General features: G+C 42.6%; 1 protein-coding gene across 1 annotated transcript; it reads right to left on the reverse strand.

Annotated features, from left to right (window-relative positions):
- Nucleotides 1–36,154: 36,154 nt before the first annotated feature.
- Nucleotides 36,155–38,546, reverse strand: LOC311101090 (leucine-rich repeat-containing protein 4B-like; the record flags this gene model as incomplete). Its single annotated transcript, XM_084142146.1, has 2 exons — nt 36,155–38,173; nt 38,304–38,546. The coding sequence occupies 2 exons, from the start codon at nt 38,544–38,546 to the stop codon at nt 36,155–36,157; spliced, it is 2,262 nt and encodes a 753-aa protein (XP_083998272.1).
- Nucleotides 38,547–72,089: the final 33,543 nt, after the last annotated feature.

The raw sequence follows: 72,089 nt of genomic DNA on the forward strand, positions 1-72,089 counted from the left end.
ATAACATCAAGTGCTATTTACCACTCCTTGATATTCTATGACCTTATTGTGTTATATATCGTAACTTCTTATCCAAACTTATATCAAATTATTATACCCATTTTTAGAACTTATTTTGCACCCTTCAGATTCAAATTACCTTCTGCTCTTTGTTCATAAGATAGCCAAATTTTTCCCATTCAATTACTTAACTTAACATTACTTTTACAAAATACTTATTCTAACTGCGGATTTGCCTGTAATAATTTCATCATTTCCTGTCTCTCACTTCGAATTAAATGAAGCTCTGATTTACTCTTAATGGTGACTTTTTAAATATATATATATACACCGGTCTACTAAGCTGGCCATTCATTACTGTTATTAGTACATGCAATTATTAGTAATAAACACTTATAAAATCTCCATCCTGATATGTATTAAAATTTAGTTTTCCTTGAAATGTCATTTTGGTGCTATAATTCAATATGTTACATTTCATTGGCTCCCTCTCCAGACCGTTTTGAGTATTTCACCATCTATTTCATTTTAGGATGTTCTCCCACATCTAAAAGGTCCGTAACCTATTCTTTTATAATGTCTTACACATTACGGGACTAAAAACCCACTCTATTTCATTTTATGATGTATCCTAGCTTACACCAAGGGTGCCTTGCCCACTCTCTTTATGATGTATCTAACATCAAGGGTTTACCTGAGCCCACTCATTTTATAACGTACTGTTTTACATTAATGGATTCATCCACTCTCTCTCTTATGATGTACTTATTACATCATAGATGCCCTGCGCCTATTCATTTTACTCAGTACTTTAAACACACCCTATTTTTGAATCATAACACCATGTCATAGTCCAATTTAATATTCTCCTTACATCCCTTACATAACTCAATACCACTCATCGTCCCCCTTTTAAAATATAGAATTTTAAAAGTCTGTTACAGCTAAGCCTTACCACAGATAAGCAGAATTTGACATAATCAAAAAAATGAAAGTCTGATTACCTGTTAGTTTGGCTGTGAACTGCATCCTGTTCGTGAAGATGCCAATCTGTTATGATGAGTTTATATTATTGAGAAGTGAGGATATAAGAATTTACTTAGCCATTCTGTGGAGATTTTATACCAAGTATTTATTGGATCACGAGCTCATGGGTTCATCTAACAAAACGGACATAGCTCTGCCCTTTGTCAGTTGAACTGCCCACATACACAAATCTCACATCTTTTATACTCTTGGTTACCATTCCTTAACCTACATCTGGCAACCATCATGGGCACTCCCTTTCTCTGTTGTTATTACCCTTTGCCCCAAGTCATTATATCCTGTCCATCAATCATACTATCATAAACATCACTAATCACCTTTGACATAATGAATGTAGACTCTGTGGCACCAAGCCAATTATCTCGTAACTCTACCTCGGTCCTCACGATCCTATGACCTGACATCATAACACTTCCCATGATGGAAAAATAAGAAATCCCCCCGTTGTCCTTATAATCTAGTAATAATTCACTCAATAATTATTTTCCTTTGGACTTATTATTAGGTGCGACTTTTTAGCAAATGTTATGGTCAACTTTTGTAATTAACCATTTAAATTATTCAACCCGTAACCCAGTGTTTTAAGACCCCAGTTTCATGAAACGGACGGGACAACCATTCTTTCTCACGCGACCTACTTTAGTCCCTTCCTTTGGAATATATTCTTAGATGTGACTTTTGAGCAAATATTACGTCTCACACGTATACAACCTTACATGATTATTGGTTAACACTATCGGTAACCTGGAGTTTGTAAGGCTCCAGTTTCATGAAACGGATAGAGTTACGGCAAATGTACAGTTGTTTATGAGTTTTGACTTTACTAATATTCTATTTCCCACACATGCTATTTTAATTCCCTTGATTTGATGACTTTTAATGAATTATTAGGTGTCAAATTATTTTACGACTTTTAATGAATTATGCATTTCATCGTATATTCCTTCCTTGAAACAATTAATTATCACGATTAATATATCTATTTCACAAGTCAATATGACTTTTATTGAAGTTCCACCCCGTTTTATATTTATCTAGAATACTGGCACATGGGTTTTCTCTAGATAAACGTCTAAAAACGTCGCAGTTCACTAACTCCTTGCATACTTTTGACAACCCTTTTTTTAGATTGTCTCAACACAAGTCTAGTTTATGTTTGGTAATGGCCTCTCTACCTAGAGTCAATTTCGGACCGACCTCTCTTACTGTGCTATACCACTCGCGTTTTATACTTATCTAGAATACTGCCGCATTGGGTTTTCTCTAGATAAGCGTTTCAATTTGTTGGTTGGATCTCGTCACCGTTCCTGTCATGAACCAGTTCATCACCGGCCTGAAATAACCCTCAATTCCAGAGGTCAGGTCTTTGTCTTACAGATCCTGGATCCGCCCGTGCACGGTTTTGGGGTTCCTGGGACGACAACAACGGGTATTGAGATCCGGCTCGAAGGACCAAGTTGTCACGAGATTTTGTTATCTCAATGATTGTAGTCAACTACTTCTCAAACTCTGAATAATTCCCAGAGGGTGTAAGGCTCTAGGTTAATAATTAAACAAAGTACCCTTTCTGCAATGAATCAGTTTCTTTATTCATGAGAGCACTGCCCTCTCAAGTCCAGAGTCCATCTTTTATACACATAGGTCAGACAAGAACCCCACCCCGCTTTAGGCAGGCTGTATTTTTCCACTTTACACATACAGTGGGGAGAACAAGTATTTGATACACTGCTGATTTTGTAGGTTTTCCTACTTACAAAGCATGTAGAGGTCTGTAATTTTTATCAAAGGTACACAAAAATCCATAAAATCACATTGTAGGATTTTTAAGTAAGTAAATTAATTTGCATTTTATTGCATGACATAAGTATTTGATACATCAGAAATAACTTAATATTTGGTACAGAAACCTTTGTTTGCAATTACAGAGATCATACGTTTCCTGTAGATCTTGACCAGGTTTGCACACACTGCAGCAGGGATTTTGGCCCACTCCTCCATACAGACCTTCTCCAGATCCTTCAGGTTTCGGGGCTGTCGCTGGGCAATACGGACTTTCAGCTCACTCCAAAGATTTTCTATTGGGTTCAGGTCTGGAGACTGGCTAGGCCACTCCAGGACCTTGAGATGCTTCTTACAGAGCCACTCCTTAGTTGCCCTGGCTGTGTGTTTCGGGTCGTTGTCATGCTGGAAGACCCAGCCACGACCCATCTTCAATGCTCTTACTGAGGGAAGGAGGTTGTTGGCCTAGATCTCGCGATACATGGCCCCATCCATCCTCCCCTCAATACGGTGCAGTCGTCCTGTCCCCTTTGCAGAAAATCATCCCCAAAGAATGATGTTTCCACCTCCATGCTTCACGGTTGGGATGGTGTTCTTGGGGTTGTACTCATCCTTCTTCTTCCTCCAAACACGGCGAGTGGAGTTTAGACCAAAAAGCTCTATTTTTGTCTCATCAGACCAAATGAACTTCTCCCATTCCTCCTCTGGATCATCCAGATGGTCATTGGCAAACTTCAGACGGGCCTAGACATGCGCTGGCTTGAGCAGGGGGACCTTGCGTACGCTGCAGGATTTTAATCCATGACGGCATAATGTGTTACTAATGGTTTTCTTTGAGACTGTGGTCCCAGCTCTCTTCATGTCATTGACCAGGTCCTGCAGTGTAGTTCTGGGCTGATCCCTCACCTTCCTCATGATCATTGATGCCCCACGAGGTAAGATCTTGCATGGAGCCCCAGACCGAGGGTGATTGACCATCATCTTGAACTTCTTCCATTTTCTAATAATTGCGTCAACATGCAATAATTTTATTACTTATGTCCTTACACAGCTCTCTGGTCTTGGCCATTGTAGAGAGGTTGGAGTCTGTTTGATTGAGTGTGTGGACAGGTGTCTTTTATACAGGTAACGAGTTCAAACAGATGCAGTTAATACAGGTAATGAGTGGAAAACAGGAGGGCTTCTTAAAGAAAAACTAACAGGTCTGTGAGAGCCGGAATTCTTACTGGTTGGTAGGTGATCAAATACTTATGTCATGCAATAAAATGCAAATTAATTACTTAAAAATCATACAATGTCATTTTCTGGATTTTTGTTTTAGATTCCATCTCTCACAGTTGAAGTGTACCTATGATAAAAATTAAAGACCTCTACATGCTTTGTAAGTAGGAAAACCTGCTAAATCGGCAGTGTATCAAATACTTGTTCTCCCCACTGTATGTGCACCTAAGAAAGGATAGCTCTCCTTTTGTAGCAGCCATACAGTACAGTGGCTGTGGTGCAGCAAGCCCTAAACATGAGAATCTTTACTCAAGTAGCTCATTTGTCCAGCAGCTAGTAGGGCTAGCTAGCTAGCTAGACTTGATAGGGGGGTAAAAGTTCACTGGTACACACACACACACACACACATATGCAAGCACGCACACATGCACGCACGTGCACACACACGTAGCTAATTTGTCCAGCAGCCAGTAGGGCTATCTAGCTAGCTGTCAATAGCATGAATCTGTAACAACAAATCTGTATAAACAGGGGCTAATACGACCATTACATCTCAAGCATGCTATCATACATATCAAAAGCACATTACAGGAAGCCCCCAATATCTAACAGTTACCATACACATATACCATATTCATCAGGAAATGTACATAGTTCACTCGTACACATTGTAAATATGGAAATAGATTACAGTATTTCAAAACGTGACTTACCTCTTGCATAGAATTATCAGACTGGGGAGAATTTACATTCACGATCTCCCCCTAATAGGGTGCTGTGTTGAAGTCACCACGCCTACATCTTGGTGTCAGGGCGTGTGTAGGTGTAGTGTAGGAAATCAGATGCAGGACGCAGACGGTAGGTTCCAAATGCTGTATTCCGGCCCAAACACAGGCAACAGGGCAACTAAGCCCAACAGCTAAACTACGCACAAGGCGTATAGGCAAAATGCGCACAAACAGGTGCGACAAAATGAAGTAGTGCACGAAACAAGTGCAATCGAGCTCCAGCGCAGTGGAGAGAATATGCTCAACCGAGCAAACACAACACTGACGAAAAACAATCATACACAACACATGACAAACACAACTAGAAACTTATAGGACACTAATCACGTAAAACAGAAACAGGTGTGACACAAACAGACAAAAGCAAACGAACATGAAACATCTATCGGTGGCAGCTAGAATTCCGGAGACGACGAGCGCCGAAGCCTGCCCGAACAAGGAGGAGAGGCAGCCTCGGCCGAAACCGTGACAGTACCCCCCCCTTGACGCGCGGCTCCAGACGCGCGCCGACTCCGGCCTCGGGGACGGCCAGGGGGACGCGGCGCAGGGCGCGTCGGATGCCTCCGATGGAACTCCGTCAGAAGCGATGGGTCCAACACGTCTCTCCTCGGCACCCAGCACCGCTCCTCCGGACCGTACCCCTCCCACTCCACTAGATACTGGAGACCCCCCATCCGACGTCTCGAATCCAAGATGGATCTCACGGAGTACGCCGGTGCCCCCTCGATGTCCAACGGGGGCGGAGGAGTCTCCAAGATCTCATCGTCTTGGAGTGGGCCCGCTACCACCGGCCTGAGAAGGGACACATGGAACGAGGGGTTAACACACTTATACTCCACAGGTAGCTGTAATCTATAACAAACCTCGTTCAACCTCCTCAGGACTTTAAATGGCCCTACAAACAGTCGACCCAGTTTCCGACAGGGCAGGCGGAGGGGCAGGTTTCTGGTAGAGAGCCAGACTCGATCACCAGGTGCGTACACCGGTGCCTCACTGCGGTGGAGATCAGCGCTCGCCTTCTGACGTCGGAGGGCCCGCTGCAGGTGGACGTGTGCAGCGTTCCAAGTCTCCTCCGAGCGCCGCGCCCACTCATCCACCGCAGGAGCCTCGATCTGGCTCTGCTGCCAGGGTGCCAGAACCGGCTGGTAACCTAACACACATTGAAATGGGGTTAGGTTCGTGGAGGAATGGCGTAGGGAATTCTGGGCCATCTCGGCCCAGGGAACGTACCTTGACCACTCCTCCGGCTGGTCCTGGCAGTATGTTCTGAGAAACCTACCCACATCCTGGTTTACGCGTTCCACCTGCCCATTGCTCTCCGGGTGGTAGCCCGAGGTGAGACTCACCGAGACCCCCAACCGCTCCATAAACGCTCTCCAGACCCTGGAGGTGAATTGGGGACCCCGATCAGCCACAATGTCCTCGGGCACCCCGTAGTGCCGGAACACATGGGTAAACAGTGCCTCGGCGGTTTGCAGGGCCGTAGGAAGACCCGGCATGGGGAGCAAACGACAGGCCTTAGAGAACCGGTCCACAACGACCAGGATGGTGGTATTCCCTTGGGAGAGGGGAAGATCTGTTATAAAGTCCACTGAGAGGTGGGACCATGGCCGTTGTGGAACGGGCAGGGGTAGCAACTTACCCCTAGGTAAATGTCTAGGCGCCTTACACTGGGCGCACACCGAGCAAGAGGAAACATAAACCCTCACATCCCTAGCCAACGTGGGCCACCAGTACTTGGCACTAAGACAGTGCACTGTCCGGCCGATACCCGGATGTCCAGAGGAGGGTGACGTGTGAGCCCAATAAATCAATCGATCCCGAACCTCGAGCGGAACGTACTTCCGACCCTCCGGGCACTGTGATGGACTAGGGTCGGTGCGTAACGCCCGCTCGAGTTCAGCATCGATCTCCCACACTACCGGCGCCACCAGACACGATGCAGGCAGTATGGGAGTGGGCTCCACGGACCTCTCCTCCGCGTCATACCGCCGAGACAGCGCATCTGCCTTGCCATTCTGTGACCCAGGGATGTACGTGATCTTAAACGTAAACCTGGTCAAGAACATACTCCATCTTGCCTGGCGAGGGTTCAGCCTCCTCGCCGCTCGGATGTACTCCAAGTTACGGTGGTCCGTCAAAATGAGGAAAGGGTGTTGAGCCCCCTCAAGCCAGTGCCTCCACACCTTTAGAGCCTGTACCACGGCTAACAGCTCCCTGTCCCCTACGTCATAGTTCCGCTCCGCCGGACTGAGCTTCTTAGAGTAAAAAGCACAGGGGCGGAGTTTAGGTGGCGCGCCAGATCGTTGTGAAAGCACGGCTCCTAACCCGGCCTCCGACGCGTCCACCTCTACTTGGAACGGCAAAGAGGGATCCGGGTGCGCCAGCACTGGGGCCGAGGTAAACAGGTCCTTCAGCCTCCCAAACGCCCTGTCCGCCTCGGCCGACCACTGCAGACGCACCGGACCCCCCTTCAACAGAGACGTGATGGGAGCTGCCACCTGTCCAAACCCCCGGATAAACCTCCTGTAGTAATTTGCAAACCCCAAGAACTGCTGCACCTCCTTCACAGTGGTTGGTGTTTGCCAATTACGCACGGCCGACACTCGATCTACCTCCATCCTCACCCCTGACGCAGACAACTGATAACCCAAAAAGGAGACCGACTCCTGGAAAAACAGACACTTCTCTGCCTTCACATACAGGTCGTGCTCCACCAGCCTCCGCAACACCTTGCGCACCAGGGCTACATGCTCGACACGGGTAGGTGAGTACACGAGAATGTCATCAATGTACACCACCACCCCCTGCCCCTGCATGTCCCTGAAGATCTCATCCACAAATGATTGGAAAACTGATGGAGCGTTCATCAACCCGTATGGCATGACCAGATACTCGTAATGGCCCGAGGTGGTACTAAAGGCTGTTTTCCATTCATCGTTCTCCCTGATGCGCACCAAGTTGTACGCGCTCCTGAGATCTAGTTTCGTGAAGAAACGCGCCCCATGCAACGACTCAGTCATGGTCGCAATCAGCGGGAGTGGATAACTATACTTCACCGTAATCTGATTGAGACCACGGTAATCGATGCATGGGCGCAAACCACCATCCTTTTTCTTCACGAAAAAGAAACTCAAGGACGCGGGGGAAGTGGACGGCCGTATGTATCCTTGTCTCAGTGATTCGTCTATGTAAATCTCCATAGCTTTCTTCTCCTCCTGAGACAGAGGATACACATGGCTCCGTGGGAGCGCAGCTCCTGCCTGGAGGTTTATCGCACAATCCCCCTGCCTATGGGGTGGCAACTGCGTCGCCCTCGCCTTACTAAACGCAATAGCCAAATCCCCATACTCAGGTGGAATGTGCAATGCGGGCACCTGGTTTGGACTCTCCACCGAGGTAGCCCCTACGGAAACGCCCAAACATCTACCCACACACTGAGCAGACCACTCCATCAGAGCCCTCTCCTGCCACGAAATCACTGGGTTATGGGTACTCAACCAGGGCATTCCCAGCACCACCGGATACGCAGGAGAGTCAATCAGGAACAGCTGAATCATCTCCTGATGACCCCCCTGCGCACACATCCTAAGTGGCGCCGTGACCTCCCTGATCAAGCCCGTACCCAACGGACGACTATCTAGGGCGTGAACGGGAAAAGGAACATCAACAGGAATGAGGGGAATCCCTAACGCTAAACAAAACTTTTTATCAATAAAATTCCCAGCTGCGCCTGAATCTACCAGCGCCTTATGCTGGGCATGAGGTGCTACCTGTGGAAAACATACAGGCATACAAAAATGGGCAACAGAGAGCTCTGGGTGAGTGGGGCGCCTACTCACCTGGAGGGAATCCCCAGTGCGGGGCCTGTCGTCATCTCCCCTAGGAGGCCATCCCCAGCACCTAGCCGCGGTGTGTCCTCCCCGGCCACAGTTGGTGCAGTGGATGGACCCCCTAGCCTGCCGACTCCTCCTCTCTCTAGCGCCAGCGCCCCCGAGCTCCATGGGACAAGGCTCGGAGGCGCTGGAGGGTGGAATGGACGGACATATCCACCAGCTGGTCGAAGGTGAGACTGGCGTCCCTGCAAGCCAGCTCCCGACGGACGTCCTCTTGTAGGCTGCATCGGTATAGATCGATGAGGGCCCGATCATTCCACCCTGCATCTGCCGCCAGAGTACGGAATTCGAGTGCGAATTCCTGGGCACTTCTCCTCCCCTGTCGGAGGAAGACCAGACGCTCCCCCGCCGCTTTCCCCTCCGGGGGATGGTCAAACACCGCCCTGAAGCGGCGGGAGAACTCAGTGTACGTAATGGTCGTGGCGTCTATCTTCCTCCACTCCGCGTTGGCCCACTCCAACGCTTTTCCGGCCAGGCAGGAGATCAGAGCGGACACGCTCTCGTGCCCTGAAGGTGCCGGGTGCACGGTGGCCAGGTATAGCTCGACCTGGAGCAGGAATCCCTGACACCCAGCTGCTGTCCCGTCGTAAGCCCTCAGGAGAGATAGTCGGACTCCTCGAGGTTCCGGTGCTGGAACGGGCGGGCTGGCCGATGGTGCTGGCAGGGCGGGCGGTGGTGGAGGCGAACCCCAGCCTCGGAGTGTGGTAATCACCTCCTGCAGGGCGTTCCCCATCTGCAGGAGTTGCTCCTGCTGATCCCGAACCTGGGCTTCCAGTCTTGTCTGGGCTGCTTCGGCTCCTGCTGATTCCATGGTTGGTGTATGATTCTGTCAGGGCGTGTGTAGGTGTAGTGTAGGAAATCAGATGCAGGACGCAGACGGTAGGTTCCAAATGCTGTATTCCGGCCCAAACACAGGCAACAGGGCAACTAAGCCCAACAGCTAAACTACGCACAAGGCGTATAGGCAAAATGCGCACAAACAGGTGCGACAAAATGAAGTAGTGCACGAAACAAGTGCAATCGAGCTCCAGCGCAGTGGAGAGAATATGCTCAACCGAGCAAACACAACACTGACAAAAAACAATCATACACAACACATGACAAACACAACTAGAAACTTATAGGACACTAATCACGTAAAACAGAAACAGGTGTGACACAAACAGACAAAAGCAAACGAACATGAAACATCTATCGGTGGCAGCTAGAATTCCGGAGACGACGAGCGCCGAAGCCTGCCCGAACAAGGAGGAGAGGCAGCCTCGGCCGAAACCGTGACACTTGGCAATCCCCCACCATTGTAAAAAATATTTTGTAAGCTATAGAAATGCATTTAGTAATGTGTACATTCCTTTTTGCCACGTGTATTCTATTACAGACACCTTAATGCATACTTTTACATTATATTATGTGAGCTTAACATAAAATAAAAATGAAAAAATATATAAAAACATTTTCCTTGAAGTATAATTTTTTTAGATTAGTAATGTTACTGTCCCCACTACAACAAGAAAATATTTAAATACATGCAATTTTGTCCATGAAACATTTAATTGAAATACTATCCTATGTAGGACTGCTCCTACTGGGGAGTGCCAATACAGCAGACTGGTGGCTTCAAAGCCTCTCAATGACCAATACATAGCATCAGCAATCCAGGGTTTATATACATCATTCATTGGGACCATTGGCTGGGCATTCCTTTCTTTTTAAAAACACAACAAAAGAGAGTTACCGATCACAACTGTTACACATACACATAAAGTACAGTCAGTACGTGTCCACACTGGGCGAAAAGGGTCCATATCAGGGGATATCTTTACATGACACATTTTTGATATTCTAGAGCAGCGTTTCCCAAACTCGGTCCTCGGGACCCCAAGGGGTGAACGTTTTGGTTAATGCCCTAACACTACACAGCTGGTTAAAATGATCAAAGCTTGATGATGAGTTGATTATTTGAATCAGCTGTGTAGTGCTAGGGTAACAACCGAAACGTGCAGCCCTCGGGGTCCCGAGGACCGAGTTTGGGAAATCCTGTTCTAGATTTCCAATGCATATTTTGAGTTTTGTGGATATGCACCATATCCTGACAAATTCTGAATCCAGATGTGTCTTTTATATGATACTGGGATTACTCCGAATACGTTTACTATGGACTCATTCAAAATCCTGAGATATGTGACATCCTATTTTCTCTCTTCATGTTGACAAGTACTGACTGTATACGTTGCATATCTGTGTTTTCTCAGCACATTCTAGATATGAAGCTACATTGATTACAGATTTGCTTCTTTTGGCTGAGGTCCATATCTGGATCTTGATATGCTTTTTGATATGCTGACAATAAGGATGATTTCTGATGCATTTCTGAGTTTTCAGCACATGGTCAATAATTTGACAATTATGAAATCCATATTTTTCTTTCATGCACAAATCATTTTTGGATTCCCTCCAGATATCTTACATGGAATGGCCGGATATTGACTCATTAGATATCCTGAGATAGGCCTATGTGGACATCTTATTTTCTCTATATGATGACAAATACTGACAGTAGCACTACATAGTATATTTTCTCAGCACATACAATACATATGCTCTTGACTGAGGTCCATATCAGGATCTTGATATGCATTTTGATATGCTAAATAAGGACAATTTCTGATGCTTATTTGGGTTTTGAGGACATGCTCAATAATTGGACAAATATTAAATCCATGTAATTATTTCAGACACTAGTTATCATTTTTGTATTACCTCTGGATAAAGGTGTGTGCAAACCGCAAGCTAAAAGCACTGTAACTGGTAGCCTAGCAAAAATAATCACATATTTTCTGCTGTGTTCTGCAGTGTTCCAACTGTCATTGTTTTTATTTGGGCGCCACAAATTAGTGTTTAAACGGTATGTGTTCGAACTGACAACTGGTGAGAAGTCAGAAAATACCTGAAAGTGCTAAAGTGAGTAGCTAATTTGAGATGTTTTATTTATCTTAGTAACTAGAATCAATAATGTTAGCTAATTTGTCCAGCAGCCAGTAGGGCTAGCTAACTTGCTAGCTAGGCTTGATAGGGGGGTAAAAGCTAACTGGTAGCCTACAGTAGCTAGCGAACAAATAACGAAATTGTCTTCCTTGAAGGGAAAAACATTTTTACCCCCTATCAAGCCTCAAGGTGACAGCTAACGTTTTAAAACATTTAGGCATATTTTTTATGACTGGTCAATATAAGCTAGCTAGCTAGCTTGTTCCAGTTAGTTTCCTCATCATGAATGAAGCAGGTAGATAATAACTATGTGATTTTACAATATTTTCTTGCAATATCAACAACATTTAGATACATGATTTATGCATTGACCATTTGGAGTGAATCACAGACCAACACTACCACCACATTGGGTCTGGACTGTGAGGGACAGCCGGTGACGGCCCAATCTGCACATCGCATCCATAACAAACAGGGGTATTATATATATATATATATATATATACACATTTTTTTCAACCTTTATTTAACTAGGCAAGTCAGTTAAGAACAAATTCTTATTTACAATGACAGCCTACCCCGGCCAATCCCTCCCCTAACCCGGGCGATGTTGGGCCAATTGTGCACCGCCTTATGGGACTGCCGATCACGGCCTGTTGTGATATAGCCTGGGATCGAACCCGGGTCTGTAGTGACGCCTCTAGCACTGCGATGCAGTGCCTTAGACCACTTCACCACTCGGCCCCGGGCTGAGGGTGAGGGGGTGCAACATTTTTTTTCCGTTAAATAAATCAAATTAATTTCTAGCAAAGATTGACCTACGTTTGCAACTTTACAGAAAACATGTGTTGTGATTGGAGCTCTGGATTTGCTATGCTGCATTTTTTAAACAGAAATAGCATAAATGTGCTTTGGAAATAGCAACTTGTTTTTAATATGATGATGTTTGCCTTTCCGTGCCTTGTATAGCCTACTACTGAATATGGTGCAAATGTATGATCAGATACAGTGCCTTCAGAAAGTATTCATACAACTTGACTTATTACACTTTTTGTTGTGTTACAGCCTGAATTGAAAATGGATTAAATCGATACACACAATACTCCATAATGACAAAGTGAAAACATGTTTTGAGAAATTTCTGCACATTTTTGAAAATGAAATTCAGCAACATTTCATTTACGTAAGTATTCACACCCCTCAGTCAATACTTTGTAGAAGCATTATTGGCAGCGATTATAGCTGAGTGTTTCTGGGTAAGTCTATAAGAGCTTTCCACAACTGGATTGTACAACATTTGCCCATTATTATTTTCAAATTTCTTCAAGCTCTGTTAAATTGGTTCTTGATCATTGCTAGACAACAATTTTCAGGTCATGCCATAGATTTTCAAGTAGATTTAAGTCAAAGCTGTGACTCGGCCACTCAGAAACATTCACTGTCTTCTTGGTAAGCAAATCCATTGTAGATTCGGCCATGTGTTTTAGGTTATTGTCCTGCTGAACGTCAATTTATCTCCCAGTGTCTGGTGGAAAGCAGACTGAACCAGGTTTTCCACTAGGATTTTGCCTGTGCTTGGCTCCATTCAGTTAATTTTTTATCCTGAAAAACTCCCCAATCCTTAATGATTACAAGCATACCCATAACATGATGCAGCCACCACTATGCTTGAAAATATGGAGAGTGGTACTCAGTAATGTGTTGTATTGGATTTGCCCCAAGCATAACGCTTTGTATTCAGGACAAAAAGTTAATTGGTTTGCCACATTTGTTTTGCAGTATTACTTTAGTGCCTTGTTGTAAAAAGGATGCATGGTTTTGGAATAGTTTTATTCTGTATAGGATTCCTTCTTATCACTCTGTCATTTAGGTTAATATTGTGGAGTAACTACAATGTTGTTGATCCATCCTCAGTTTTCTCTTATCACAGCCATTAAACTCTGTAATTGTTTTAAAGTCACCATTGGCCTCATGGTGAAATCCCTGAGCGGTTTCCTTCCTCTCTGGCAACTGAGTTAGGAAAGACGCCTGTATCTTTGTAGTGACTGGGTGTATTGATACACCATCCAAAGTGTAATTAATAACTTCACCATACTCAAAGGGATATTCAATGTCTGCTTTTTCTTTACCCACCTACCAGTAGGTGAACTTTGCGAGGCATTGGAAAACCTCCCTGGTCTTTGTGGTTGAGTCTGTTTTTGAAATTCACTGCTCGACTGAGGGACCTTACAGATAATTGTATGTGTGGGGTATAAAGATGAGGTAGTCATTCAAAAAATCATGTTAAACATTATTATTGCACACAGAGTGAGTCCATGCAACTTATGTAACTTGTTAAGCAAATTTTTACTCCTGAACTTATTTAGGCGTGCCATAACAAAGAGTTTGAAAACTTATTGACTCAAGACATTTCAGCATTTCATTTTTTATTAATTTGTAAAGGTTTCAACAAACATAATTCCACTTTGACATTATGGGGTATTGTGTGTAGGCCAGTGACAAAAAAATCTCAATTTGATCTATGTGGTCCTCTGTAGCTCAGCTGGTAGAGCACGGCGCTTGTAACGCCAAGTTAGTGGATTCGATCCCCGGGACCACCCATACACAAAAATGTATGCACGCATGACTGTAAGTCGCTTTGGATAAAAGCGTCTGCTAAATGGCATATTATTATTTATTATTATTATCTATTTTAAATTCAGTCTGTAACACAACAAAATGTGGAAAAAGTCAAGGGGTGTGAATATTTTCTGAAGGCACTGTATGTCACCTTCATGTGAAGAAGCATGAAGATTTTAGGCACTTGAACAGGTAAAATGACATATCATGTAAGGATATCTATTGAAATGATAATTTTTTTCAGATATGATACATTTCTGAAAATTTGTGGATTCCTTCATTCCTAAGTATAATGGCTTAGATATCTCAGCATGTTGACACATACCCTTTCCGGAGTTAGAATATTCTACCAAATATGTAAGCGGGTGCACGCGCATCAGGTGCAAGTCTTGAACGTATCTCACCGCAGATATCTCCCAGGACTCATACGGTAGCGCAGAGATTTCTGATGTCCGGATTGGATGCATGTAGAAACTGTCCCATTACTGAAAATATCCTAGCTCCGTATATGAAATGTACATGCGTATCTGGAGCATGTCTACTCCTTATATCTAATAAAATGTCAGATATTGAGAAATATGTAGATAATGATATCCCCTGATATTGATTATTTTTGCTCAGTGCCACGCACATTACACACACACAGTCCAGGGCCACAAACACTCATTATACCATGCCATGTCATCCATGGGGTTTACCCAAAAATTACATGGCCTGCAGTGTTTTCCCTGACTTAGCAAACTGGAAGGGATCTGTTAGTATCAAAGTCACTTTGTGGGTCAGTAAAAATAGGGTAATAAGATGTACTGTAGAACAAGTGAGCTGACTTTTATTGTTTAGTTATTCATCATTTCATTATATTGTTAACCTGTAGGTACTGTATATTTATACAGAATAGGATTGTGTATAGCAGTACACACACACACGCACACACACACACGCAAACACACATAAAGTTCATCAATCTGTGGAAATGGGTCAGCGAATCCACCTGATACAAATGCAATCATACACACAGGAGAACAGGGGATAATGTGCCCCTTATACAAGTTGACTGGGATCTGAGTTCCACCACCTAAGAATGGGAGCATACAGGCCACAGGGAGTAAAAAAAAACATTTATCATATATTCAAATGTTAAATCAAGTCTGGGTCAGTTCGTCCATCTAGAAACTCTCTCTACACACACACAAAAAACTGGCCCGTGAGTGATTTTTTTTTGTGGGAAAAAAAAGTTTTGGGGGATTTTAGTTTTTGGTCACAAAATACTAAATCAGCAGGAATTCAGCAAAAAAAATTACACTGGTAATCTGTTCACAAGTATTCCCGCCCTTGGTTGTGGTCAATTTGCAGTCTACTAATTATTATAATTATGTTCTGGCCCCACGACCAAAAATCGTCCAGTGGCTGAATCTAGTTGCCTACCCTGCTGTAGACACAATAATACACTGGCCACAGCATCTGAACTGCATTTAAGGGATGGTAAAAAAATTTTTTTTGCAATACTGTTTTTGTCTCTGTTGAAATAATTGCCATAATTTCACAATGGTTGTCATGGGAACTGAGAAGTTGGTGCATTTTGACAATGTGTGCAGGGAGACTGAAACACTAAAAAGGGGAAAGGAGAGTTGGAGGGATACACAAATCCATCCGACGAGTGAACGTTACCAAACAGCGCTGAGCATTTCAACACAATAAGGCTCTGATGGGAATGAACGGTTGTGAGAAAGAGTGCAAGAGAAAGTGCAAGGATAAAAGAGAGAAGAAGAGAAAGAGAGAGAGCTATTTTAGGCCGCGGTTGTCATGGAAACAGCAATCTCACTACTACAAATGGAGACATCTAGAACACATGGATCGACAAACAAATGGGATGAGTAAAAGCGCATGCAAATGCCATGGCGTGTGTGACTACTCTCCATCTTGGTCGGGTTAATCCTCATGATAACACAGTCTCTTTCAGCCAGAGTGAATATGAATGGGACACTTTAGTGAGGGGGGACAAACGCTGGGAGTCAGGGGCTAAGTAACAGCCAGTAGTGTCCATTCAGTAAGTCAGTGAGTCAGCCACTCAGTCTGTCTTTTAATTAACCAGTCCCTTTAGCCGCTTCCTTCCCCCTCTTTTTCTCTCTTTCCCTCTTTATCTCTCTTTACCCCTTTCTTTCCACTCTCCCCCCCCCCCCCCCCCCCGCTCTCTCCTTCGCCCCCCCCCTCTCTCGCTCTTGCTCTCTCTCCCTTTCTCTGAAGGACAGAGGTATTCCCACATTTCTCAGTTGCTATAGCAACACTGCGGCGAGAAAAAGAAAGAGAGGATGGAGCCTGGGAGAAGGAGAGAGGGGGAGGAGGGGAGGGGTAGAGAGAAACAGGGCCTAAGATGAGGGGATGTGTAAACAATGTTAATGATAGCTGGTCCTGACCGGAGCGATGGCGAATCTCCCCTCGTAGAGCCACCCAGAGCCCAGACTTATGTCACTCCCATTATGGTAGCCACAATAATGTAAAAAAAAGAATGGCCTGCCCAACATTTTTATACATGACCCTAAGCATGATGGGATGTGAATTGCTTAATTACCTCAGGAACCACACCTGTGTGGAAGCACCTGCTTTCAATATACACTGAACAAAAATATGAACGCAACATGCAACAATTTCAACAATTTTACTGAGTTGCATTTCATATAAGGAAATCAGTCAATTTAAATATATTCGTTAGGCCCTAATGTCGTACACGTTGATCCAGAGCATCATGCTCAATGGGTGACATGTCTGGTGAGTATGCAGGCCATGGAAGAATTGGGACATTTTCAGCTTCCAGGAATTGTGTACAGATCCTTGCGACATGAGGCCGTGCATTATCATGCTGAAACATGACGTGATGACGGTGGATGAATGTCACGGCAAAGGGCCTCAGGATCTCGTCACGGTATCTCTGTGCATTTAAATTGCCATCAATAAAATGCAATTGTGTTTGTTGTCTGTAGCTCATGCCTGCCGATACCATAACCCCACCGCCACCATGCGGCACTCTGTTCACAACGTTGACATCAGCAAACCACTCACCCATACGACGCCACACACGCTGTCTGCCATCTGTCCAGTACAGTTGAAACCGGGACTCATCCATGAAGAGCACACTTCTCCAGCGTGCCAGTGGCCATCAAAGTTGTTCATTTGCCCACTGAAGTCGGTTACGACGCCAAACTACAGTCAGGTCAAGACCCTGGTGAGAACGACGAGCACGCAGGTGAGCTTCCATGAGACAGTTTCTGACAATTTGTGCAGAAATTCTTCAGTTGTGCAAACCCACAGTTTCATCAGCTGTCCATGTGGCTGGTCTCAGATGATCCCGGTGGTGAAGAAGCCGGATGCGGAGGTCCTGGGCTGGTGTGGTTATTCGTGGTCTGCGGTTGTGAAGCCGGTTGGAGGTACTGGTAGAGAAATGAACATTCAATTCTCTGGCAACAGCTTTGTTGATATTCCTGCAGTCAGCATGCCAATTGCACACTCCCCCAAATCTGTGGCATTGTGTTGTGTGACAAAACTGCACATTTTACAGTAGCCTTTTATTGTCCCCAGCACAAGGTGCACCTGTGTAATGGTCATGCTGTTTAATCAGCTTCTTGATATGCCACACCTGTCAGGTGGATGGATTATCTTGGCAAATTTGAAATTCTCACTAACAGTGATGTAAACAAATTTGAGAGAAATAAGCTTTTTGTGCATATGAAACATTTCTGGGATCTTTTATTTCAGCTCATGAAACATGGGACCAACACTTTACATGTTGCGTTCATATTTCTTTTCAGTATACTTTGTATCCCTCATTTACCAAGTGTTTCCATTATTTTGGTAGTTACCTGTATGCACAGTATGTGTATGGAGTGCCTTCGGAAAGTATTCAGACCCCTTGACCTTTTCCACATTTTCTTAAGTTAAGCCTTATTCTAAAATTGATTCAATTGTTTTTTTCCCTCATCAATCTACACACAATACCCCCTAATGACAAAGCAAAAACAGTTTTTTATAAATGTTTGCTAATTTAAAAACTGCTGAAATATCACATTTACATAAGTATTTAGACCCTTTATTCAGTACTTTGTTGAAGCACCTTTGGCAGCGATCACAGCCTCGAGTCTTCTTGGGTATGACGCTACAAGCTTGGTACACCTGTATTTGGGGAGTTTCTCCCATTCTTCTCTGCAGATCCTCTCAAGCTCTCTCAGGTTGGATGGGGAGCATTGATGCACAGCTATTTTCACAGCTATCGGGTTCAAGTCCGTGCTCTGTCTGGGCCACTCAAGGACATTCAGAGACTTGTCCCGAAGCCACTCCTGTGTTGTCTTGGCTGTGTGCTTAGGGTCGTTGTCCTGTTGGAAGGTGAACCTTCTCCCCAGTCTGAGGTCCTGAGCGCTCTGGAGCAGGTTTTCATCAAGGATCTCTCTGTACTTTGCTCCGTTCATCTTTCCCTCAGTCCTGACTAGTCTCCCTGCCACTGAAAAACATCCCCACAGCATGATGCTGCCACCACCATGCATCACCGTAGGGATGGTGCCAGGTTTCCGACAGACGTGACGCTTGGCATTCAGGCCAAAGACTTTAATCTTGGTTTCAACAGACCAGATAATATTGTTTCTCATGGTCTGAGAGTCTTTAGGTGCCTTTTGGCAAACTCCAAGCGGGCTGTTATGTGCCTTTTACTGAGGGGTGGCTTCCGTCTGGCCACTCTACCATAAAGGCCTGATTGGTGGAGTGCTGCAGAGATGGTTGTCCTTCTGGAAGGTTCTCCCATCACCCCAGAGGACCTCTGGAGCTCTTTCAGAGTGACCATCGGGTTCTTGCTCACCTCACTGACCAAGGCCCTTCTCCCCCGATTGCTCAGTTTGACAGGGTGGCCAGCTCTAGGAAGAGTCTTGGTGGTTCCAAACTTCTTCCATTTAAGAATGATGGAGGCCACTGTGTCCTTGGGGACCTTCAATGCTGCACAAATGTTTTGTTACCCTTCCTCAGATCTGTGCCTCGACACAATCCTGTCTCAGAGCTCAGACAAGTCTCTGAATGTGGCCCAGCCAGAGTGGCCCAGCCAGAGTGGCCCAGCCAGAGTGGCCCAGCCAGAGTGGCCCAGCCAGAGCCCAGACTTGAACCCGATCTAACATCTCTGGAGAGACCTGAAAATAGCTGTGCAGCGACGCTCCCCATCAAACCTGACAGAGCTTGAGAGGATCTGCAGAGAAGAATGGGAGAAACTCCCCAAATACAGCTGTGCCAAGCTTGTAGCGTCATACCCAAGAAGACTCGAGACTGTAATCGCTGCCAAAGGTGTTTCAACAAACGACTGAGTAAAGGGTCTGAATACTTATGTAAAAAATATATATTTAATCAATTTTCGAATAAGGCTGTAACGTAACAAAATGTGGAAAAAGCGAATGGGTCTGAATTCTTTCCGAATGCACTGTATGTTTAGATGTATGTAATACCAATTATTTGTATCACGTCAACACATTAACACAACCAGACATGTGCCACTGAAGGGAAAATAATCTGGATGTCCTTGTTGCCAATATACATCTGATAGACAAGTGCACAAAATCCAATAGTTACTGTATGTATCACTATGGACATCAATGCATGTCCCATGCATACTACAAACATATGTGGACTGTTATATTGTTGGCAACGGTGTCTCTTATACATTCTGCATGTCAACTGTCTCTTTGTCCTTTCTTCTCAATCAATAACTCATCTCTTGACGTCAATACTGTTATCCCCCCATGGGACAAAAATGTCCTTCTTTAGGACAAATGGAGTATAAGGAAGGGGGTAGAGCGAAAGAAAGCTAGATAGAGGGGGAAAAGAGAGGTGGAGAGGGAGAGAAACTTGTTCTACCTTCATATCTTATTATGTTGTGCATAATATATCTGACACAGCAAGAATTGCTACATCTATTTTTTTCTTTATTTTTTATTTTTTTATTTTCTATTTTTACAGTCCTTTGCTTCTTAAAACAATGTTATTCTCTTTCTTTGCAAAAATAAGGACTTTTAAGCGATAATGAGGACCTGTCCCCAAAAAAGTGTATACAAATTGCAACAGTAATAAAATGGAATCAATATATGAAGCTACACACCACAGAGAGGCAGCAGACACAGAAACAATGATGTGCATTATGACCGCCCCATATTCTCAAATGAAATAAATCAAATAAAAAAATCAAATTTGCCAAATACAACAGGTGTAGACTTTACCGTGAAATGCTTACTTATGAGCCCTTTCCCAACAATGCAGTTAAAAAGTAAAAAAAGAGAAGGAAATAGTAACACAATACAATAACAATAAGGAGGCTATATACAAGGAGTACCGGTACCGAGTCAATGTACAGGGGTACGAGGTAGTTGAGGTAATATGTACATGTAGGTAGGGGTAAAAGTTACTAGGCAATCAGGACAGATAATAAACAGAGTAGCAGCTGTGTATGTGAAGAGTGTGAAAGTGTGTCTATGTGTGAGTGTGTGTGTGTTGTCAATATGCATGTGCGTGTGTATTTTGTGTGAGTGTATGTAGTGTGTGAGTGTGTGTGTGTGTGTGTCTGTGTGTGTGTGTGTGTGTGTGTGTGTGTGTGTGTGGTGTGTGTGTTGAAGTGTCAGTGTAGTATGTTTGTGAGTAGAGTCCAGTGAGTGTGCATAGAGCTAGTGCAAGAATGTCAGTGAAACAAAAAAGGGTGTCAATGCAAATAGTCTGGGTAGCCATTTGATTAACTGTTCAGCAGTCTTATGGCATAGGGGTAGAAGCTGTTCAGGAGCCTTTTGGTCCCAGACTTGGCGCTCCGGTACCGCTTGCCGTTCGGTAGCAAAGAGAACAGTCTATGACTTGGGTGGCTGGAGTCTTTGACAATTTTTAGGGCCTTCCTCTGACACCGCCTGGTATAGAGGTCCTGGATGGCAGGGAGCTCAGTCTCAGTCTACCCTCTGTAGCACCTTGCGGTCAGATACCAAGCAGTTGCCATACCAAAGGGTGAGGCAGCCAGGCAAGATGCTCTCAATGGTGCAGCTGTAGAACTTTCTGAGGATCTGAGGACCCATGTCAAATCTTTTCAGCCTCCTGAGGGGGAAGAGGTGTTGTCGTGCCCTCTTCACAACTGTGTTGTTGTGTTTGGACCATGATAGGTCCTTAATGATGTGGAAACCAAGGAACTTGAAGCTCTTGACCCGCTCCACTACAGCCCTGTCAATGGGGTGTGCTTGGCCCTCTGTTTCCTGTAGTCTATGATCAGCTCCTTTGTCTTGATAATGTTGAGGGAGAGATTGTTGTCTTAGCACCACACTGCCAGGTCTCTGACCTCCTCCCTATAGGCTGGCTCACAGTCGTGTCATCAGCAATTTAGTGATGGTGTTGGAGTCGTGCGCGGCTACACAGTCGTGGGTGAACAGGGAGTACAGGAGAAGACTAAGCACACACCCCTAAGGGGCCCCCGTGTTGAGGGTCAGCTTGGCGGATGTGTTGTTGCCTACCCTCACCACCTGGGGGCTGCCCGTCAGGAAGTCAAGGCTCCAGTTGCAGAGGGAGGTCCCAGGATTCTTAGCTTAGTGATGAGCTTCGAGGGCACTATGGTGTTGAACGCTGAGCTGTAGTCAATGAACAGCATTCTCACGTAGGTGTTACTTTTGTCCAGGTGGGAAAGGGCACTGTGGAGTGCAATACAGATTGCGTCATCTGTGGATCTGCTGGGGCGGTATCCGAATTGGAGTGGGTCCAGGGTGTCTGGGATGATGGTGTTGATGTGAGCCATGACTTTCAAAGCATTTCATGGCTACAGATGTTCTTTGAAAGGCTCACATCAGCACCATCATCCCAGACACCCTGGACCCACTCAAGAGTTCGCAGCGTAGGCACGGGTGGGCCTGGGTGGGCGCAGGCCCACCCACTCTGGGCCAGGCCCACCCAATCAGATTGAGCAGCAACAACAACAAAAATGATATATATATATTTATTTTATTTTATTTTTTATTATTCTCTACTTGTCAGTGTTCCACACGGGACATTATTTGTCTTTATACCTAAGCACTGTACTTGAATTGTGCAGGAGTTCACCGGAACTGAGTCCCGGCACTTAAATTGTTCTTCTGCTTGAGTTCCTATGGAATATTAGTGATAAAGTATTGAGGTGTTCCTGCACCTAAATGTAAACGGTACCAGCACCCAAAATGAGTACTGGAACCTATTTCAGTCCAAGTCAAGCCTAAACATACATACACCATCAGATATAATTCATAGCAAGCAGTAGGGAGGAGGTGGGACAACGAAAGGGATATACTATATATTGACAATAATAATAATAATACATTTTATTTGGCAGATGCCTTTCAGGACACTCAAGGACATCTTACATAAAATCTAGTGCTGTACATAAAATCAATTTAATGTAATGAATTTGAATTATGCTTGATTATTTACTGGGAAAAAACAATGAAAACTAATTGTAAAAAAAACAATCAGCTTATCAATTTTTAAATAATAGGCAGGTTCTGGCACGTGTCACTTCGCATTGATACCATGTGCAGTAAACAGTAGTTATCGCTGTGTAGGCTAGGCTACACTGTGTAGGCTACTCACCATTAGCTAGCTAGCTAAAACTCAGCCAACTTGGCTAGCAAAAATGGCCAAACAAAGCTCACTTTTAAACATTTTCAAGAGACCGTATATAGAAGAGGATGTTGGAGAATTTACCAAGTTATTTGATATCCGTGATTTCACCATGAAGGGCCTCTAGTCCCCCTCTATATCAATCACTGATTGCATTGATCTAATCGATGGCCATTCAGAGACAATGATCAGCACTACAACACTGTTTTTATTCAACACCTTTAGAAATCATGAAACATGCTTCTCCACTTCAACTCACATTCTCTCCCTCCGTTTTCTGAGACATCATCAGTCCAGTGAAAAAAAATTGAAAGTTATTTCAATTTATGCTCCGAGGTGCCTCGCAGTCCCGTGTAGCTCAGTTGGTAGAGCATGGCGTTTGCAACGCCAGGGTTGTGGGTTAATAATAATGGCGCCAGAGAAGATGGCTGCTGTTTTACAGCCCTCTAACCAATTGTACTATTATGTGTGTTTTTCCGCGTTATTTGTAATTTATTTTGTACATAATGTTTCTGCCATCGTCTCTTATAACCAAAAAGAGCTTCTGGATATCAGGACAGCGATTACTCACCTCGTATTGGACGAAGATTTCTTCTTCAACAAGGCGGCCGTGAAGGATATCCTACAGACACCCGACATGGCCCAAATCCCCGTCATTCGCATGAGGAAGAGACGGAGATATCGTGGACGTAGGTCGGGGTGCCTTGTAAGAATCCGACGGCGAGCGAGTAAACTGCCACTCCCATCAATCCTATTAGCCAATCTTCAATCATTTGAGAATAAATTGGATGACCTAAGATTACGGTTATCCTACCAACGGGACATTAAAAACTGTAATATCTTATGTTTCACCGAGTCGTGGCTGAACGACGACATGGACAACATACAGCTAGCGGGCTATACGCTACATCGGCAGGATAGAACGGCTGACTCCGGTAAGACAAGGGGTGGCGGTCTGTGTATATTTGTAAACAACAACTGGTGCACAAAATCAAATACTAAGGAAGTCTCGAGGTTTTGCTCGCCTGAGGTAGAGTATCTTATGATAACCACACTATTTACCAAGATAGTTTTCATCTATATTTTTCATAGCTGTCTATTTACAATGCTGGCATTAAGATTGCAGTGAATGAGCTGTATAAGGCCATAAGTCAACAGGAAAACGCTCATCCAGAGGCAGCGCTCCTACTGGCCGGGGACTTTAATGCAGGGAAACTTCAATCCGTTCTACCTAATTTCTACCAGCATGTTAAATGTGCAACCAGAGGAGAAAAAAACTCTAGACCACCTTTACTCCACACACAGAGACGCATACAAAGCTCTCCCTCGCCCTCCATTTGGCAAATCTGACCATAACTCTATCCTCCTGATTCCTGCTTATAAGCAAAAACTAAAGCAGGAAGTACCAGTGACTCGGTTAATAAAAAAGTGGTCAGATGACGCAGATGCTAAGCTACAGGAATGTTTTGCTAGCACAGACTGGAACATGTTCCGGGATTCTTCAGATAGCATTGAGGAGTACACCACATCAGTCACTGGCTTCATCAATAAGTGCATCGACGATGTCGTCCCCACAGTGACCGTACGTACATACCCCAACCAGAAGCCATGGATTACAGGAAACATCCGCACTGAGCTAAAGGGTAGAGCTGCCGCTTTCAAGGAGCGGGATTCTAAACCGGACGCTTATAAGAAATCCCGCTATGCCCTCCGACGAACCATCAAACAGGCAAAGAGTCAATACAGGACTAAGATTGAATCGTACTACACCGGCTCTGACGCTCGTCGGATGTGGCAGGGCTTGAAAACTATTACAGACTACAAAGGGAAGCACAGCCACGAGCTGCCCAGTGACACAAGACTTCCAGACGAGCTAAACCACTTCTATGCTCGCTTCGAGGCAAGCAACACGGAAGCATGCACCAGCTGTTCCGGATGACTATGTGATCACGCTCTCCGTAGCCTATGTGAGTAAGACTTTTAAGCAGGTAAACATTCACAAGGCCGCAGGGCCAGACGGATTACCAGGACGTGTACTCCGAACATGTGCTGACCAACTGGCAAGTGTCTTCACTGACATTTTCAACATGTCCCTGACTGAGTCTGTAATACCAACATGTTTCAAGCAGACCACCATAGTCCCCGTGCCCAAGGACTCTAAGATAACCTGCCTAAATGACTACCGACCCGTAGCACTGACGTCTGTAGCCATGAAGTGCTTTGAAATGCTGGTCATGGCTCACATCAACACCATTATCCCAGAAACCCTAGACCCACTCCAATTTGCATACCGCCCCAACAGATCCACAGATGATGCAATCTCTATTGCACTCCACACTGCCCTTTCCCACCTGGACAAGAGGAACACCTACGTGAGAATGCTATTCATTGACTACAGCTCAGCATTCAACATCATAGTGCCCTCAAAGGTCATCACTAAGCTAAGGATCCTGGGACTAAACACCTCCCTCTGCAACTGGATCCTGGACTTCCTGACGGGCTGCCCCCAGGTGGTAAGGGTAGGTAACAACATATCTGCCACACTGATCCTCAACCAGGGGGCCCTTCAGGGGTGCGTGCTCAGTCCCCTCCTGTACTCCCTGTTCACCCATGACTGCATGGCCAGGCACGACTCCAACACCATCATTAAGTTTGCCGACGACACAACAGTGGTAGGCCTGATCACCGACAACGATGAGACAGCCTATAGGGAGGAGGTCAGAGAACTGGCCGTGTGGTGCCAGGATAACAACCTCTCCCACAACGTGACAAAGACAAAGGAGATGATTGTGGACTACAGGGGAAAAAAGAGGACTGAGCACGCCCCCATTCTCATTGATGGGCTGTAGTGGAACAGGTTGAGAGCTTCAAGTTCCTTGGTGTCCACATCACCAACGAACTACCATGGTCCAAACACACCAAGACAGTCGTGAAGAGGGCATGACAAAGCCTATTCCCCCTCAGGAGACTGAAAAAATTTGGCATGGATCCTCAGATCCTCAAAAAATTCTACAGCTGCACCATCGAGAGCATCCTGACTGGTTGCATCACCTCCTGGTATGACAACTGCCTGGTATGACAACAAAAAATGTATGCACTCACTAACTGTAAGTCGCTCTGGATAAGAGCGTCTGCTAAATGACTAAAATGTCAATGTAAGTAATAGGTTACAACAACTGACCTATTGCCAGTGTTATCATATAGCCTAGCTTGAGAATCAAGCTTTTAAATATAAGGGACTCTACGTTATTTATAATAAGGGGTAGGCCTACATGGAGAAAATCTGACCTCTCTTATTATTTATGAAAATAGGCAAATGTATGAAACAACATTTATTTCCAGTCAATATTTATAGCCTATAATTTTAAGGAATTACATTTAATTGGAAATAGAACTTTGCACTGGGCTTCTCCGCCCATGCACTTTAGTTAGGCATTATAGGTTTATGATCATTTTATTGATATCACACAATACATTGTAGGCACACTTGATCTTCACTCAGCTTGCATTTTGACTCATAAAGTGATCTCGACTAAGAAAAGGTTGGTGATCACTGTTCTAGTCTATATAAGCTATGGCTGCCTATTGTGATTATTTGTCATGCCTACTCCCGTTCCCTCTCTCTGGTGCTCGACGTCGCCGTCTACTAACCACCATTCCTGGCAACCCACATTACGCACATTACCTTGGTTACTTCCCCTTTATTTAGCCCTCGGTAGCCTCAGTCTTCAGGCAGTATTGGTTTTGTTCACATTCAGTTTCTCCTGTTTTGTTTATCTGCTTATTCTCATTATTAAACTCACCTTCTGCACCTGCTTCCTGATTCCTAGCGTATACGTTACATTATTACTCTTACATCAGGGCATTATGTTGTAGTCTTCGTCTATTAATTATAGACCTATGGTTTATTATGTGTAGGTCTATGTGCGTCGTATGTTCAATGCAAGAGTCATGGATTTACATAGGCCTAAAAGACTATTTGGTCTGTAATGCAAAATCACATGTTAGATGGTTTGTTGTGTGTGATTGATTACAGTAGGGTATAGGGTAGGCTTTTATGATAATGATGATTTGAGTGGCCACATTTTGTCCCACCTACATTTTTGCTGGCCCTGCCATCAGTGGATTTCTGCCAACGACACTGGTTCGCACATTTGCCACTTAGACCTACTACATTACCAAGATTGTGAAACTGACGTTTACATGCAAAAGCATTCAAATGAAATATAGCTCATGTTACCAGGTTCAAAACTGAACACTCCACTCAATGAGTAGTGACATGCTCCAAACATGGACCTTTTACCCACTATTCATTTTACAATCCTTTACCATTTCCCCTTAATCCTCATCCACTTTCTTGCCATCATCCTATGGTGGTCCTAAGTAGCTTCACTGTATCATCCAGCAACCAGAGGCCTACTGTAATGCACCATATGCAGTAGTGGTGCATCCTGTAGTCTATTCCAAGATGTATCCACCACACATATCAACATTGTGCATTAACTTACCTTAGCATACCAACATACATTACCTACTACTTCATCCATGTTCATCTGCTAGACTAGGATATTGGAGGCGATGGAGAAATCGTTAAAGGGCAAGGGATCCCTTTTTAACCTCAAAACTCTTTTAACAGGGGCTGGTGAGGTATTTATGAAGGCCCTGTGCTTGTTAGAGGTTCTGTATTGGTAACATCTTACATGGTCAGAATGCATTATGAATGAGACCCTAACGCACTGATGCATTCTGAATGTGTAAGCTATTTTAGAATGTGTTCATGATGCACCGCAAGGAAAATATATTTTGGTCATTGACCCATTGCTTGATTGCTGGAAAGACAATCATCAGAGTTAAACATATATTTTTTTGACATTTTCTGTTACGGTAAGATGAGAGAAAAATAACATTCAAAGTGGAGAGACATTTGTTTTACAGCTTTATAATGTAACAGTTATAGTCTTGTGTATGTCCTCAAAGAATAGAGGAACATTTTTCAAATCATGTATGCATGGTATATACACTGAGTGTACTCAACGTGTCGAAAGTGTTCCACAGGGATGCTGGCCCATGTTGATTCTTGATACACATGGGAAACTGTTGAGCGTGAAAAACCCAGCAACGTTGCAGTTCTTGACACACTCAAACCGGTGCGCCTAGCACCTACTACCATACCCTGTTGAAAGGCACTTAAATATTTTGTCTTGCCCATTTAGCAACAAAGGAGTGGCTCAAGAAGAAGCACATTAAGGTCCTGGAGTGGCCTAGCCAGTCTCCAGACCTTAATCCCATAGAAAATCTGTGGAGGGAGCTGAAGGTTCGAGTTGCCAAACGTCAGCCTCAAAACCTTAATGACTTGGAGAAGATCTGCAAAGAGGAGTGGGACAAAATCCCTCCTGAGATGTGTGCAAACCTGGTGGCCAACTACAAGAAACGTCTGACCTCTGTGATTGCCAACAAGGGTTTTGCCACCAAGTACTAAGCCATGTTTTGCAGTGGGGTCAAATACTTAGTTCCCTCATTAAAATGCAAATCAATTTATAACATTTTTGACATGCGTTTTTCAGGATTTTTTTGTTGTTATTCTGTCTCTCACTGTTCAAATAAACCTACCATTAAAATTATAGACTGATCATTTCTTTGTCAGTGGGAAAACGTACAAAATCAGCAGGGGATCAAATACTTTTTTTCCTCACTGTATACCATGTCTCAATTGTCTCAAGGCTTAAAAATCCTTATTTAACCTGTCTCCTCCCCTTCATCTACACTGATTGAATTGGATTTAACAAGTGACATCAGTAAGGGATCATAGCTTTCACCTGGATTCACCTGGTCAGTTTGTCATGGAAAGAGCAGGTGTCCTTAATGTTTTGTACACCCAGTGTGTATCTCCTCTTAAATTTCAGTGTTAAACGAATATGCACACAATTCCTCCCAGTAACAATACAGGCAAAGGTTTCCATTTGAATTCAAACACATGCATTTCTTTACAATAATTGTCCATATTTTATTCCACAACATTTGTTTCAGGTTGGTACATGAACAGATTGGATCATCATATAAAGAATTGGCGCAGGCTCCAGATAAACTGTATCAACCTACTCCCTCATCTCCCACCCACTACCCCATTTTTGCATTAAACGATACAAAACATGAATCAAAATGAAAACAATATGCATTTTCCTCCATTAGTTTTTTTTTCAGAGTATAAAGACAAATACGCAGTTATTCCAGGTTACATAGCTTGCTGGGTTGAGTGCTGTCTCCCACTGAGAGAGACATCAGATGAGGTGAGGAAAATGCCCTGGGGGAGGAGTGTGTTAGGGAAGTGGAAGTGGGGATGGATGGATATATGGCTTCAGAGTATGACTAAAAGAGAAACAGGATAGCAGCTTCCATAGCACTTTGAGCTAGAACACACTGTCTAGAATATTAATCGAGATCAAAATCACATTTTGCTAAAAAATGGATTCTTTACATCTGTAGATTATATCATGTATGTACATTTCTGCATACCATACATTATGTTAGAGACAGACTGCAGTCCTCATCTCAGAGCCAAAAAAACTAAACTAAAAAAAAACAGTAATAATGTTTCTCTATTTACATACAATCATCAGACGGTTACACCACCCGTTCATGAAAATTGATCGCTCCTACAAACAGTGAGTCATGTGGCCGTGGATTGTTATATAAAGCAGGCAGACAGGCATCGAGGCATTCAGTTACTGTTCGATTGAACGTTAGAATGGGCAAAACGAGTGAGCTAAGCGACTTTGAGCGTGGTATGATCGTCGGTGCCAGCGCACCGGATCCAGTATCTCAGAAACGTCCGCCCTCCTGAGCTTTTCACGCACGGTAGTGTCTAGGGTTTACCAAGAATGGTGCTACAAACAAACAATATCCAGTCAGTGGCACTGCTTTGGGCGAAAACAGCGAATTGATCAGAGAGGTCGAAGGCGAATGGCAAGAATTTTGCATTCTAACAGGCGGGCCACAAACAGACAAATAACAGTGGTGTGCAAAACGGCATCTCGGAACGCACAACTCATCAATCCTTGTCGTATGGGCTATTGCAGCAGACGACCACACCGGGTTCCACTCCTATCAGCTAAAAACAATTGAGGAGTGGAAAAACATAGCCTGGAACATGACAGTGAGTTCAGTTTACTTGAGTGGCCTGCGCAGTGCCCAGATCTCAACCCAATAGAGCATAATTGGGATGAGATGGAACGGGCTGTTTGCAGCATGACTGTACAGCCGTCCAATCTGCAGCAACTGTGTGATGCCATCACGTCAGCATGGACCAACATGCCTGTTGAACGTTTCTGACACCTTGTAGAATGGCGCGAAGAATTCAGGCTGTTCTGGAGGCAAAGGGGGGTCCGACCCGGTACTAGATGAGTGTACCTAGTAAACTGTCCGGTGAGTGTATAAAAATCACTATCTCAAAAATAATTATATTTAATACAATATAACCCTAATACGCACACTAACTCCTATTCAGTTGAATGTCTTCTGTTCCTCTCACACACAGAGCATGTCACTCAATTCCTTAACAGGCCACATAATTCACAGCCAGGATCTAGCCGTTGATGCTACATCCACACTTGAATATAGCTACCATAAAACCGTAGGCATGCGCTACCTCCCTACAGCGAAAAAACAACATTTCCGTGGTTCCAGAGCAGAGGCACTACTGTAGCTGCTTACACACTGTGACACCTCGTCTCCATAGCACCATAGTGGAGTTGATGTAATGTCAGTCTCCCAACAGATGCTGCAGTATATGTGCAGTCTCTTTGTGGGCCAGGGTAGTGAGAAGGAAATCCCTTGAGAATCAGTGCTGGGAGGCTATTGAATTTGAAGGGACAATAGAAAAAGAGGGCAAGAGAGCAGGCTCAGGGAGAGGATAGATCCATGTTTTGGATCCAGATAAAGGGGACAGCGATGGGGAGGAAAGTTGCACCCATCCACAAAAACAATATGCCCCCATTTCATTTCAATTAGTCACGTCACAATCAGAAGATGAGAATATGAGCCTCCCGTCCATATGGTTGTGCCTTGCTGTGAGCGATGAGAATGGTGTTTTCTCAAGATCACCTTGCGCTGCCACACGTCCGTGTTAAGATCACACGTTCCTCTAATCACATTTGCATTCCAGCATTTCACTTTAATCTTTTAGTCTGGATGCGTGTTAAATTTGTTATCCACCGCCACATACGGCACATTCCGCTGCTCTCGTCACGGCATCTTAAGAATATTACGATTTGTGTTACTTAAATCTGCCTGTTCTGTCGACTTAAAAGCAGATATACAGCATGAGAGATGTTATGTTGGTGTTTTTTCTTTCACTAACTCACATTTCTTTCCTTTAAGCTAATGCTAAGAATTATAGCTCATACTGTGTGTTTGGAAAATTGGCAACACACTCACAGGTTATGAATTACCTACTTGAATTTTCACCTCAAGGTGTTTTGGGTGCAATTGCTTTCAAGACTTGTCTTAGCTCGAGGTTATCTGCTTCAACTTATTAATAAACACCATCCTTACTGGCAGCTCACCACTAACTACCAATCATCTCTTTAGATCCCATGTCTGTACTGCATTGTGATGCTTGTTCCAACAGGAAGTTCTTTAAACAGGAATGTAAAGGAAGTCTCCAGGGACCAATAGGGATCTCCAGGAGATGCAGGAGGACAACCACATACAAAGATGCCTCAGAGAATAGAATAGTGTCCCAAATGTACAGTAGTCTTTGTTAAACATGGTGCATAAGCGTCACAAACCATCAAATGTTCAAAATGGAAAACAAATCATCATTCTATTAATTATTTGGCTATCCACATTTCTTTATATTGGTTGTAATCAATTTGCAATAAAAATTATGAAACTGGGAAAAATAAGTGGAACATACTATGATTACAGTACAGTAGGCTTATACCAGCGGTTATGGGAAATTAGATTTCCCTTTGTATGATGAACCAGATGTAGGTAACTGTTCTCAACCATTATTCTGTGACCAATTGGGTGCAAAAAACAGACAGTTACTCCATTCTGACCATACTGAAACCACACATTAAACCATGTGCTGTATTCTAACAGTGTGTCAAATGAAGTAGTTAATGTATGAACCAAGAGTAAAATCCATCAAATGTCTTTTTTTTTAAATAAAGATTGCCGTTCCTATGTAAATATTATGAAGACAGTATGTCAGGCCACCTCAAGTATTATTACATTCACATTTTAGTCATTTAGCAGACGCTCTTATTCAGAGCGACTTACAGTTAGTGAGGGCATACATTTTTCATACTGGCCTCCCGTGGGAACCGAACCCACAACCCTGGCGTTGCAAGCGCCATGCTCTACCAACTGAGCTACAGGAGGCCACTTACTGTACACATCAACATGCTAGCAACATCACAAAACAAAGAGTACTTACTCACAGGGATGTAAGTAGTCTTATACAATCTGAACTAATCATGAGGTGCCGCAGTGGATCGCAGGTCTGCATACCCCCCACCCCGTTGCAGTTTTAATGTACGATTGCTGTAATTCTACACATTTTGACATGGGGCAGAGAGAAGATTTAGTAATTGTATAACGAATTTCATGCAATTCTACACATTTTGCAATAGGGTGGAGGGAAATGTTAGCTTTTTTTATATGATAGCTGAGTGAGAGTGACTAACAAAATCAATGGGGTAATTCAACCATGATTACAACAAGTTTAGATAGCTGGCCGCTAGACTAACTTACTGATCAATTGTTATTTTTTTTGCTGACATGGGCTAATTGTCTGTCTGTCACTGTCACTGTCTGTGACTGACATAACAAGACAAAAACTGCTGATGCACAACCAAATAGCGAAATCGCAAAATTATATTCTACTATTCTAACTCTAAACAGTAAATTGAGACACAGACTAAAAATTCATCCGTGGGCCTACATAAGGGGGGCCACCAGTTGCCCATCCTTGCATTAGGCCGCTCTCTAATAGTCCAAATGGCATAAAGCAGGGATCATTCAGCCACAATAAATAAATAATAATGAACACAAAAATGATGCTTTTTATTATTTCGCATTTAAAGAAATCCTATAGCTTAACTTCATTTCTTTCACTTCATTAAAAAGCTTTCCAAACAACAACATAGTTCAGTTTCTCGTTCTGTTTATCAAATGGAATCTCGTACCAAAAAGTCAGTTTGTGGTTTACAGTACAGTATTCCATTACTGTGGGAGGGTTGACAAATGACACACTCAGTATTCCATCTGTTGCAAGAGGCCATCATCATCTTCTTCTGTAAAGTAGAGTAAAGATGACATAGTTCATGTGTTCTCTACTGGTGTTGTTACTCGGGGCATGGTTTAGTAGTGACTGTATAGTACTTCCTGTTGTGCATTTCTTCCATCATATTCCAGTTGTGTAGACATTTACTACACCATTAATTTCAGGGTGTAACATGGTCCTTATAATAACAACAATAATAATAATAATAATAATAATAATAATAATAATAATAACAATAATACTAAATGTATAAATAGTAATATAGCTTAAATAATAGACATAGTTTCTCCAATGGTATGAAAGTAACATGTCTACAATAGTGATGTTGATCATCAAACATTGTGCCAAATATTATAATTCCAAGAAAGGACTTTCTAGTTATGTTACTGTGGTTTACTCTCATGTTGCATACTCAGAGGTATTTAATATGCTCTTTGAAATGTGACAGTGCAGTTACCAAATGTAGCACATCAACAGTGCAGCCATATGTTGGAGTTTTTAGTCTTCATTTATATTCTAGTAGCGTCTCAGTAGGGAAACAGTTGAACTGTGCTCACAAAAAGTGATATGTTGCTTTACAACTCCCTAATAGTTATATGTTGCTTTACAACTCCCTAATAATTCCTTGGTTGGGCAAGCGCTTTGCCTGTTTAATCTCAGAAAGACTATGAGCAACATATAAAGTGACCTGTTGTTGACTATAGTTTTGCATGTTGTTTTCATATATTAATACTGATCAAACTAACTGAAAGCCCTATGTAAATGTCTAATACAACAGATACAATCATATATTCTATCAGAATTTATCATATTATTTTTAATGTTATCATTATTTCCCCAAAACATGTACCTTTGTTTCTAGTGGTGCACTCATTACAGGAGTAACTAGTAGATCAGAAGAATCCCCACTCAACACACTCAAGGCAACAGCTCTGAAAATGTATGCAGCACTGCGAGGAGAGGGGTGCAGCAAAAGCGAATGTTTAGTGGTTAACAAATTACATAGAGCACCATGTTGGTGCAAGATCACCTCCATATACAAAAATACTACTTACTGTGTGTAGGATTACACTTACACATACGTCTAATCTCAGCTGCAACAATCGGTCTTTCACTTGAATGTGGTTGGCGTGTTCAGTTGGCTCTCAATTGCAACAACCATTTTCACATTTTCTCGGAGTTAAGAAGTGAAGCGGAAGCTTTTTCAGGAGACAAACTGGATTCTGTGTCACTTTAAGCAGCCTTTTAATGCCAATGTAACTCTCTCATAAGAATGACTAAAAGCCTGTCATGAGATATTAAGAGAACAGACATCATACTATGGTTACCAAGATGACTAATGGGTGAATCGTATACCATATAGGTTCAACCTATATTGAAAAATGTAGCCTACTACTGCATGTTTCAATTGGTTTCCATTGACCTCCAAGACCTCGATATATGATTTATTTATTTATTTATTTATGTGAATGACACATGGCTAGACAATTGTACACATTATATCAAACTAAGCAAAAAATAATTGACGACAGTTTAAATGCACAAAGCTTTAAATGGTATTAACACATGAAAGGTACACTGTAAAAAGGTGGTTTGTAGAATTGTCATACAACCAAATACTATTATCATACATTTCTGTTACACTAAACCAAAGATGGTGGTTGAATCCACCGACTGAATGCCATTTCAAAGACAGGCATTTAATCACCCTTTTGACAGTATTATGTGGCATCAAAATGGTCACCATGAGAAAGGAGTTCATATCAAATTCCCCACTTATAGCAAATATCTTGCCACTGATCTGTTGTTTTACACTTTGTCAACATTTCCCGTTGCCCATACAATTCTTTGCAAGATATTAGCTCACTGTTGATGTGTTTTGTTATTTAACCTAAATTTGCTGATGACACATGCTGGCACCTGAAGCTCATTTTAATAATCAAGTAGCCTGCTGGAATATATGGAATATACTCTCAAAACAAACAAGAACAGAATTGTCCAGTTATCATCACTGCAGAGGGAGTGAAACACAGACAAAAGCTTGTCAAACAGAAAACTGTGGGACCTCTCCTACGATTTTCCAATATTCATGGAAGCCAAATTCATAGAATCACAATGAGTGTTGCAATTGAGCCCTTATGTTTTGGAGAAGTAGCCAAACTCAAAACATATGTATCGTATAATCAACCTTCACAATCACCACCCCTGATTATTCACAAAACAAACTATTACAGCTCATACATCCTCCAAAATATCTCTGCATTGGAATCTGCAATGTTACATATTCAAATGAAAATATACTTATAGAATTTGTGAATTTTCACAGTAATTTGTACTGTACTGTACCTTTTGTCCTTCAATTTCTGCCTACCTACGGCCTCAAGGGAGACTATTGAGTTTATATCAGAGAGTCTTTCGCAAGTGTTTTCTGTAAAAGAGAAATGTCTAGTATTTTTTCCTGTAATGTCTCATAACTCAAACGTCAATGTGGTAAGTGCTGTGCATGTCTTAAGTCTTGACTGACTTGCCAACAAAGACTTAGGGGATTGAGCAACAGTACTTGGAAAGGTTACTTATTCTATGTGAATACAACTCGTAGAAACTGCAAGAAACATTTGCTTTGGCACAGATTTACATTGTAGCGATGTTCGATTTTTAACTCCATTGCCGTGACCGTTACTCCAAACACAAGTGGCCCATTGTGGTAATCCTTGGCTCAGTACACTTTAGCTGACCAGTCTATGTGTTTGTGTATTGCGGTGTCAGTCTATCCTCTCTCTTGGTGTAATGTTAATGCACTGTAGTGTCTAATCATTCAGTGCGTAAACCAGCCATCAATCCCCTCTCTGTCTTTCCCTTGCACTCTCTCTCTCTCTCTCTCTCCTCACTCTTTGTTCTCAAATTTGAGTCTCTTGAACGTTTTCCTTTGAGTTTCCCTTGAACAGAAGAGGCTCCATTTGTGGATTCTGGTTCTGGTTCTGGACCATGAAACCCTTGATCGATCCGTGTAATCCCATGGGGGGCATGGGGAGGGACATTGGCAGAGGTGGGGAAACAGAAAGAGGGTTGGTGTTGGTGCCGTTTCCAGACATGGTCTGGAAAGTGGCTGAGGAGATTGGGACCTGTGTACAGGAGATCGGGATATCCTGGCCTTGCTGGTTAAGTGGAGACGGATTGTTCTTGTTGCTTAGAGTACCGACTCCTGCCCCTGTCCCAATGGTCAGACCCATCACGTTGTTGTTGAAATGATTGGCCTTGTAGTAATGGTTAAGATGCTCTGATCGCCCGAAGTTGGGAAGGTTGACTATTTCCGGGTGATGCATCCTCAATGTTCCGTCTCCTCCGCACCCGGATTGCATGGTCGATCCCCCTGAGATGCCGCTCCCGGCCCCGGCACCAATCTCGTCTTCCACGTTGATGATCTCGATGGCGCGGGTGGGGCCATGGTGCTTGTGCAGCTGGTGCTGCTTCCTCAGCTTGTAGAAGACCACCAGCATCACGGCTGCCATGAAGGTGATGGCCACAAAGCAGCCGATGATGATCTTGGTGGTCTTCATCACGTCGTCCAGGCCAGTGATGTTTGTGACGTCCATTATCGACACTGTGACTGTATTTTCAGTATTTCTGGTGGCTCGCGGGGAGAAAGAGGAGAGAGAAGAGCGAGATGGAGATATGGTGAATCCAGCCCTGCCTTTACCCAGTACCCCTCCTGAAAAAGTGGGACCCAGGTAATCTGGCGGTACGTAGGTTTCGTTGATGTACTGCCTCCCAGCATCCTCACCATTGTTTGTTTCCACAGTTTCAACAGTGACAGTGGTGAAGAAGCTGTAGGGGTTGCTGGAGTCGGAGGAGGACACGTTGAGCACTGCAGTCGCCGTGGTGTTGCCAGCGGAGTTGGTCACCATGCAGGTGTATTGGCCTGTGTCCTGCACAGTCACGTTGGTGAAATTCAGGGTGCCGTCATGAAGGACTGAGATCCTGACGCGGTACGATCCGTGGGTCATGAGGGTGCCATTTGGGGTGAGCCAGTTGACAGACGTCATGGAGGTGCCAGTGCGACACTTCAGCTCCGCGGCCATGCCCTCTGTGACATTGAGGTCGGTGGGTGGCTCTACGATGACGGGAGCGTAGCATGTGAAGTGGCTCTGGTCCAGCTCACCAATGTACCGGCCCTTCAGGACTGGTGGCGCGTGGCAGCGGGCGCAGCATGTGGTGTTACTGGGCACCGTCTCCTTGAGCCACCAGCTGAGCCACAGGACATCGCAGTTGCACACCCAGTGGTTGTGGTTGAGGTGCACCCGCTCCAACTGGTGCAGTGGAGTGAAGAGGTCGTGGGGCAGCGAATGCAGAGAGTTGTGGGACAGGTTGAGCTCCTCCAGGTTCTTCAGGTCGTCGAAGGCATTGCGCTCAATGACCGTCACCTTGGAGTGCATGAGCCACAGTTTGCGCAGCGACACCAGGCCCTGGAAGGAGCCCGGCCTGACGAGCCCCAGTTGGTTTCCCGACAGCTCCAGCTCCTCCAGTCTCACCAAGGGCGTGAGGTTGGGGATGTCCTTCAGGCCGCACATGCCCAGGTTCAGGAAGCGCAAGTTGACCAGGCCCTCAAAGGCGGCCTCGGAGATGTAGTCCAGCTTCCTGAGTTCGCCCAGGTCGAGCCGGCGCAGGGAGGGAACGCGGTGAAAGGCGTACGCTGGCAGTGTCTCGATGGGGTTGTTCCGTAGCCAGAGCTCCCGCAGTTTGCTGAGGTACTCAAAGGCCTGTGACGGTACCAGCGTGAGGCGATTGTCAAAGAGCTCCAGGGTGTTGAGGTTTGGCAGGCCATTGAACGCGCCCACCTCAATTTGTCGGATGTGGTTCTTGGAGAGCTGCAGTATTTCCAAATGCCGCAGGTGCTTGAACGTGTCTGACTTTATCACCTGTTGAGATATATAAAAACATGCTGGTACATTGTAGCCACATGAAACCTCTCTGCCGTAAAGCATACTCTGTTCATATGCGTACATGTATGGATTGTGGGTAAATGTAATAAGAGAAAGGCATATTTACCTGAATCGTGTTCTCTTGTAAGTTGAGGTATCTTGTGTTCACAGAAATACTGTCCGGTACGTCCTCTAAACTCTTCCTTGTACAGATGACTCGGCTTGCCTGATTGGAGCAGCTACAGGGGTTGGGACATGGGGGCACGGCCTCTGTCAGCTGAGGTCCATGGTGGTGAAGCCACAGCAAAAGCTGGACCAACCAGAGGAGGGGGGAGGGGGTGGAGGGGCTGGTCACCATGACAACATGCATGTCAAATTAGTCATGACCCAACCTTAGTTCTAATATGTTGATAAATCACCTCCAATACAAGACAATTAAGTGGTTATTTTGATGTTCATTTTACCAATTCTCTTTCAAGTCGTTTTAAAAATCATGAAGAACTGTTAGATATTAAATGTTCTCTTGATTGATCATATATATTTCCTCACTTGACTTTGTTCATGTCAGTTTAAATATGAAATGCCTTCAATTTTTCAGCATATCTTTTTAGGGAATTAATAATTGTCCCATGACAATTATTAAAATAACAAAGGAGATGTTTGGTGAATCAGCTCTTGAAAGGGGTGTCTCTATGGAGGGTAGATGCTCCTCACTGTAGGGGGGAGAGAGAGAGAGAGAGAGAGAGAGAGAGAGAGAGAGAGAGAGAGAGAGAGAGAGAGAGAGAGAGAGAGAGAGAGAGCGAGAGAGAGAGCGGGAGAGAGAGAGAGAGAAAGGGGGATCAGACAACTGAACAAGGCATGAGTACTGACACATTAGCGCTGTAACTGTAGAACCTCTGTAAAATCTCTGTGGGCACTGAAACGTTTAATCATGTGGGATATAATTGCAAGATTGATGGTCAATAGATAATATGCATGGAAAGCATGTCAACTTTCAGGTTTACACTAGAGCATTGCTTCTCATAAATTAGTCTCTAGAGACTACTGATGAGTCACCTACTATTTCATTCATAGGTCGAGGTAAACATTTTGGTCAAGGCTTGATACTTTGTTCAAAAGGAGGATCACACAATTCTAAAAAGCTACTTGAGAGCTAAGGTGTACCACAACTCAAAGTACCACAGGCCTAGAGCAAAGTAAATATTGGTAATTAAATAAATGTAGTGTATGATTCATTACTCAATGATGAAAGAAAAACAAACTCCTTTGGTATTTATGAGCTTACTCATACACACGGTAATGTATGTAGAGAAAAGGTATTTGCAGGAAAGATAAACTTGTCTGTGACTTGAACTCTGTGAAGCATTTATTTGGGCTGCAATTTCTGAGGCTGGTAACTTTAATGAAATTATCCTCTGCAGCAAAGGTAACTCTGGGTCTTCCATTCATGTGGTGGTCCTCATGAGAGCCAGTTTCATCATAGCGCTTGATTGGTTTTGCGACAGCACTTGAAGAAACTTTCAAAGTTCTTGAAATGTTCCGTATTGACTGACCTTCATGTCTTAAAGTAATGATGGACTGTCATTTCTCTTTGCTTATTTGAGCTGTTCTTGCCATAATATGGACTTGGTCTTTTACCAAATAGGGCTATCTTCTCTATACCACCCCTACCTTGTCACAACACAACTGATTGGCTCAAACACATTAAGAAGGAAATAAATTCCACAAATTAACTTATAAGAAGGCACACCTGTTAATGTAAATGAATTCCAGGTGACTACCTCATGAAGCTGGTTGAGAGAATGTCAAGAGTGTGCAAAGCTGTCATCAAGGCAAAGGGTGGCTATTTGAAGAATCTCAAATATAAAATATATTTTGATTTGTTTAACACTTTTTTGGTAACTACATGATTCCATATGTGTTATTTCATAGTAGAATTTAGAAAATAGTAAAAATAAAGAAAAACCCTGGAATGAGTAGGTGTGTCCAAACTTTTGACTGGTACTGTATATATATATTTTTTATCCAGTAGGGTAAACACTCCAAACAGCCTACCCGACCGCTCGAAGGCGTCCGCATGGTCCTAAATCACACCGTTGCCTCGTTTTGTATCACATTCCAATGATAAAACTGGGGGGGACAAAAAAGCAATTTCAGAATGTGGGGGCCCCGTCCCCAGTGATAGTTGCGCTGAGGGGTACTGCCACACCCAAGTGTAACTCAGTTATCTGCACCTCTCCAGACTGGTCTGCATCCTCCAATAGGCCTATAGGGTTGGACTGGGGTGCAAGAACCTGAGTTAAACTTGAGGGACCCCCTAGTCTTGCTTCTACAGTCGTGGTCAAAAGTTTTGAGAATGACACAAATATAAATTTTCACAAAGTTTGCTGCCTCAATTTTTATGATGGCAATTTGCATCTACTCCAGAATGTTATGAAGAGTGATCAGATGAATTGCAAGTAATTGCAAAGTCCCTCTTAGCCATGAAAATGAACTTAATTCCCAAAAAACTTTTCCACTGCATTTCAGCCCTGCCACAAAAGGACCAGCTGACATTATGTCAGTAATTCTCTCGTTAACACAGGTGAGAGTGTTGACGAGGACAAGGCTGGAGATCACTCTGTCATGCTGATTGAGTTAGAATAACAGACTGGAAGCTTTAAAAGGAGGGTGGTGTTTGAAATCATTGTTCTTCCTCTGTTAACCATGGTTACCTGCAAGAAAACACGTGCCGTCATCATTGCTTTGCACAAAAAGTGCTTCACAGGCAAGGATATTGCTGCTAGTAAGATTGCACCTAAATCAACCATTTATCGGATCATCAAGAACTTCAAGGAGAGAGGTTCAATTGTTGTGAAGAAGGCTTTAGGGCGCCCAGCAAGCGCCAGGACCGTCTCCTAAAGTCCAGCAAGCGCCAGGACCGTCTCCTAAAGTTGATTCAGCTGCGGAATCGGGGCACCACCAGTGCAGAGCTTGCTCAGGAATGGCAGCAGGCAGGAGTGAGTACATCTGCACGCACAGTGAGGCGAAGACCTTTGGAGGATGGCCTGGTGTCAAGAAGGGCAGCGAGGAAGCCACTTCTCTCCAGGACAAACATCAGGGACAGACTGATATTCTGCAAAAGGTACAGGGATTGGACTGCTGAGGACTGGGGTAAAGTCATTTTCTCTGATGAATCCCCTTCCCGATTGTTTGGGGCATCCGGAAAAAAGCTTGTCCGGAGAAGACAAGGTGAGCGCTACCATCAGTCCTGTGTCATGCCAACAGTAAAGCATCCTGAGATCATTCATGTGTGGGGTTGCTTCTCAGCCAAGGGAGTGGGCTCACTCACAATTTTGCCTAAGAACACAGCCATGAATAAAGAATGGTACCAACACATCCTCCGAGAGCAACTTCTCCCAACCATCCAATAACAGTTTGGAGACGAACAATGCCTTTTCCAGCATGATGGAGCACCTTGCCATAAGGCAAAAGTGATTACTAAGTGGTTCAGGGAACAAAACATCGAAATTTGGGTCCATGGCCAGGAATCTCTCCAGACCTTAATCCCATTGAGAACTGGTGGTCAATCCTCAAGAGGCGGGTGGACAATCAAAAACCCACAAATTCTGACAAACTCCAAGCATTGATTATGCAAGAATGGGCTGCCATCAGTCAGGATGTGGCCCAGAAGTTAATTGACAGCATGCCAGGGCGGATTGCAGAGGTCTTGAAAAAGACCTTTGCATAAACGTAATTGAATTGTCAATAAAAGCCTTTGACACTTATGGAATGCTTGTAATTATACTTCAGTATAACATAGTAACATCTGACAAAAATATCTAAAAACACTGACGCAGCAAACTTTGTGAAGAATAATACTTGTGTCATTCTCAAAACGTTTGACCACGACTGTACACTCCCCTCCATATGTATTTAGGATTTTTAAATTTGGCTCTATACTCCAGCATTTTGGATTTGAGATCAAATGTTTAATATGAGGCGACAGTACGTAATGTCACCCTTTATTTGAGGGTATTTTCAAACATATCTGTTTGACCATTTAGAAATGAAAGCACTTTATGTATCTAGTCTAGTATTTGGTCCCATATTCCTTGCACACAATGTGACTACATCAAGCTTGTGACTCTACAAACTCGTTGGATGCATTTGCAATTTGTTTTGGTTGTGTTTTGGGTTATGTTTTGCCCAGTAGTAACTGAATGGTGAATGATGACTGGAGTAATGTTATTTCTAAGTGAGTAGATTAGATGTTTCTGAACACTTCTAGATTAATCCAGATAATGCCATGATTAAGAAAAACCATGAATGAATCATGAATAATGATGAGTGAGATGCTGTTCAGAAGCTACAACAAAAGATGCTTACCTCACACCATTACCAATAACAGGGGAGGTTAGCATTTTTGGGGGGGGTATGATCTTTGTGCCTCATTTATGATTATCCATAATAATGGAGCATCCACATGAATGTAGAAGTGTTCAGAAACATCTTCTATTCTTACTTACAATAAAAGTGACTCCAAAATGGCACAAGACGTTATTCACAATTCAGTTCCTATTAGGCAAAACATAATTCAAAACACAAATACACTGCAAATGCATCCAATAAGTTTGTAGTCACAAGCATGCAAGGAATACGGGACCAAATACTAAACAGTTGACTACTTTAATACACTATAAGTGAATTTGTCCAAATGCTTATGACTTCTTCAAATGGGGGGACTAGATACATAAAGTGCTTTCATTTCGAAACAGTAAAACAGATATGTATGAAAATACCCTAAAAGAAAAGGTGACATTCTGTACCGTCGGCTACTATGAAACATTCTATCTCAAATCTAAAATGCTGGAGTATAGAGCCAAAATAAACATTTACCCTCACTATCCAAATACATATGGAGGGGAGTGTATATCATTTCAATAGCCCATTACGCAGTGAACAGGTTTTTGTGTTAAGCAACTCAGCCCTCACACCTCTAGTGTGATACCATCAAGCTAATCAGGACATACCACATTTGAAAATAATTATCTTATGTAGACACAAACAAGTAATTTATAGGTTGTTGATTTGTACCAGTTTACCATATCATTTCTACCTGGTAATTTCTGCCACATAGAATACAGTGCTCCCACAATTTGGGTAGTAAATTAGCCAACATGGTCATCTTAGCATGTATATAAATATGGGAACCCCCTTTCATCCTCCTCCACACAAACTACCCTGTACTGTCCCTTTAAGAACGACAAAGATGGAGACCCTTATCCTCTTAGGGATTGGACCCTTTTTTTTAATTTTCACCTAAAATGACATACCCAAATCTAACTGCCTGTAGCTCAGGACCTGAAGCAAGGATATGCATATGCTTGATAACATTTGAAAGGAAACACTTTGAAGTTTGTGGAAATGTGAAATTAATGTAGGAGAATATAACACATTAGATCTGGAAAAGGATAATACAAAAAAAAAAACATGCGTTTTCTATTAATTATTTGGTTCCATCATCTTTGAAATGCAAGAGAAAGGCCACAATATAATATTGCAGTTTAGGCGCAATGTAGATTTTGGCCACTAGATGGCAGCAGTGTGTGTGCAGTTTCAGATTCATCCAGTGAAGCATTGCAATACTGGACTATTTTGAGTGAAATCTGCCCAAATGTGCCGAATTGGTCAATTGATACATTTTCAAGTACATAACTATAGAGAACATACAAAAATGATATGGTCATACGAAATGTAAGTTTACACACTCCCAGGAATGTCATACATGATGGATCATTAGCTTATACACTAACTTTCACACATCTAGATGGCCGGGTGGGGAGGGTGTGTAGCCAGAGACAGCAGGGGTTCAAACTGTAGAACCCAGTTCACCACATTTGAATATAAAAATTGATTTTATCAAACAAAACTATGCTACATTTTATCTCTGGGACCCTTAGGATGACAAATCAGAGCAAGATTACTGAATGTAAGTACATTATTTACCTTCAGAGGTGAATGTATCAAACCAGTTGCCGTGATATGTTTTTTGTTGTTGTGCACTCTCCTCAAACAATAGCAAGGTATTTTTTCACTGTAATAGCTACTGTAAATTGGACAGTGCAGTTAGATTAACAGGAATTTAAGCGTTCTGCCCATGTAAGACATATCTATGTCCTGGAAAGATTGCTGTTACTTACAACAGTCATGCTCATCACATTAACGCATGTTAGCTCAACCGTCCCATATATGGGACACCGATCCCATAGCGGTTATCAGAACCTCGATAAAATACTGCATGTAGTTCAAGGCCCTGCTGTTCAAATAAAAGCTACCTTAGCTCAAATTATTGATATATCCATTCGTATCATACCTCTCTGGTGAATAGTCAGATTTTAACCCAGGTTTATAGTTAGCCCAAAACATCCTCTCTCCAATGCAGTGCCATGAATGCATGTGGTCCTAGAATCCTGGTTGCTATGGCAACCGGCTGACACACCATCTTGTGTTTTACTGCCCAGTGCACTATCCTATTCCACGCTAGCACTGTGCAGTTAGCAGTGTTCTAGCAGATGTACGTCAGTCGTTTGCAAACAATCAGTGTCTCGCTTTTCACTCAATTGACATCTAAGCCACAAGCTTTTAGGGTTCAGTAGGCTATTACATTGTCGAGTGCCTGCAGGTCAACAGCCCACACACTTGCTCAGTAGTCATAGCATGTTTCCGTCGATTGCACATATACCAAAATGGCACAGTATCTGGTCCAGAAATGATCCCTCAAACGTATACATTGCACACTAAGGCCGACCCTTGTCTTTCACGATCACAGTGTAGGGAAACAAACTCTTCATGAATTCTAATATGCATACAGTACAGGCAGCAGATTAGGAAAACATCAATCGCTGTTCAAATATTGCTGAAGTCTTAAAGCAGCCATTAAGAGGGAGAATATGCTAAATATGCTAAATATAGGTCTGCAGAAATGTTCTTTACCCACCCTCACACCAGCACACACACACACACACACACATGCACACACCAGAGTACAGTTTCAATCCATGATCCTCCACTATAATTGCAACATTGAGACAAATTATTATTGTGTCAATGTGCATAACATAGCCTCAAGGTATTTGCAACAGACAGTAGCATTGGAGAAGGGGAATATATTCAAAATGTGCTTCAGGTGTCCCTTCACGATCTATGTGGGGCCTACACTACAGGATGATGCCTCTGAGACAATGGGCTTGTCCATAATTGTGAAAATGTCCCATTTTATCATGGCGAGCTTGTTCAGGAAATGTCCATTTTCATTATATAAGAACTGTAAGTTGGGCCTTACAAGACGACAGAGAGAAACACCATTGTAAAGCGAGTTTATGGCTTGATAGGGGAAAAGATTGCTCTTCACTAAGGGCTCGATTCAATCCGTATTGCAGAAGAGCCGTGGTATAGAGTGATTTAAATGTAAAGGTATTTTCCGATTGAGCCGACATATGCAGTGCTTACCGTGAATGCAGTCTCCGTGAATGGGGGAATATTGCCTTAAATGTTTATTGCGCTATACCGCAGATATTCAGCGATATGGATTGAATCGAGCCCTAAGACTCATTCCAAAGCCATCAAAACATCTAACAGAACACACATTGTTGTCCATAGATGTATCTCTTTTTTTCTGAGGACACTCTCATACAGGCTGGGCACTGTCGATGCAGGCAACTGCAATGGTGCAATTCTATAGTGCATATTCTCTTATTGTGGGTCAATTGGCTACCTATCAGTGGAGGCTCCTCAGAGGAGGAAGGGGAGGACCATCCTCTTCAGTGAATTTCATAAAAATAAAAATTGTAAAACATTTAAGAAGTTATCCTTTTTAGATAAAACTATACTAAATATAATCACATGTCACCAAATAATTGATTAAAACACACTATTTTGCAAAGAAGGTCTACAGTAGCCTCAACAGCACTCGGTAGGGTAGCACCATGGTGTAGCCGGAGGACAGCTAGCTTCCGTCCTCCTTTGGGTACATTGACTTCAATACAAAATCTAGGAGGCTCATGGTACTCAACCCCTTCCATAGACTTACACAGTAATTATGACAACTTCCGGAGGACGTCCTCCAACCTATCAGAGTTCTTGCAGTATGAACTGAAATGTTGTCCACTCAATCAAAGGATCAGAGAATAAATCTAGTACTGAAAGCATAAGCTACAGCTAGCTAGCACTGCAGTGCATAAAATGTGGTGAGTAGTTGACTCAAAGAGAGAGAAAGACAGTAGTGGATCAGTTTTGAAAAAATTAATTTCTTCCAAAATTAAGGAGAAGCAAGAGAGAAATATAGAGAGAGAGATTTCATCATTTTTTTTCACTTTCAGTTTCACTTACTTAGCTAGAAAATGCAGCTAGCTAGTTTAGCCTACTGAAACACCCTGCTCAAACAAAGGGATGCTATGTTAGCTAGCTGGCTATGACTTTCCAACACAACACTGGAACTCTTCCAAGTCAAGGTAAGCTTTTGTTTTACTAATTTATTGACACCGGGGCCTGCCGGTGTAACTGCTTACTGACTGTACACTGTAACATTACTGCATGATTGTAACGGGCTTAGTAACGCGTTAGTTCTATTAGCTATGCTGACTTTGACGTTACTTTAGCTAATATGGTGACAACGATGTAGGCTGTGTGTAGCGGTTTGGCTTGGAAAGGTTTTTTCGCCTGGTCACATACAGTTGATGTGTTGTGCATTGAAGTCCACAAGCGAAGGGACAAGGTGAGAGGAGGAGAGCGCATAGATTCGAGAAGGAATACAACGTGGCTGCTATGAAAGTGAACTGTGTTTACACGTGATTAGGGGTGTATTCATTCTGCTGATTCTGTTGAAAAACGCTTCTTAAACGGAAGCAAACGGAACAAAACAGGGATAAACATACATGAATTTGTCCAAAATAAACTCTTGTTTGCAAATGTTGGACTAATGATAGGGAACATTTGAGTATCATGTAGTAGCCTTAACCTATCGCTGTTACATTGAACTGGGTGAATGAAATATGAATGACAGTCATCCAATATGCTGTAATAGAAATAAGGCCATGCTCATGAAAAAAAATGGTCTTCCCTCATCTTAAACGGTACTGACCGCTACTGCTACCTATAGTCTACTAAGACATGTCAAAGCATAAAATGTTCAATACAATTTATCTATTACAATAAGACCTGTGAATATATACAGATGTGTGCCTATTATTTTATTTACTTATTTCCCTGACCCCCCTTCCCCTTTTCTCCCGTCAACTGCAGTGAACTTCTCTGTTAGGTAGGTGGCTGTTGCCCAGCTTACCCTACACCAATAACCACTGCAAAACATCAACACAGCACACTCTTGAGTTACCTTAAAATGCCACACATTCCACCTTCAGTGGAAGACAATGTTTAATAGTCTGTAGCCTTTTATCTTATTTCCTGTCACCATAGAAATAGAACATTACATTATGTTCACATTACATGGCTGCTGTTTTATTTCTATATGACATAGGCTTTTTTTTAAACTATTTTCACGCATACACTAGTCTTTACACCTCCGATCCAATTCAATTTTCTCATGTTAACATCTGGTTGCACCCATGTAGATATTGATCTACTACACACAATCAGTCCTGGGTGAAGAAAGCATTAAATTGTGAAGAAACAAATGATCTGCACCCTGCTGGCCAAATGTTACACAAACACATGATTATTGTGTAATCACTGTATTCTACCAATGCTTTATTCTTTGGATCTGGTCTTATGTTGAGGTGATTATTGTGGGGAGACACTTTACTTAAATAACCTTTGGTTATACTTTACTTCAATAGACTGCAACTATTACGTGCATTATGATGCAGTTATAATGTATTGTATAATGTATAATGTAGACTATTATCATAGTCTTATATTAATCATTTCTAAATAACAGCCATTTTGAGTCAGTTGAAATGTTGATACATAACAGAGACATAGGCCTAATATAGCCTATTATACGGCTTATTATGAGTCATTATAAAGGTTCATAGCCTATATGCTTATAAAAAGTTATAAAGCATTATACCAGCAGTCTTTAAGTAAAGTGTTACCAATTGTGGCTTTGAATATTCTTAGGCTAAAGGCTACCTGAGCATTAAGAGAGATCCTGTATACCAGGCTCAATTAGGGCTAATATTTACAGCTGGTGTATTTACAGCTGGTCTGAGATTAACACAAAGCGACACAGGTGCAGCAGCGCTAACATCATCTACTGTAACTATGACAACACTAAATGGATTCGGGTTGTTGAAGGTGGGAATCCGGTTAGGATGAGGCTATATAAACAATTGTTGAAATCAGTGTGTTATAGGGAAAATTACGTTAAGGTCAAAATGGTGCTTCCTACTTCATTTGCAGGGGATTTTTTCTCTCTTTATTTGGTCATTTTACAGCATAAAATGGAGAGTCTAATCATTGGAATAAAAAGTCGAATTAGATCATTCCCATGGCATTCACATGACAAATAGTTGCAATCTATCCTCAACGTATGACCAAAGCACAATAAACCCCCGTGACTATAAATGATCATATAATTCCAACAATGCAGCTGGCCTCGCGCTACGGCGCACCTATGGAACGCAATTGAAATTCTTAGAATAGGCCTAATTCTGCATTACAAAATGGCTTGCATCGACTCTCTTTGAATGTGTAATAATGACAACTGCACAATTGCAACAAAAATAATGTTATTTAACGTTAGGCAGGTATGTTACAAAATAGGTTTATGTAAGGTGACCCTATGATTCCAGCACCTTTTCGATTTGAAATTATCTTGAGGATTTCTTACAACACATTAGCTTTGATTTCCAACATTTTCCAATTGTAACCCGATGGTTTTCCCCGATATTCATTTATACTCAGCAATTTTAGCAAATAAAACGGCATGTCTCCACCTGATATACGCAGAATCATACCAAAATAACAAATAGGTTGACTACGACGGCCATTTCACCTACGTCCAATAGACTCATACCTTTCTGTTTCAATTGCTGGGCCGTGAGGTCGACGTTTTCTCTCCTTTCGTTCCCTCTCCTCTCGTCAGTTCCTCAACCCCTTATCTATCCCTCTTTTTCTCTTCTATAAATTAATTAGCTCGCTTCCACGGCTGTTAGCTCGGCTCTCTTGTCTTCCGCAGCACCAACGCAACGAAGGGACTTCATATACCGATAGCACGTTCAACATAAGCAGAATCCACAAACGACACAAAGAGGGTGAATAAACGTGTACATTAACATAGTTAAAGCGTTATTCAGTTCAAATAAGAACGAAATCCGTAATGGATGCATCCAAGCATCTTCTCATCCTAGGAGACACGCGCAGGCAGCAAACGAGACGGCGCCCGTTTGGCAGAGTATTTTTGCACTCCAGCATAAGAGACAGTTTACGCACATTCCGTAGGTCTGCAGCTGAATGCCACGAAGTCAGCGTAGACCTCTCAACATGGACCATAGAAGACCAACCAACCGTTGATGATGAAGGGCCATGATTAAGAAACTCATCATGTATTCCAAGACAAATGGCGCTGATGCACTAATGTCATTATGGTCTGCAATCGTTGTGCAGCCCCTACTGTATGTTGCAGGGTGAATGGGCTATACTCAGGTCCAGTGGATTTGAAAGAACCTAGATAAATCTATGGCGGCCACAAACAGTGGTCACAGAGTGTAAAGTGTTTCATATGACTCAGCACTCTATTGATCGATTCATTGATTGATTCGGTACATTTCAGGAAAAGTTGCACCAGATTTATCTGCAGTGTGGTGGTCTTGAGATCAGGATATTGCTGGTTCACAATTGCATCTCACAGTGGGCCTTTTGGCAAAGAATGCTATTTCACTACCCCCTGGGCATTTTCAGTTGTGCTATTGTTGTGCAAACTTAACATATCAGACCAATCAACATTGATTTAATGCAGTATGAAAGTTTCCTAGACATACAAAACATTGTCTTTTCAATTAGGTTTTTAAAGTTTGGTACTTTATCTAAGTGGCATCATGGCATACAGCTTATTATGACATATGGACAACAAAGCAATAAATAAAAAAACATGGACCATCTGATATGAATTTTTGCTCAAAAGATATAACAGCAAATGGTTTTGTGGGGACATAGCAGCCTTGGACAGCAATTATGTGTATTGGGATGCCATGTGTGGGATGTGGTCCCATTAGTCTGTTCTTTGTCCTTTCTTTCTCATAAATTACATTGGCTCCTAATCTAAAAGTAATGCAATTTAGAATAAACAGTGACACTGCTCCACCTGGTGTATACTACGCTCCTTGACTGATGTTATGGCCCTTCACATCACCCAACTTTAGTAACCTGTACAATGCACTGGATCCTGTCACTCTGTTTCCATGTATTCCATTAAGATTTGTGTTGAATTATAAAACACAAGACTATAGCTATTCTCAGCAATAAACTGCATATGGAATTTGCTCTCAATCAATGTTCAAGCTGCACCCACATGAACCCATTTTAAGTTCAAACGCGTAGCTTATACAACCACACCCCCATTTCCCTTCACCTCCATCCCCCATCTATCTCCACAGTACAGGCTGTGGAGGTGAGTACAGACCAGAGTATTCACCTGAAGAACCCCTCAGATATGCTCTCTCTCTCTCTCTCTCTCTCTCTCTCTCTCTCTCTCTCTCTCTCTCTCTCTCTCTCTCTCTCTCTCTCTCTCTCTCTCTCTCTCTCTCTCTCTCTCTCTCTTCGACTCCTCCCCTTCCTCTCCCTGAATGCCGTAGTGAGCATAGTTCACAACTGATAGCTTTCGCTAAGAGCCGCACAGCAATGCGGTCTCTGTGCCTTTTGCCTCTCTCTTCCTCTCTCCCTCCCCCTCTCTCCCCCCTCTCTCTCTCCCCCTCTACCTCTCTCTTTATTAAATTTCAAGTCACACAGTGGTGCAGAGGATATTCCTCCTTTCCACTCTTTCTCCCTCTTCCCGTGCTCCCTTGCATTCCCCCAAGCTCCCTTGCATTACCCCATGCTTCATCTGAAATCTTAGTCTTCTCCCTTTCTGGCTCTCTTTCAAGCCCTTCTCGCTCTCCTCTTCCTCCGTACATCTTTTTCCCTTACAACCCCCACGCCATTTAAAATGATTCCGCACACACCACCAAAGCCCACCCAACCCCCTGCATTCCCTCTTGCCCCCCTCTCGCTACACTCTCTCCTCACTGTGTCATTGCATGTGTGGCAGTGTGTGTATGTGTGTTTGCACATTTGCACGTGTGAGTGTGTGTGTGTGTGTGTGTCAAATGAACAAACGCTCATCGCTGTATTGCTTGTCTCATCAGTACAGAAATACAGTTGAGGGGACTAATCCTGCTATTAAGACAGGGGTGTGTATGGCGCCATCTCCAGAACAGCCAAACACATGAACTCTTAATGGTGTGTTAAGGTCCACATGGGAGAGAGAGAGAGAACGATAGAGAGAGAGGGAGAGGGGGATGGAGATTTGGCAGTGACATGCCATTGCAAGACACATGTAGCATGCTGATAGCTCTGGAAATGTGCAGCTAGGACTGTGGAGACACACAGGAAGGTGCTGCTGCATATTCATCATTTCCATGACACTTTGGATCAAGGATGTTGGATAGCTGTCTATGCCCTGTCTTTTCAGATATAGCCAAGCTAGTTGCTCGCATTCCTATTGTGGGGAACATTAGTTTACATGCATTGTCTGACAATGTGATTAATTGAATATACTTTGAGATTCTAGTAAACACAATAACAGTCTGCTTGATAAGCATCTGATGTGAGCTTGCTAATGAAATGACATTTTGGCACTTTAGACTTTTGGATCTGATCTATTTATAGAACTGTGACTGAAAAGACTGTAATAGAGAAAGAGAGAGATACTGAGATAATTTAGTGCTATTCATGGTGACAACACTGTGTGCTGTGTAAGGGAGGGAGAGAGAGAGAGCGAGAGGAGAGATCCTAATGTCACAGTATCTTAGCAACTGCCTCCATCTCCTTGGAGACAAGACCTGACATCATTTCCCGTCTGTGAGAAATCGCTTTGGTTTGTACACTGTGTGTGTGTGTGTGTGTGTGTGTGTGTCAGCAAACACTCATGTTTATGTGCAGATATGGGCCTGTTATGATTGCTAACAGTATGTGCAGTGATGGGGTGGGGATGCATTCCAATGCAATATGGGTATATTCAAGAATTACTTTCAGAAAATAGTTTAAAAAGAGCTAGTTAAACAATATATTATGACAAATGTTACCAAAAATGCCTAACCTAAAAGTAATACTATTAATTATTTCTATCAAGTTAATTAACATTTAACTGTATTTTCACCAATTTAATTTAATTTATTACAGGTAAAAATAAACACACATTATTTTTCTGTACAGTTTATTATTTTTCCCATCAACAAAAATAAATAAAAATACAATTATTATTTTCTAATTTGGGTTCAATTTTATAAAAGCTGTCATTAATAAGCATTATTTAACTATTTATAAAATGTAAATAAACATGTATTTCATTACTTTGAAAAATGTTTTTAAATGTATAAGCATTTATAAGCAATTACAAGTTTTCAAGTTTCAAGTTTCTTACTGTCAAGTGCACTAGTACAGTGAAATGCCTTTCTTGCTCTTTCCCAAAAGTGCAGTAATCAATATAAGTCAAGTAGAACAACAACACACAAGAAATATAAATAAGAAGAACACGAGAAAGTAAGTAAGCGACAGTCCCTTCAGAAAGTATTCACACCGCTTGACTTTTTCCACATTTTGTTGTGTTACAGCCTGAATTTAAAATTGATTAAATTGAGATTTTCTGTCACTGGCCTACTCACAATACCCCATAATGTGAAAGTGGAATGATGTTTTTCGAAATTTTTACTAATTAATTAACAATTAAAAGCTGAAATATCTTGAGTCAATAACTATTCAACCCTTTTGTTATGGCAAGCCTAAATAAGTTTAATGTAAAGTAATACTGCAAAAAAATGTGGCAAAGCAGTTAACTTTTTGTCCTGAATAGTGTTAGGTTTTTATTGCAAATCCAATACAACACATTACCTTGTACCACTCTCCATATTTTCAAGCATAGTGGTGGCTGCATCATGTTATGGATATGCTTGTAACTGTTAAGGACTGGGGAGTTTTTCAGGATAAAAAAGAAATGGAGCTAAAGCACAGGCAAAATCCTAGAGGAAAACCTGGTTCAGTCTGCTTTCCACCAGATACTGGGAGATGAATTCACCTTTCAGCAGGACAATAACCTAAAAAACAAGGCCAAATCTACACTGGAGATGCTTACCAAGAAGACAGTGAATGTTCCTGAGTGGCCAAGTTACAGTTTTTACTTAAATCTGCTTGATAATCTATGGCAACACCTGCAAATGATTATCTAGCAATGATCAACAACCAATTTGACAGAGCTTGAAGAATTTTGAAAATAATAATGTTGCACACTCCAGGTGTGGAAAGCTCTTAGAGACTTACCCAGAAAGACTCACAGCTGTAATCGCTGCCAAAGGTGCTTCTACAAAGTATTGACTCAGGGGTGTGAATACTTACGGAAATTAGATACATCTTTATTTCATTTTCAATAAATGTGCAAACATTTCTAAACACATGTTTTCACTTTGTCATTATGGGGTATTGTGTGTAGATGGGTGAGAAAATAAATATATGTAATCCATTTTGAATTCAGGCAGTAACACAATTGGTGGGGGTATAAGTCAATGGGTATGAATACTTTCTGAAGTCACTGTATATACAGGGTCAGTTTCAGGGTCAGTGCCAATACCATATTTACAATGTGCAGGGATACTGGAGTGGTAGGGTTAGATACAGTATGTATAGGGGTAAGGTGACTAGGCATCAGGATATATGATAAACAGAGTAGCAGCAGCGAATATGATGATTGTATGTGAGTGTCTGTATGTGTGTGTAGAGTCAGTATGGATGTGTGTGCATGTCATGTGTGTTTGCGCAAATGAAGTGTGTGTGTGTGTGTGTGTGTGTGTGTGTGTGTGTGTGTGTTGGAGTGTCAGTGTGAGTGTGTGTGTGTGTGTGATTGTGCACAGAGACAGCGCAAAGATAAAAAATAAAATAGAAGGGTCAGTGTAGATAGTCCATGTAGCCATTTTGTTAGCTATTTAGCCTGTTGGTGTCAGACATGATGATCTGGTACTGCTTTTTTCACAACTGTTTGTGTGTGGACCATTTTAAGTCATTTGTGATTTGGATATCGAGGAACTTGAAGCTCTGGACCCGCTCCTCTGCAGCCCCGTCGATGTTGATGGGGCGTGCCCGCCCCCTGCTTCCTGTAGTCCAGGATCAGCTCCTTGGTCTTACTGACATTGAGGGAGAGGTTGTTGTCCTGGCGCCACACTGCCAGGTCTCTGACTTCCTCCCTATAGGCTGTCTCATCGTCACCGGCGATCAGGCCTATCACTCTTGTGTTGTCAGCAAACTTGATGATGCTGTTGTTGTCATGCATGGCCACGCAGTCGTGGGTGAACAGGGAGTACAGGAGGGGACTAAGCACACACCCCTGTAGGGCCCCCATATTGAGGGTCAGTCTGGCAGAGGGAGTGTTTCCTACCCTCACTACCTGGGGTCGACCCGTCAGGAAGTCCAGGATCCAGTTGCAGAGGGAGGTGTTCAGTCCCAGGATCCCAAGCTTGGTGATTAGATTGGAGGGGACTATGGTGTTGAACGCTGAACTGTAGTCAATGAACAGCATTCTCACATACTGTAGGTATTCCTCTTATCCAGGTGGGTGAGGGCAGTGTGGAGTGCAATTGAGATTGCATCGTCTATGGATCTGTTTGGGCGGTATGCGAATTGGAGTGGGTCTAGGGTGTCTGGAATGATGGAGTTAATGTATGCAATAACCTGGCTTTCAAAATACTTCATGATTACAGATGTGAGTGCTACAGGGCGGTAGTCATTGTGGCAGGTAGCCTTAGAGTTATTGGGAACAGGAATGATGGTGGTCAGCTTGAGACATGTGGGGTTTACGTGACCTGGAATACCGTCCGGCCCCGCGGCCTTACGAGTGTTGACCTGATTAAAAACCCTACTCACGTCGGCCTCGGAAAGCGAAATCACCCAATCCCCTGGTTTAGTGGGGGGCCTCGTGCACGCTCTGTGTCGTTTTTGTCGAAGTGTGCATAAAATGCATTGAGTTTGTATGGTAGAGAGGCATTGTAGGGCAGATCAAGGCTGGCTCTTCCTTTGTAATCCGTAATGGACTGTAGCCCCTGCCACATTTGTCGGGCGTCAGAGCCTGTGTTATAGGATTCCACCTTGTTCCGATGTTGTCCTTTTGTCGTAGCGGGACTTCTTGTACTTGTTTGTGTCCTTATGATAATTTATAATGCACAGAATTGATATATACAGTGCATTCGGAAAGTATTCCAAACCCCTTGACTTATCCATATTTTGTTACGTTACAGTCTTATTCTAAAATGAATGAAATATGTTTTTTTCTCATCAATCTACACACAATACCGTATAATGACAAAGCGATTTTTTTTATTTTTTTATTATTTATTAAAAATACAAAACAGAAATACCTTATTTACATAAGTATTCAGACCCTTTGCTATATCGTGACATGACTTTCATTATTGTGATGACTATTATTTATCGAATAATTACCTACTATGTTTAATTGTTACTAGATTCAATTAATCATGTAACAATTAACTCATTAGGAATTTGGGGTACCACGGGAAAAGTTGATTAACGAGTTACTGTTTCCCAAATTAACTCTAAAGATATCTATATATCTCTTGTCATTTAACAGTAATTTATTAATCATTTACCTCATATCAGTCTCATTCTGAAAGTCGTAGACTCTTTAAGTCTGCACGATCCCGGGTCTTACTGAACATTCCGTACCACACAAATTGATTTAATTATTTATTTACTAACTAATTAAAATGATAACACAAGATACAAACACGTACACGGTATAGGTAGGGATTAGAAACTTAATACAATGAAAATGGGTCCCTAGTGGACTAACACAATATGACACTTGTTACAAAAGATGGCGAGTTAAAGAGAGAGACAGAAAACACTTGGATACACATGGACCTACGCTCACAGTAATCCTAATACCTTGCCCCGAACTGCTGCCCGTTTGGTAAGAAGTAATGCATGTATTTACGTGTTGGAGGTCTTCGTCGTGTATCTCTGTTGGACCCAGGCCTTTGTTGGAAGGGGTCAATTGGGCCTTCTCTTTCGGATGGCCTTTTAGATGTAAGGCTCAGATTGTCCACAAGAGGTCACAATGTCCTTCTTAGTTGTCTGTTTCCTTTCACTCATTCTGGAAGTGGTCTTCTGAGGACGGCAAATCAGCATTGAAGGTCCCCAAGAACACAGTGGCCTCCATAATTCTTAAATGGAAGAAGTTTGGAACCACCAAGACTTCCTAGAGCTGGCTACCCAGCCAAACTGAGCAATCGGGGGAGAAGGGCCTTGGTCAGGGAGGTGACCAAGAACCCGATGGTCACTCTGACAGAGCTCCAGAGTTCCTCTGGGGTGATGGGAGAACCTTCCAGAAGGACAACAATCTCTGCAGCACTCCACCAATCAGGCCTTTATGGTAGAGTGGCCAGACCGAAGCCACTCCTCAGTAAAAGCCACATGACAGCCCACTTGGAGTTTGCCAAAAGGCACCTAAAGACTCTCAGACCATGAGAAACAAGATTCTCTGGTCTGATGAAACCAAGATTGAACTCTTTGGCCTGAATGCCAAGCGTCACGTCTGGAGGAAACCTGGCACCATCCCTACGGTGAAGCATGGTGATGGCAGCATCATGTTGTGGGGATTTCTTTCAGCGGCAGGGACTGGGAGACTAGTCAGGATCGAGGGAAAGATGAACAGAGCAAAGTATAGAGAGATCCTTGATGAAAACCTACTCCAGAGCGCTAAGGACCTCACACTGGGGTGAAGGTTCACCTTCCAACAGGACAACGACCCTAAGCACACAGCCAAGACAACTTAGGAGTGGCTTCGGGACAAGTCTCTGAATGTCCTTCAGTAGCCCAGCCAGAGCCCGGACTTGAACCCGATCGAACATCTTTGGAGAGACCTGAAAATAGCTGTGCAGCGACGCTCCCCATCCAACCTGACAGAGCTTGAGAGGATTTGCAGAGAAGAATGGGAGAAACTCCCCAAATACAGGTGTGCCAAGCTTGTAGCGTCATACCCAAGAAGACTCGAGGCTGTAATCGCTGCCAAAGGTGCTTTTTGTAAAAAAATCTAAAACCCTGTTTTCGCTTTGTCATTATGGGGTATTGTGTGTAGATTGATGAGGGTAAAAAAAACTAACAATTTAATCAATTTGAGAATAAGGCTGTAAGATAACAAAATGTGGAAAAAGTCAAGGGGTCTGAATACTTTCCGAATGCACTGTATTTTGCTAAGGATTTGACATGGCTTATTCATAAAAGTTATAATGAAGTTCCCCAAATCTGCTAATCTGCACAGATATCTATGTTTCTCAGATACCAAAAAGTCTGGGATAATAAATACCACTTATGGCCATGTACTCTGATAATCTCCACCCGGCACAGCCAGAAGAGGACTGGCCACCCGTCAGAGCCTGGTTCCTCTCTAGGTTTCTTCCTAGGTTCCTGCCTTTCTAGGGAGCTTTTCCTAGCCACTGTGCTTCTACATCTGCATTGCTTGCTTTTTGGGGTTTTAGGCTGGGTTTCTGTATAAGGACTTTGTGACATCTGCTGATGTAAAAAGGGCTTTATAAATTAATTTGATTTGATTTGAAATGTGCATGAACATTTGCTAGCTAACTAAGCCAGTCTCCAATCAATCCAAATGAAACGAAAGCGATGCTAACCCAACGCAAATTCACACACTCAATGCTGAATAAATACTTCCCAAGGTAGCTAGATAGTGTAGTAAAATTCTAGCTAAAAGCACAAATGTCATGTGTTCATGATAATCCTGCTGAGAAAAAACAGCATAGACCAGCCTAAATTTCAAGCTGGTCCATGCTGGTTTATGCTGATTAATGCTGGTCTATGCTGGTCAAGCTGGTTTGACCAGCATGGTCTAGCTGGTTAGGCTGGTTGACCAGTTTGTCAAGCTGGTAATTCCTGGTGACCAGTTTATGCTGGTATGCTGTTATTCTGGTGACCAGTTTATGCTGGTGATGCTGGTATGCTGGTAACCAGTTTATGCTGGTATGCTGGTATGCTGGTGACTAGTTTATGCTGTGACGCTGGTGACCAGTTTATTTAAATATTAGTTTGTAGTAGTGATTAGTTTGTTTAAATATGTGTTATTGCATGTACATTAATTGATGAATTAATCTTATGCTAAACAAAGATAAATAACATACGTTTTTCTAAACTAATCCAATCTGTTAGTTGGATTTATTGCACTCGTTACTGAAATGGTTGTTCCAGATTAGATATTTTTAGCAGATGCTCTTATCCAGAGCGACTTACAGGAGCAATTAGGGTTAAGTGCCTTGCTCAAGGGCACATCGACAGATTTTTCACCTAGTCGGCTCGGGGATTAGAACCAGCGACCTTTCGGTTACTGGTACAACGCTCTTAACCACTAAGCTACCTGCCGCCCTAGATGGTTTATGTAGTCTCATTTATTAATCTTTCTAACCCTGGCAGTAATTCTGAATGCAGATTGTGGGTGAATAAAAGTTCCAATTGGATATCCTCACTCTTCCTGGATTCCAAGAACAATTAAACATCACTTTGCATGATTATCTTTTGCAGCAGCTACTATACCTGGGGTCCACAAAAAAACACAAAGCCTGACAAGTAACAAAACATTGATACACTGATAGACAAGGAGAGTCACACACATTTAAAATACAACAATATACAAACAATACAACCAAAAATAATATAAACAATACAACTGAAAAAGGAATGTGTGTGTTAGAGTGTGTCTGTGTGTGTGCGTGTGTGTTTGTGTGTGTGTGGCCCGTCACAGTCCCCACCGTTCCAGGAGTTGCTGTTTAATTCGTTTTTTCAAGGTCATTTTGCTGTTTGCGTGAGTAATTGGAGATGGAAGGGAGTTCCATGCGATCATGGCTCTGTATAAAACCGTGAATTTGTTTTGTACTTGTGGACTGTGAAGAGACCCCTGGTGGCATGTCTTGTGGGGTATGTATGGGTGTCTGAGCTGAATGTTATTTGTTTATGAAGGCAATCTGGAATTTTCGTCACAGTAATATTTCTCATTAAAACTAGAAGAGAAGCAGTTAATCTCTCGTCAACCCTCAACCAGGAAAGACTGGCATGCATGTTGTTGATGTTAGTTCTGTATGTGCAGTTAAGGGCAAAGCGTGCTGCACTGCTTTGAGCTAGCTGCAGGTTGTCTAGATGTTTCTTTGCTGACCATATTACTGGACAGTAATCAAGATGGGACAAGACCAGAGCCTGAACAACTAGGACAGTTGATTTTTGTGTCAAAATGCAGAATATATTTTTATAACAGATATACCACTCCTCATCTTCACAACAACTTTGTCAATAATTTTTAGACATTTATTTAGCTTTATTTTAATAGGGAAGACATATTGAGACAAAGGTCTCTTTTTCAAATGCACCCTGTATAATACAACATAAATACACATTATACCCAATACAGACTACATGGTCAAAAGTATGTGGACACCTGCTCGTCGGACATCAAATTCCAAAATTATCTTGTTGGAAAGGTGGCATCTTATGACGGTGCCACGTTGAAAGTCACTGAGCTCTTCAGTACGGGCCATTCTACTGCCAATGTTTGACTATGGAGATTGCATGGTTTTGTGCTCAATATTATACACCTGTCAGCAACAGGGGGCCTGAAATAGCCGAATCCACTCATTTGAAGGGGTGTCCACATACCTTAGGCAATGTAGTGTATATACACACATTAAATACAAAAACAGAGTCATGGGAAGCACAAATAAAACATCACAAATCACCCAGAAAAACAGTTACATTCCTCCACAAATAAAAAATGGATCAATGATGGAATTTTCTTCTGTAATCAGGCCAGTGTCTGAATTAATTTGTTGTGGCAGAGAGGAGGAAGTAGAACCCTTCAGGGATTTGACAGTTTTCCAGAATGTAGCCGGGCTCCCATCAGGCCTTCATGGTAGAATTGCTGCAAAGAAACCACTACTAAAGGACACCAATAAGAAGAAGAGACCCGCTTGGGCCAAGAAACACGAGCAATGGACATTAGACCGGTGGAAATCTGTCCTTTGTTCTGATGAGTCCAAATTTGAGATTTTTGGTTCCAACCACCGTGTCTTTGCGAGACGCAGAGTATGGATGATATCTGCATGTGTGGTTCACACCATGAAGCATGGAGGAGGAGGTGTGATGGTGTGGGGGTGCTTTTCTGGTGACCCTGTGTGTGATTTATTTAGAATTCAAGGCACACTTAACCAGCATGGCTACCACAGCATTCTGCAGCGATACACCATCCCATCTGGTTTGTGCTTAGTGGGACTATCATTTGTTTTTCAACAGGACAATGACACAACACACCTCCAGGCTGTGTAAGGGCTATTTGACCAAGAAGGAGAGTGATGGAGTGCTGCATCAGATGACCTAGCCTCCACAATCACCTGACCTCAACCCAATTGAGATGTTTTAGGATGAGTTGGACCGCAGAGTGAAGGAAAAGCAGTCAACAAGTGCTCAGCATATGTGGGAACTCCTTCAAGACTGTTGGAAAAGCATTCCAGGTGAAGCTGGTTGAGAGAATGCCAAGAATGGGAAAAGCTGTCATCAAGGCAAAGGGTGGCTATTTGAAGAATCTCAAATATAAAATATATTTTGATTTGTTTAACACTTTTTTGGTTACTACATGATTCTATATGTGTTATTTCATAGTTTTGACATCTTCACTATTATTCTACAATGTAGAAAATTGTAAAAAATAAAGAAAACCCTTGAATGAGTAGGTGTGTCCAAACTTTTGACTGGTACTGTATGTCTTTTAGATTGTCGGAAGCCTGCATTTCCCAATCATAATTTAGGTCACCCAGGATAATAACTTCTGATTTAATAAAATAATACAACAAATGAGTTAATTTCTCACGTGCACAAAGGTTAGCCGAGGGAGGACGGTTGACCCTTATAACAGTTATGGATACATCTTTTCCCAGACAAAGGCATAGCCCTTTTGTGGAGTCAAATAACCAAATCTCCCTCTAGTGGCCTCATGGGTGAAATGTAAATATTTTTCATAATTTCATAATTAATCAACTTATTTTTTTTTACACCAGAAATATGGGTGTTTCTATGTCAAACGGTTTTGTTATATTTCAGTCTTCTGTGATGTATGTAAGTGTAATATTGGGTCACAAACTCAATAATGAATAAATGTAAACTCTTTATCTGACATGGTACAGGTGCTTGTTTTTTTTAAGCCCATAACCATGTTGTGTAAGGTGTATACTTTTGTTTCAAAGTAAATTTGTTTAAGACTACCAAGAAGTACTCTGTGTGACCCTGGTTTAGCCACTGCAGTAAAAGGTTTTAAAGATAGTCGCTAAAACATTTTGGCAAGGGAAATGGATTCCAGTAAAGTAGACAGAGAAATTATTTTTAATAAGAATGGCCACTCCACCAGCTCTACCTTGTCTGTCAGCTCGGAACACATTATAACCCTTAATATTAATATCAGAGGCCAGAATGTCCCCAGAGATCCAAGTTTCAGTCAATACCAGAATGTCTGGATTTGTCTGCATAGCCCAGATCTTGATGTAATCCAGTTTAGGAAGTAAGCTCAGAATGTTCAGATGCATCAACCCAAGTCCTTTACGATATTTAAAGTCACATGGTGTGTCCAACTCAAACAAGCTACGTTCAATAGGCGGTTGCAGGTCCTGTCTGATGGTTGATATTGATATAGTTGGTAACCTCCCGAGTGGCGCAGTGGTCTAAGGTACTGCATCGCAGTGCTAGCTGTTCCACTGGTTCAAATACAGGCTCTGTCGTAGCCGGCCGCGACCGGGAGACCCATGGGGCGGCGCACAATTCGACCAGGGTAAGGGAGGGAATGGCCGGCAGGGATGTAGAGCAAGGTGTTTGCAATGCCAGGGTTGTGGGTTCGATTCCCCGGGGGCCAGTATGAAAAAAAATATATATTAATGTATGCACTCACTGACTGTAAGTCGCTCTGGATAAGAGCGTCTGCTAAATGACGTAAATGTATGGTTACGATTGCATAGAACTGCACCTTTTGGTTTATCCCTATTAGTAATAGAGGAAGGAGTAGAAATTGGAATTACTTTTCCAAGGTTAGCATCATAGGGCCTGAGGCCGCAGCCAATATCAATGACAATTGACCATCCAATGTTATACCTAGGAGTTTAGCTTCCTCAACTTTTTCAATGGTCACACCCTTAGTGTACAACTCCAGTTGAGGTTTAGGTCTTAGAGAATGTTTTCAACCAAATACAATGCTTTTAGTTTTAGATGTATTTAAGACCAGTTTATTTTTATCACCCATTCTGATACTGACTGTAACTCCTTATTTAGAATTTCAGTGAGCTCACTGGCTTTGGGTGCTGACATGTAGAGTGTAGAATCATCCGCATACATAGTCATGCTAGCTTCATATAAGATCAGTAGCAAATCATTTGTAAAATAGAGAAGAGTAATGGCCAAAGGCAACTGCCCTGAGGGACACTACACTGTACATTTTATTTATTGAACCAGGCAAGTCAGTTAAGAACGAATTCTTATTTACAATGACAGCCTACCTCGGATGACACTGGGGCAATTGCACACCGCCCTAAGGGAATCCCAATCACAGCCGGATTGTGATACAGCCTGGAATCAAACCAGGGTCTGCAGTGACTGAGATGCAGTGCCTTAGACCACCGCGCCACTCGGGAGCATATCTGATGTTAGAGAAGAACACTCTCTGGGTTCTATTGAATAAATAACTCTCCAACCGTGTGATGGCAGGGGATGTAAAGCCATAGCAAGTGGGTTTTTTAAGTAACAATTTATGATCAATAACATCAAAGGCTGCACTGAAATCTAACAATACAGCTCCAACTATAATTTTATTATCAATTTATTTACATCATTCATCTGAGTCAGTGCCCTTCTCTATATGCATGCTGAAAGTCAGTAGTTAACTTGGTCAAACACAATCCTCTCCATCAGTTTACTAAGAACAGGCAGGAAACTGATTGGGTGGCTGTTAGAGACAGAAAAGGGTGCTTTACTACACTGCTCAAAAAAATAAAGGGAACACTAAAATAACACATCCTAGATCTGAATGAATGAAATAATCTTATTAAATACTTTTTTCTTTACATAGTTGAATGTGCTGACAACAAAATCACACAAAATGTATCAATGGAAATCAAATTTATCAACCCATGGAGGTCTGGATTTGGAGTCACCCTCAAAATTAAAGTGGAAAACCACACTACAGGCTGATCCAACTTTGATGTAATGTCCTTAAAACAAGTCAAAATGAGGCTCAGTAGTGTGTGTGGCCTCCACGTGCCTGTATGACCTCCCTACAACGCCTGGGCATGCTCCTGATGATCTCCTCCCAGACCTGGACTAAAGCATCTGCCAACTCCTGGACAGTCTGTGGTGCAATGTGGCGTCCAGATGTGCTCAATTGGATTCAGGTCTGGGGAACGGGCGGGCCAGTCCACAGCATCAATGCCTTCCTCTTGCAGGAACTGCTGACACACTCCAGCCACATGAGGTCTAGCATTGTCTTGCATTAGGAGGAACCCAGGGCCAACCGCACCAGCATATGGTCTCACAAGGGGTCTGAGGATCTCATCTCGGTACCTAATGGCAGTCAGGCTACCTCTGGCGAGCACATGGAGGGCTGTGCGGCCCCCCAAAGAAATGCCACCCCACACCATGACTGACCCACCGCCAAACCGGTCATGCTGGTGGATGTTGCAGGCAGCAGAACGTTCTCCACGGCGTCTCCAGACTCTCTCACGTCTGTCACGTGCTCAGTGTGAACCTGCTTTCATCTGTGAAGAGCACAGGGCGCCAGTGGCGAATTTGCCAATCTTGGTGTTCTCTGGCAAATGCCAAACGTCCTGCACGGTGTTGGGCTGTAAGCACAACCCCCACCTGTGGACGTCAGGCCCTCATACCACCCTCATGGAGTCTGTTTCTGACCGTTTGAAAAGACACATGCACATTTGTGGCCTGCTGGAGATCATTTTGCAGGGCTCTGGCAGTGCTCCTCCTGCTCCTCCTTGCACAAAGGCGGAGGTAGCAGTCCTGCTGTTGGGTTGTTGCCCTCCTACGGCCTCCTCCATGTCTCCTGATGTACTGGCCTGTCTCCTGGTAGCGCCTCCATGCTCTGGACACTATGCTGACAGACACAGCAAACCTTCTTGCCACAGCTCGCATTGATGTGCCATCCTGGATGAGCTGCACTACCTGAGCCACTTGTGTGGGTTGTAGACTCCGTCTCATGCTACCACTAGAGTGAAAGCACCGCCAGCATTCAAAAGTGACCAAAACATCAGCCAGGAAGCATAGGAACTGAGAAGTGGTCTGTGGTCACCACCTGCAAAACCAGTCCTTTATTGGGGGGTGTCTTGCTAATTGCCTATAATTTCCACCTGTTGTCTATTCCATTTGCACAACAGCATGTGACATTTATTGTCAATCAGTGTTGCTTCCTAAGTTTGATTTCACAGAAGTGTGATTGACTTGGAGTTACATTGTGTTGTTTAAGTGTTCCCTTTATTTTTTTGAGCAGTGTATTTTTAGGCAGTGGAATTACTTTAGCTTCCTTCCACGCCTGTGGACACACACTCCTTTAGGCTTTGGTTAAAATATAGCAAATAGGGGTGGCAAAATACAGTCTGCTACCATTCTCAATAGTTTTCCATCAAGGTTGTCTATACCTGGTGGCTTATCATTAATGATGGATAACTATAATATTCCACCTCTCCCACACTAACTTGACCGAATTCAAAACAGCAATCCTTCTCTTTCATTATTAGATATTTTGTAAAAAAATATGATGGTTGACTGTTCAATGTAGTTTTTCCACTTTGCTAGTGAAATAGTTAATTGAAATAATTGGCAATATCAAAAGGTTTTGTTATAAATGACCCATCAACTTGTGATGGGTGATTTGAAGGAGTCAGGCGCAGGAGGGTAATCACAGAATAACAGGATTTATTCCGGAATACAGAGTTACGCAGAAATGCATCAAAACAGTCCAGTGCGCAAAACAGGTGCACTGGAACCAACAAGGCACATGGGGAAAATAACCTGGCGAATACAAAATACAAGGAGCTCAACCGAGCTTCACCATCCTCACAATAAACAATCACACACAAAGACAAGGGAGCAGAGGGAACACTTATACAGGAACTGATGAGGGGATATGAACCAGGTGTGTGCAATAAACAAGACAAAACAAATGGAATGATGAGATGAGGAGCGGCAGTGGCTAGAAGGCCGATGACGACGAACGCCGAAGCCTGCCCGAACAAGGAGAGGAGGCAGCCTCGGAGGAAGTCGTGACACAACTTCAATGAACGATGGAGATTAATTGGGTTTTCTGGCCATGATATCATTTAACCTTTTGACGCGTACAATCACATATTTGTGATCATTGTTGAGTGGTCCCTGCAGCGTACCATCATAAATATGTGATTGGAACAGCAGCAACAGAACGTATGATGCAAACAAACACATCTAAACAGCGTTGTTGTCTGAAAAGCATCTAAAAGTGGTCCTCTGTAGCTCAGCTGGTAGAGCACGGCGCTTGTAACACCAACAGGTTGCGCTGACAAAAAACAAAACATAGTTTAGCGTTCTAACAGCTAGACTTGTTTACAATGTACCATATACAGTGCATTCGGAAAGTATTCAGTCTCCTTGGCTTTTTTCACATTTTGTTACGTTACAGCCTTATCCAAAAATGTATTCAATCGTTTTTTCTCCTCATCAATCTACACACAATACCCCATAATGACAAAGCAAAAACGGGTTTTACATATTTTTGCAAATTTATAAAAAATAAAAAACTTAAATATCACATTTACATAAGTATTCAGACCCTTTACTCAGTACTTTGTTGGAGCACCTTTGTCAGTGATTATAGCCTCGAGCCTACAAGCTTGGCACACCTGTATTTGGGGAGTTTTTCCCATTCTTCTTTGCAGATCTTCTCAAGCTCTGTCAGGTTGGATGGGGAGTGTCGCTGCACAGCTATTTTCAGGTCTCTCCAGAGATGTTCGATCGGGTTCAAGTCCGGGCTCTGGCTGGGCCACTCAAGGACATTCAGAGACTTGTCCTGTGAGAGCAAATATTACAAGATTATGTTATAATACTGTTATTGTATCAAATGGTTGTTTTCTGCAATAGAATAGGGTTCTTAGAACTCTCATGTGTCTGTGTTAACACTGACAGTAGATTTATGATGCCTTTGGTGATAAGACCTACAGCATGTATTCCATAGAATTGTGTAATGAGGTACCTGGGAGAGATGGCTCGGGTATGGATAATGATGAGAGGAAGCTTATTTGGGGGCCAAACTCTGGTTTCTGTACAATAAGAACAGTCTTCATAGCAAATGCTATCTGGCTGGGGGATACTCCTTTCTCATATATCAAGTCTCACCTTGTGACCCATTGCATATATCTGTTGTTTGTCATGTAGACTAAGAGGGTGTTTCTTTGCTATAAAAGATTTTTGTATTTTTTGTGTCTGGGCTCTCACCCAACAGTCAAGACTGTTGAGCAGACCAGCCTCGGTTATTGCCTTATTGATAAGTTTTGAATAAAGTAATATCCTAATTGGTGATTGACCCTGTCTCTCCTCATTATTGATTAAAATGTCCACTATAGTCCCGAAGCCACTCCTGCATTGTCTTGGCTGTGTGCTTAGGGTTGTTGTCCTTTGGAAGGTGAACCTTCGCCTCAGTCTGCGGTCATGAGCGCTCTGGAGCAGGTTTTCATCAAAGAACTCTCTGTACTTTGCACCGTTCATCTTTCCCTCGATCCTGACTAGTCTCCCAGTCTAGTCTGACTAGTCTGCCGCTGAAAAACATCCCCACAGCATGATGCTGCCACCACCATGCTTCACCGTAGGGATGGTGCAAAAGTTCCTCCAGATGTGAGGCTTGGCATTCAGGCCAAAGAGTTCAATCTTGGTTTCATCAGACCAGAGAATCTTGTTTCACATGGTCTGAGAGTCCTTTAGGTGCCTTTTGGCAAACTCCAAGTGGGCTGTCATGTGCCTTTTACTGAGGAGATGCTTCCATCTGGCCACTCTACCATGAAGGCCTTATTGGTGGAGTGCTGCAGAGATGGTTGTCCTTCTGGAAGGTTCTCCCATCGCCACAGAGGAACTCTAGAGCTCTGTCAGAGTGACCATTGGGTTCTTGGTCACCTCCCTGACCAAGGTCCTTCTTCCCCGATTGCTCTAGGAAGAGTCTTGGTGGTTCCAAACTTCTTCCATTTGAGAATGATGGAGGCCACTGTGTTCAGAAATGTTTTGGTACCCTTCCCCAGATCTGTGCCTTGACACAATCCTGTCTCGGAGCTCTACGGACAATTCCTTCGACCTCATGGCTTGGTTTTTGCTCTGACATGCACTGTCAACTGTGTGACCTTATATAGACAGGTGTGTTTCTTTCCAAATCATGTCCAATCAATTGAATTTATCACATGTGGACTCCAATCAAGTTATAGAAACATCTCAAGGATGGTCAATGGAAACAGGATGCACCTGAGCTCAATTTCGAGTGTCATAGCAAAGGTTCTGAATAGATATGTAAATAAGGTATTTCTGTTTTTAATTTTTTATGATTATATAAATGTATATAAACAGTTTTCGTTTCATTATACAAGAACCAGAGCACATGACTTGACAAGTTGTTTGCAGTTTTTGACAAATCACAAAGCAAATAAAATGTTATCACCTCACAGATCATCACACCAAATACAAGCCTGCTGCCTAGCCTTACCGTAGTGTGAAAGCTAGACAGGGTTGCCAGATTTGGGTGAAACCATTTCAGTGGGGTTTGTGGTGTGTGTGTGTGGGGGGGGGGGTTCATTTCATTTGTGGGGGACTTCAAGTCCATGGGGGAAGGTATCGTGGGGGGATATGATGCAGGAAATATTACTATGATGGGGGATTTATCAATAAATGGGGGGCAAACACAGGAGAAGTTTATAAGCTAAATACAAATAAAACCCCTGGAAAGGAGGGTCTGAGCTGACAACCCTGAGTAACGATAGTTACAATCTAAGTCAGTGAACCTCGTTTTGTTATAACATCTTTGGTCTGACAGACGTTTACGTGACAACCAGAATGCATTGTATGATGTCAATAAACATGGCGCCACACATAGCTGCCATTTAGCTTAGCATTAGCTCATCATAATCAGTACAACCTTCCAAAAAGTATTTTACACACATCATACGTGTCCATTACAATCAATGCAACAATCAGAATGCATGATTTGTCACCAGTACTTGAAAATATGTGAATAAAACAGTAAATACATTATGCTCCATACATACATACGGTGTGCTACAGTAGAAACAACAACACGATATACAGAAACTATAATGATAACATGATAAGGCACTTACTTTGATAGGAACGCACGCGTCCAAAGTCATTATTAGTAAGGAAAACAACAATGAAGGCAATGCCGGCGCCAGCCAGAAAATGCACCGGGGGAAAAGTTAGTGCAGGTTCTGTTCTGACTGTAGATGTGCAAATGTCTGCATACTTGATCTGGGGAAGCACTGGGGAATTGCTTGGGCTCTCATCTAAGAGAGAAGTTTGTCTGGCTCAGTAAAGCCTCAAACATACATTTTCCACAACAGTGAAATGGTCTTCTATGTGAATTAATGAGGAGGCGGAACATACCTCAATTAAAACTGTTGTTATAAAATTAAACTTGTTAGAAAATAATGTGAAATTGACAAGTTGAAACATAGCCTATAGATAATTAGCAGGCAGAGTGTCTTGGTTTGAGGGCAGCGTGGGTTAACTGTGCTGTTGCCTAACAATCACATTTTGGAACAGTGAGTGCATTCTGACATCACGTGCATAAAAAAACTCACACTGGGACGACCGTTAGAGATATTTGGAACTCACATATGAAAAGGTTAAGGTACTCCAAAGTATTTTTCCATTGTATTATATGTCATGTATCTTTGTTTGGTAATATAATTTATTTGTATTTTTGTTAAGTTTAGTCACAACATTTCTCAATTTACAGTATGTCAACCAATCAGCTGAGCAGCCTAACTTGTTTGCCACCTCTTTTGCCTAATTTCTTTGAATCATACAATTGTTCTATTCACGATCAATCCAAGGGGCTCTAACAGTTCTCACAGTTAGTTTCGTAACAGGTGCACGCTTGTCAACAATTGGCATGAATAATTGTACAAATACTTCCAGTGCTGCATCTGGATTCACTTCCTCATACACATCAGACCAACATAAGAGTCCTGATAAATCATTTTGTATGATCTCTTATAAATAACTTTAGACCCAACTTTTGGCTGTGGCCACCGTATTAGGGTAAAACTAGGCCCTCAAAGTAAGGCCTTTTGATACATGTAATGTGCTGTCTTAAATAATTAAGCACTTTGATGCTGGTTTTGCTGGTGACCAGCATATGCTGGTGCGCTGGTGACCAGCTTAAGCGAAGGCACCAGCAAAAACACAGCGGAGGCTGGTGACCAGCATGACCGGTCTACGCTGTTTTTTTCAGCAGGGAATACAGTTTCTATTCTGCTGTGTTTAGTGCACTGAGTTCTGTAGCAGCTGACTGTTCAAGCTGCGACGTTATCCCCGTTGGCCAAATGTTACAAAGTAGAAGGTCACCAGTGCCAGCTATCAGAGTCAGATACATGCTGATTTCTGAGGACAGCCCCATAACTTTGGTGTAGTACAACTTAATCAGCAAGCTGGCAACCTAGCTACGGTAATGGCCATTCAAACTAGCACTAAGCTGAAACTGGGAACAAGTTTGCTCTGCTGATTGAGCATGTTTTGTCGTAGTAGTCACTAGCCAGTGCGTCAGTCTGCCGGTGTTCCATAGCTATGGTAGTCATGGGAGAGCGCAGTGATTTTCAAAAATTAGGAACTAGTGTCAGGTGGATGAGCAAAATCGTTGTTTTATTTTTTATTATGAGTTCCACGATTTGCTAGACAGATGGCTCCTGGAGACGCTTGTTATGTTAGAATGATGCCATCTGATGGAAGACAATGCAGTATAGCTTCAAAACATGGTTAAAACTATCATTTTGATCTCATGGATGGTCAGTCCTTGTATCCATAGCTTTGGCTATGAATTTCAGAGTGGTTGCAAAAATATGGTGTTTCTATGTCAAACGGTTTTGTTATATTTCAGTCTTCTGTGATGTATATAACGTGTAATATTGGGATCCAAACTCAAAAGTGAATAAATGTAAACTCTATATCTGACATGGTACAGTTGTCTTGTTTTTTTAAAGCCCATAACCATGTTGTGTGAGGTGTATACTTTTGTTTCAAAGCAAATTAGTTTGAGACTACCAAGAAACACTCTGTGTGACCCTGATTTAGCCCAATGCAGTAAAATTAAAGACTTACCCAGGCATTGGGAGATTTGGTGCATGGCTGCAGTGTAGGTGGCCTGGAACGAGGACAATATCTTGCCTCTTATACTATCAACAGTTATCGGAGATGAACAGATTTGTTGCCAATTTCCTCTAGACTCTCTCACACTTAACAAGCATATGCGCTGATCCATTTCATTCAGGTTTTTCCTCCTTGGTCTTAGATCCCCAAAGCCCTGTACCTGAAACTATGTTGAAAAACTGATGTGTGAGTTCTATATAGTAGACTACAGCGTCAGCATATGAAGTCATATTTCTCCAGTAACTCAATCATTTGCTATGTGGTGTGTGCACAACAAAGGGCTCTATTAGCCTAAATGTAAATTAATAGTATGATTTATTACCTAATACTTGAAGCATGACTATTCTGATCAGCCAGATCTTTATAGATATACCACTATAAAACCACAATATAAAAACTATATATTGCTCTTATACAACACACAGAATATATCTTTCCATAGATGTACCTGTATCTGAAACTATTGTCAAGGTAAAGGGTTGGGGAGAGTTTAGAACAGAAAAAAAATAATACACTAACAAATTGATTTAAGTTTACAGCAAAACTTTAACACTTATCTACTGTAATTATAAATTACAGTACAGTACTGTAAAGAGCAATACATTATGGGGGCTCAATGTATTTTACAGTACAATTTTACAGTAAAATACTGTATTAAATGTTGTGGGCGGCGAAAGAACCTCTGGCTCATTAACATATTTTGAGGCGTGACTTGTAAGAAGTTATAGTTGTTGCACCCATTAGTGAGGATGCTGTACCCCACAGAATACAGTACCATACTGTATATTTGCCCTATAAATCTACAGTAAGTTACAGGCTACTGTGCTGCCACTAATTTACTGTAATTCAGTACCACCCCAAAGAATACGGTACCATACTGTATTTTTGGAATCTAAAAACCTTTTCCTGTAAATATACAGTAATTTACTGGCTACTGTGCTGCCAGTAATTTATTGTAATTCAGTACCACCCCCACAGAATACAGTACCATACTGTAATGTTAGAGTGCTAAAAACCTTTTGTGGGTGCATGGTTTTGTTGTGGCTCATTAACACATTTTGAGATGTGCCTTGTAAGAGGCTATACTTGTTGCACCTGTTAGCTGTACCAATTTAAGTGATATGTTGTAGTAATTAACTAACAACTAAATGTACAGTGCTTTCAGAAAGTATTCATACCCCTTGACTTATTCCACATTTTGTTGTGTTACAGCCTGAATTCA

This window comes from Coregonus lavaretus, assembly GCF_964263955.1.
Source record: "Coregonus lavaretus genome assembly, chromosome: 25".
Classification (NCBI taxonomy): Eukaryota; Metazoa; Chordata; class Actinopteri; order Salmoniformes; family Salmonidae; genus Coregonus; species Coregonus lavaretus.